The following is a 63383-nucleotide window of genomic DNA, read 5'->3' as shown; positions in this document are numbered from 1 at the left end:
GAGACAGGGTTTCACCTTGTTGACCAGAGTGGTCTCGATCTCTTGACCTCGTGATCCACCCGCCTCAGCCTCCCAAAGTGCTGGGATTATAGGCGTGAGCCACCGCGCCCGGCCTTGTAAAGCCTTTTTTGAAAAAAAAAAAAAAACAGTTAAAATAAGGAAAGCAATTCTGAACCTTAAAGGCCTCAGATTCATCAGTGAACAGTTGTTGTATAGTACTACTACAAATGTAGCTTAATCTCAGTATGTACCAAACCTAGGATACACTAGGAGTTACTTTTTTAAAATGCCATACCTCATCCTGTCATGACTATTAAAAGTAGATTACATGTAAATCAAACCAAATACCTGGTTATTTTCTTTTCTTGGTTGCTCATATTCCAAATAACTGAGTTTAATGTTGTACAGTATAGAACCATACAACTACTGTTCATTCCATAAACTCCAATGATGAAAAGTATGCAGCATTCATATAAGCCTACCTTAGATTTATTGATATAAATTGTTTTTTTTTTCTGAGCCAACCTTGTTAACACCAAGAGTCATGAAAAAGTCTCCTTAGGTTAAGTCCACCAACGACTTAAATACATGGTTCTACATTATCCACAAGGGATCTACTCCAAGAACTCTCCATAGGATGCCTGAAACTGCAGCCAATACTGAACCCTATATAGTACACACTATGTTTTTTCTATACATATATGCCTATGATAAAGTTTAACATATAAATTAGGCACAGTAGCTGGGCACCATGGCCCACGCCTATAATTCCAGCACTTTGGGAGGCCGAGGCGGGCGGATCACCTGAGGTTGGGAGTTGGAGACCAGCCTGAACAACATGGAGAAACCCCGTCTCTACTAATAAAGTACAAAAAATTAGCTGGGAGTGGTGGTGTGCGCCTGTAATCCCAGCTACTTGGGAGGCTGAGGCAGGAGAATCGCTTGAACCCAGAAGGCAAAGGTTGTGGTGAGCCAAGACCGCGCCATTGCACTCCACCCTGGCAACAAGAGCGAAACTCTGTCTCATAAATAAATAAATAAATAAGGCACAGTAAGATATTAACAATAAATACAGGACAATTATAACAATGTACTATAATAAAAGTTATGTGAATGTTGTCTATTGCAAAATATCATATCGTAGTCACCTATTTTTGGACACAGTTGAACATAGGTAACTGAAACATCAGAAAATGAAATCTCAGATGAGGGACTACAATATAAAGCAGTCTACATGCATGGTGAAAAGAAAAACTAACCTGATGAAGACAGCTCTTAGTCTATTTTAGTTACTATATAGTTGACTCACCAGATCAGATGTAGAGATAAGATTATAGTCATTACTGAGGAAGGCTTAAAAATTCCATTTTTAAATTAATTTATTTTTTAAACCTTTGCACAGAAACGGTAAACATTCCATTTTTTAAAAAGGGAACTAAATGAAGTAGCAGACAAGTACACAATGGCACATGATAAAAAGTAGATCCAAGCCCAATCTACTTTTAAATTTTTCTATCTGTAGGAATGAGTGACAGTCAGATTATTCTCCATTTGACCTATTAGTGTTAACCCAAGATACAGACTGGACATTGCAAAACCCTTCCAAAAAATCCTTCTCAAAGTGACAACAGTATCTTTCCATTGTTTAGATCTGGTTCCTCTCTCCAACCACACAAATTCTGTCTCCCTTTTTGTTTCAGTCCAGGTCCTACTCTTCCCTCAAAAACTCAGCTTAAAATCCATTTATTGGCCAGGCACGGTGGCTCATGCCTATAATCCCAGCACTTTGGGAGGCCAAGGTGGGTGGATCATTTGAGGTCAGAAGTTCAAGATCAGCCTGGCCAACGTGGTGAAACCTCATCTTTACTACAAATACAAAAATTAGCTGGGTGTGGTGGTGGGCAGTCCCAGCTACTTGGGGGGCTGAGGCAGGAGAACTGGTTGAACCCGGGAGGTGGAGATTGCAGTGAGCTGAGATGGCGCCACTGCACTCCAGCCCGGGTGACAGAGCGAGACTCTGTCTCAAAAAAAAAAAAAAAAAAAAAAAAAAAATCCATCTACCTTACTTCTCCTGCTATTAAAGCATCTATTGATTATACCACCCATCTAATTTGAAGCCTAGGCTACTTTACAAATACATCCCATAAACAAAGCACCAAACTAGGTGCTGGGCTGTATTTTGGGTTCACTCATCTCATTTCCTATGTTTCAGCTGAGAACCAAGTAATAATATTATTAGGTGAGAAAAATATGTAGATTTTATCTGGACAAGGAATGTGACTGATCATTCTTTGAAAAATATTTTAGGCTGGGCGCGGTGGCTCATGCCTATAATCCCAGCATTTTGGGAGGCTGAGGCGGGTGGATCACGAGGTCAAGAGATCGAGACCATCCTGGTCAACATGGTGAAACCCCGTCTCTACTAAAAATACAAAAATTAGCTGGGCATGGTGGCGCGGCCTGTAGTCCCAGCTGCTCGGGAGGCTTAAGCAGAACTGCTTGAACCCAGGAGGCGGAGGTTGCCGTGAGCCGAGATCGTGCCATTGCACTCCAGCCTGGGTAATAAGAGTGAAACTCTGTCTCAAAAAAAAAGAAAAAGGAAAAAAAAGAAAATAAATAAAAATATTTTAACAGCTTCACAAGGGAATTTTGTATTATTCATATATTAAGTTTAAAGGAATAGCTAACAAGTAATAAGGATTACTTTAAAAATCTTTGGGAGAGCCGGGCGCGGTGGCTCATGCCTATAATCCCAGCACTTTGGGAGGCTGAGGCAGGTGGATCACGAGGTCAAGAGATCGAGACCGTCCTGGTCAACATGATGAAACCCCGTCTCTACTAAAAATACAAAAATTAGCTGGGCATGGTGGCGCGCGCCTGTAGTCCCAGCTACTTGGGAGGCTGAGGCAGGAAAATTGCTTGAACCCAGGAAGCGGAGGTTGTGGTGAGCCGAGATCGCGCCATTGCACTCCAGCCTGGGTAACAAGAGCGAAACTCCGTCTCAAAAAAAAAAAAAAAAAAAGACACGTAAATGATAGCCGGGCGCAGTGGCTCACGCCTGTAATCCCAAGCACTTTGGGAGGCTGAGGCGGGTGGATCACGAGGTCAAGAGATTGAGACCATCCTGGTCAACATGGTGAAACCCCGTCTCTACTAAACATACAAAAAATTAGCTGGGCATGGTGGCGCACGCCTGTAGTCCCAGCTATTCGGGAGGCTGAGGCAGGAGAATTGCCTGAACCCAGGAGGCGGAGGTTGCGGTGAGCCGAGATCTCGCCATTGCACTCCAGCCTCGGTAACAAGAGCGAAACTCCGTCTCAAAAAAAATAAAAATAAAAATGAAAATAAAAAAAATAAAAATCTTTGGAAGAATAAAGATTACTATTTAAATTTATTGATTCCTTGATATTATGCCCAGTCCCATCAACTCTACTACGAAGAAAAAGTAAAAGCCAGAAAAATAAGACATTTCATTAAGACATTTTCTTGCAAATGAAATGATCATTTAAGTTATATTGGGAATGTAAAAAGTACATTCCCAATATTTTCTAGACTCAAGTACAAGTGGTAAAGAACTGAAATTGGCTGAGTGTAGTGGCTCACACCTGTAATCTCAGCACTTTGGGAGACCAAGGCAGGCGGATCACTTGAGGTCAGAAGTTTTGAGATCATCCTGGCCAACATGGGAAACCCTGTCTTTACTAAAAATAAAAAAATTAGCTGAGTGTGGTGGCACATGCCTGTAATCCAGCTACTCAGGAAGCTGAGGCAGGAGAATCACTTGAACCTGGAAGGCGGAGGTTTGCAGTGAGCCGACATTGTGACACTGCACACCAGCCTGGGCAATAGTAAGACTCCAATTCAAAGAAAAAAATCCTGAAATCAAAACAATAATACAGTCATCCCTCAGTATCAGCTGGGATTTGGTTCCAGAACTTCCCCCTGAGGATACCAAAATCTGGCTGATGCTCAAGTTTCTCATATAAAATGGGTAGTATCTGCATCTATGTACATCATCCTGTATACTTTACATATCTAGATTACTTATAATACCTAATATAAAGTTATTATACTTTTATTTTTTATATTATCTTTCATGATTGTATATTTTTATTGGATTTTCTTTGGAATATTTTTAATCTGTGGTTGGTTGAATCTGTGGGTGTGGAACCCCAGATACCGAACCCCTGCATAACAGGGGCTGACTGTATTTCCTGACATGTGAAATTCGAATTTCATTCTCCATAGTTTTATTGGAACACAGTGATATTCATTCATGTACTGTCTGCTGTTGCTTTCATACTACAACATCAGAGTAACTGCAACAGAGATTATATGGCCAGAAAGCCTAAAATATTTACTATCTGGCTTATCAAATTCAAATCAGATAATTTTTTTTTAAGACAGTCTGTTGCCAGGCTGGAGTGCAGTGGCACAATCTCGGCTCACAGCAACCTCTGCCTCCTGGGCTCAAGCAATTCTCCTGCCTCAGCCTCCCGAGTAGCTGGAATTGCAGGTGTGTGTCACCACGCCCAGCTAATTTTTCTGTTTTTAGTAAAGACGAGGTTTCACCATGTTGGCCAGGCTGGTCTCAATCTCTTGTGACCTAGTGATCTGTCCACCTTGGCCTCCCAAAGTGCTGGGATTACAGGCATAAGCCACCATGCCTGGCCCAAATCAGATAATTTTATTATTCCCTCCAGTTTGAACATATGGAAAAAGTATTAAAAATCTAAATATGTAAATTAAGATAATAATGAGGCACCTTTTTGTCAATAATTAGAAGACTGAGGTAGTATGAGGTGTAGTAAGACTGGTATTTTCATATATTGCTGGTTGGAATATGAACTGGTTCATCTGTCCTGCTAAATAGGAGTATACATCAGGAACTTCAAAAATCACTTTCACTGCTGTAAAATTCAACAATAAGAACACATCACAATTTACTAATGCTTTTCCCTACTGATAGCTATATATATGTGCTGTTTTCAGATTTTTTTCTATTAGAAACAATGTTGTATTTCACATTGTAATGAATGCTGTATTTAACTTTTTTATGTATTTATCATCAGCAATTAATGTTAAATCTATAGGAGTCCAATTTTATGAGGCACAGTATATTGTATATAGTCTGAGAGTTCCTAGTCTAGAGAAACCCAGAAACCCCTAAGTCTAAATGTGGACTTACTGGATCCACCCTAAGTAATCAAAATTAGTATCACCAATAAGGGGCAAATGCCATGTACCTCCAGATGTGATACCCTGTTCAAAACCACCTAAGTCTAGAGGTGGACTTACTAGGTATCAGGTTGTACACAGCTTCAACTTTACTAGATATTGCCAAAATGTTGTCTAACATAAGACCTGGCTGGGCATGGTGGCTCATGTCTGTAATCCCAGGATTTTGGTAGGCCATTTGAGCCCAGGAGTTGGAGACCTAGCCTGAGCAACATAGTGACACCTCATCTCTACAACAAATGAATTTTACACTTGATCTTGGCCAAAAGGCCAAGAAGCGATGATGAATTTTAAAACAATTAGCCGGGTGTGTCGGCACACACCTGTACTCTCAGCTACTCAGGTGGCTAAGGTGGGAGGATTGCTTGAGCCTAGGAGGTCAATGAAGTAGTGAGCCATGATCATGCTGTACTCGACTGGGCAACAGAGCTGTATGAAAAATAAATAAATAAATTAAACAAGAACAATTTATTCTTCATCACCAACACTTTTGAGAAGTATTAATTATTGCTAATATGATGTAAATTAATGGCATCTCCCTAATTACAAGTTAGGTTCATTGTCTTATTTATTGACCCTTCCTTCCTGTTCCCCCTTTTATAAAAGGACTGACCATGTCCTTTGCCCATTTTTCTATTATAACATTTGTCTTTGATTCTGTTTTGTTTCATTTAGTAACTTGAAGGTGTATTCACATTCTTTTTTTTTTTTTCTTTTGAGACGGAGTTTTGCTCTTGTTACCCAGGCTGGAGTGCAATGGCGCGATCTTGGCTCACCGCAACCTCTGTCTCCTGGGTTCAAGCAATTCTCCTGCCTCAGCCTCCCGAGTAGCTAGGACTACAGGCGTGTGCCACCATGCCCAGCTAATTTTTGTATTTTTAGTAGAGACGGGGTTTCATCATGTTGACCAAGATGGTCTCGATCTCTTGACCTTGTGATCCACCCATCTCGGCCTCCCAAAGTGCTGGGATTATAGGCGTGAGCCACCGTGCCCAGCTATATTCACATTCTTTCAAGAACAAACTCCTCCATAAAAACCACCTTTCCTCCAAGGCTGCTTCCACGTTCTTGCCTTAACTAATTCCAGCATTCCCTTGATACTATTACTCTCACAGTCTTCTCAATGCAAACCAAAAAACAGAAACTTCTTATCAGTATCAGTCACAATTATCCCAAAACTGTAATGATGTCCTTCCCTTCTAATAAATCTATAAAATTATTCAAAATTCCACAGATTGGTTTTCAAAGCTTTCTATAATCTGACCTCAACATTTTCAGCCAGCTACTCTGCTATATATATTCTATCCACCAAGTAAATTCAACTGTTTGCCACCATCTCAAACACCCCCTGGGGTTTCTATAAGTAATTATCTGTCTTGATCCATGCTCTTCTTAGCACCCATTCGTTTATCAGACATTCATCCTTCAAGGAAAATTCTTCCTTACAATATAATACCAATAAATAAAGAAAAGAATTAGAAAAAAAATCACCATTTTGCAGCCATAAGAATAAAATGGATTCAGGCAAGAATAATCAATTGATGATAAATCCAAAATGTCATATTCTATAAGGAACAAAATATTTTATATAATGTCAAAGTATCTCTCCCTCAAATTATTTATGAATTATAAGGATAACTACACTGACATCATTTAAAAAGCACCCTAATAAGTAATCAAAGTTAATACCATCAGTAAGGGGCAAATGTCATGTACCTCCAGATGCGATATCCTGAAAGACACTATTCCTTAAGCAGTATTCCAGTTAAAAATGCATAGCCATGAAGAAACACTGGAGAAATCCAAATTGAGAACATTCTATAAAGTAACTTGCCTATATTATTTAAAAATGTTAATGTGTGAAAGACAAGGACTGAGGACTTTTTCCAGATTAAAAGAGACGAAATACATGATCCCAGACTAAATCTTGAACTAGAGAAAAATGCCATAAAGGACATTACTGAAACTGATATAATTTGAGTTTGAGATGCAGATTCAGAATGTGTGCTTAATATTTACTAAACTAGAAGAGCTTTCATGCCAAGAATCCACACACACTCCCATCACATCTAAGGAAATGCCCTTATATAATACACCTGAGAAGAGAAACGGACAGAACTAAATGATTAATACGTGTTAATAACAGTGTCTAGAGCACTACAGATAAAAATTAACAAATTAGAACACTGGAAAGGTTCGGAGAAACTATCACTCACCTTATTTTAGGGACAAATACATGAATTTGCATGATTTTTGATAAACATTTCAAATTTCTATTATTGAACATAAAACTAGATTCCAAAGGAAATAATTAGTTACCTATAAAAAATTTAGATTCTTAACTTTTACACAAAATATCTAAAAACACACATTATACTGTCTTTTTGAATTTTAATGACACTAATAGCTTTATTTAACAAACATTGAGTGACTACTGTGGGCAAAGCACTATGCCAGATGCATGAAAGATACAAAGATGAAAAGAGACATAGTCCCTGCCCACAAGGAGCGTATAATCTAGTGAGGGAGACAAATACACAAATAACTAGAATACAAGGCAGTAAACAAGAGTGGGCAAGTGCTGAGTGTGGCCTGAGTGTGATACTAACTAGCCTCAAGGTTCCAATTTGAAACACGATGAAATAGTGTTGCCTGCTTTGAAAAATCCCATCTCAAATCTGGCATAATGGAAGTTAAATGGCCCTACCCAAGCAGCTGGAAGTAACAGAGTAGGCCAGGTGGAGGGGCTGTTTGAAAGCACTATCACGCCTACATACATGGTGCTGATATAAGTACATAGGTATGGCTAAAAAAGAACTCATATATATATATGTATATATATATATCATCTGTCCTTTGGTTAACGGCTATAGCTACTGTTTTAAACAATATACTTTTATATAAAAAGGAATTTGTATAATCCCAGAAAAATCAATTTAAGGATTTATATTAATTCAAGAAAGAATCCTGCCATAGGCAATTTTATTTACTAATTGATTAAGTCTTTTCTCTAAATATCTATAAAGCTCTGTAGCAATTAAACAGTTAGACATTTAAGTATTGCTGAGTAGAAACCTCTTATGTTCAGCCTTCTGAAAGAAATGGTCACATACCTGATAAAGCACTATTCTAATAGCGACAAGAAGGCCTTAAAGAGATTTAAGGAAAATAATTTTTAATGCTTCAATGCAAATGGAGTACACGCTGATTAAATACAACTCAATGTTCTTTGAAAACATCTCAATGACAGCGTTTGATACCAGTTAAGGCCAGCAAAATTGCACTGAGGAAAATATTACATGTACTGTCTTTCATTGGTTTCATGTATCATTGCTTATGACTATGGCAACGCAATCTTTCCTTTGACAATTGCATTTATGGGAACTGATGAGCTTTGATTTATGAACTTTGATTTGCTTTTAGTTCATATGCCAATAACAAGTGCTGACCACATCCTCTTGGTAGTGCTGTCTGAAATAACTGGCAAAATAGAAGCACATTTCCTGGCTGCTTTTCCTACTTCCTGAATTGGAGGGTTCACCACCTTAGCCTGTTTCTTTCCGTGTATCACTGTGGTCCTGGGTCCTCTGCTGCTTTCTCTCAAGGAAACGAGCTCGTGCATCAGATATGGATTTGTCATCATTTCTTCTTTGCATTTTCTTTAGGACGTCTTTTGATATTCCATCTGAAAACATTACAAATTAATCCAATAAAACTTAGCTTTGAGATTCAGTACTGGAAGTGTTAAGAGAAAGAGAAGCCCTGATTTTTCAACATTAACAAAGTAAAAAGAATAAAGAGAAAAATAAATTTTGCCCTTTCAAAAGCAATGTAGTCTATGGTTACAAAATTAAGAGCACCAAGGCCAATGTGTCAGAAAAACTGACCCTAATTCAGGCACGTGGCACGGAGATGTAACACTGTAATAAAATACCTAGCGGCTAACATTTCTAAAGACTTTTCTATGATTTCTTGGGCAAAACTCTTCACCATTCTATTTTCCAGTGATGTCAAATAAAAAAAAATACGATATGCTTCATCATTCAGCCTCAAAAAGCTTTACTTAAAAGCGTTTTGTGTATGTGAGCTGATAATTAAACTTTCTGTCCTATTTCCGTACCACAACTATTATGCCTCCCAACCAGGGTCCTAATATTTTGTAGAAAAAGTCCCTTGGAAACAAAGGGGATTCCGAGTTAATAATGCATAAATCACAAATTCTATGTTTTTTTTTTTTTTTTTTTTTAAGAGACAGCATCTCCCCAGGCAGGAGTACACTTGTGAAATCACAGTTTAATGCAACCTCAAACTCCCTGGTTCAAGTGATCCTCCTGCTTCAGCCTCCCACCCAAGTCACTTGGACTACAGGTGCACACCAACATGCCTGGTTAATTTTTTTTTTTTTTTAAGAGATGGGGTCTCCCCATATTGCCCAGGTCGGTCACAACATTTTTATAAAGAAAAATAGTAAAGCACTACGGCATAATGGTTAAGAGTAGAACAAACGATTTACTCACCCTTTAGCTGCTTTACATTTTCCTTATTTGTCCATCTCCTTCTTGCATCTTCTCTCACTTCACGTCGGGCCACACTGCTCAAATCATGTGCATTAAATTCATGCAACTTGGGTAACAAGTCTCTTACCCATTCATAACGGATTGGGCATACAATTCTTGCGTAGACTTTGGTGGTAACCAATACCTCATGAAAAATGATCCATTCAAGTTTGGTTTCCTGTTCATGAAGCTATAAAACATTTCTTTTAAGGATGATAAACTCAATAACCTGCCCTATTTCACATTAGACCAACCAAATAGTCCAAACCCTTCTCAATTAATTCCTGTCTTCTTCAAACAAGAGACATAGGCCAACCAATACCCTTATAGATCTATGTAATATAGATATATGCAAATTTAACCCCAAAGTGAAAAGTATAAGACATTTATATATTACTTATTTCTACACCTTTACAAATTTCTTCCCTTTATTAAAAATAAAGCACTTACTGCTGAGGAAGGATGAATGTGAACTGGGCTTCCACGTCCATCCATTGTGCAAAACGTTCTCCCAACAGATCTGTAAACAGAAAAATAAAATGATAAAGACTAGAACAGTAAAAGAATGAAGTAAATAGAGCATTAAGTTCAGCAATGAACAACTGCAGTATGTTCTACTACAAAGAGCATTATAAGCAGAGGTTTACATTTATTCAATTGTTACTACAACCTCTCTACCAATTCATCTTAAATTAATTATTCAAGTTAAACAGTAACTACAATTAGGTGTAAGTCACTACAATCAGGTATAAGCAATCAGCAGTAATATTAACAATAACCTATGAGCTTTGAGAGCCAGGAATTTTATTAAAAGGTCAAAACTGAAACTCAAATAAATTAGCTAGACTTTTCAAGATCACAGAGCTAATGCATGGTAAAACCAAGTCCTAAATGGTTCTTCTGACTTACATATGGTTTCTTTATGTTATATTACACTGCATCTCTTTTTAAAGGGATAGGTGATTTTTCACTATTCTTTTTTTTTTTTTTTTTTTAAAGTTTAAGTTATTTATTTAAGCCATCTCCTGCCACAAGCAAAGGAATGGAAGAGCAGTATACCAGTCATCATTTGATACAGGTAAAGAAGGTGAGCTTAAGGTCCCATATACTTTTTCTGGTCCATGTGCAGAGTAATGGTCCAAACCAGTGCTGTGGTCCCTGGTGCCCAGGTAGTGGTCCAGATTCTCTTTATTCATCTTCGTAGCCAACTGGAAGTGGATTCACATGAAAGTTATGGACTAGGGTTTGGCTACCATCTCCCCAGGGAAACGGCTTGGTCCTGATGCAGAGATGAGGAGGGTAGGCAATGAACTCGGGTCTCTCGTGCTCTTTTTGCAACTTCAGGCACACATTCAGCATGCTGACTCCCACCACGGGGAGCCCGACGAAGAAGGTGAGGACCTTCCACATGCGAGCTGAACCTTCTCCGCTATGGGCAGCACTCTACATAGGCCGCCCCAGCAGCTGAGAAAGCTGAGACGCAACAGCTCCCGCCATCTTCCACCTGGACCTTGATTTTTCACTATTCTAAAACTTGACAATTAGTTCATCTATCATTTTTCCAATTCATGCCCTTAACATATTTTCTTCCACATTTCCCTACCTAAATGTCATTCCAAAAAACTTGTCAAAATAATAACCCTAGTTCATTTGTCATAATTTCCTATAGTACTTTGTATATATTCGTAGTATAACCAACATCAAACTGCATTGCAATTATTCACTTACATATCTGTATCCTCCATTAGATTCAGGTATCATCAAGAATGATGTAAGGACTCATGTTACTCTACTTTTCTATCTTCAGTACCTGCCCAATTTGGTACACAGCGGATAACCAAGACATATCATATTTTTAAAAGTGTAAAACAATCTAAATTTACAGAAAAGTTGCAAGTAAAAAAGTCTTTTTTATCTGAATCATTTGAGAGTAAGCTGCCAACCTAATGTTCCCTTATCCCCAAATACTTGAGTGTGCACTTCCTACAGTCAAAAGTCAAGAACATTTTCCAACATGACGATAACCATCAAAACCAGGAAATTAACACAGATACATTACTAACATCTTATCGTTAGACCCCACTGTCATTTCACCAAATGTCTTAATAATATCCTTTATAGCAAAAGGATGTAATTCAGAATCATACACTGCCTTTTTCTTTTCATGTTCCTTTGGTCTCCTTCATTCTGGAATACTTCCTTAGTCTTTGACTTTCATGATCTTGGCACCTTTAAAGATGTCAAGGCTAGTTACTGTGTGGTATGTCCCTCACAGACATAATGCTGTGTTTTTCTCATTGTATCCTATCAGGAAGAACATGATTTCGATTTATTTCATTATGTTCACTTTGATGCTTGATTTTGGTAGCATATGCCAGGATTCTCCACTGTAAAGTTACTTTTTGCTTTTGTAATTAACAAAAATTTTATGGAGAGGTACTTGTAAACAATTCCATTTCTCATTAAACTTTTAATTTACTCATTTATTAACCATGATAGACACATGATTTCACATTTTATTAAGTACATAATAATCTACTACTATCATTACTTATTTTGACGCTTAAAGTGTCTCATATTTGATCAGTTGGGGCCTCTTCATGCTGGCTCCTATGTTCTTCTGACATGGACTCAACCTTTGTTAATCACTTCTTTGCTTGCTGGCAAAATAAGATGTTCTGGGCTCATCTTTCACTTTCCCAGCCCCACTTCTCCAAAGAGCCCTGATTTCTTTAAGTGGCAGATGGATGTCCCAAGTCAAGATCTGGGCACTATGTCTACTCATTGTTACTGCAGTGAATAGAGGGACTGGGAGTTGCTGTTTCAGTCCCTCTCAGAGATAGCACATATATACATATAAATGCATTACATATATACACACTAACATCTATTTTTATTCCAGTGTCTGCCCATGCATCCATCTAAATTGAAACCCCTAACTTTATAATGATATACTGAAATTTCAATCCAGCAGCACAGAGATCATTCTCATTTTCTCACTTTCAGTATTTTTAATTCCCTTTACCATTATCACTCATAGTTATGTGACCAATTCCTCTGTATATAATGAATCTCCATCACCACCAATGTTATCCCTTTCTCTATAAAGATGCCTTCCAGCTGGGTGCGGTGGCTTGTGCCTGTAATCCCAGCACTTTGGGAGGCTGAGTCGGGTGGATCACTTGAGTCCGGGAGTTCAAGACCAGCCTGACCAACATGGAGAAACCTCATCTCTATTAAAAATAAAAATCAGCTGGGCGTGGTGGCGTATGCCTGTAATCCCAGCTACTGGGGAGGCTGAGGCAGGAAAATGGCTTGAACCCGGAAGGTGGAGGTTTCCAGCCTGGGCAACAAGAGCGAAACTCCGTCTCAAAAAAAAAAAAAAATGCCTTCCTCACTACACTCAGACTGATACCCCAAACGAAATAACCCCTCCCCACCTTGCTCAAGCCCTAACACTCTATGCCAAGCTACCTTTTCTCAGGGATGCCATGCTCAACCTACCTGGCTTTCACACTATACACAGGGCCACCCCTCTGCAAGAAAACTCGTTACTTGCCTTAAGTGAAGATAACCCATGCTGAACAGCCACTCTAAAAACACACCTCCTATCCTGCTTGAGCTCTAATACCACACTCTGAGCCACTGCAGCTCTCCCTGGTCATTGTAATTGATGTAATAATCATCAAAGAGCTTAAATCAAATCTTCAATGTTTATTATTAAATAGTCCAATATTGTAGTTAGTCAAATACAGTATATATCTTGATCCATCTCTCAAGTTCTTATTGCTTACCTTCGAGCTACATTTTTGAAATAGCCTGCACAGAGACATCTTCGTAGTACTTCATGTTTAGGGCCTTCAAAGGTCTCTCTTGGGAAATCACTTTGCTGTAAAAAGAATATATATAGAGTGGTAAATCTCACAGCACAATTTGAAATCATCTTTTATTTTGAAAAATCCACATTTCTAAAGACCTCTGTTTCTGCCAAACATAGAGTAAAAGGGACCAGATTTACCCTTCTACCTGAAAACAAAAAAAATGGACAAAATATATGAAATAATGATTTCCAAAACACTGTAATATCTGGTAATAAAGGGCAGTGACTCCAGAGACAGGAAATAAACGCAGTACGGCCAACAACTGCCCCAACTCAGCCTTGAGAAAGACTGCAGACCAAGGTACAGGGAAGTAAAACTCAAATGGAATCCAGAGAACTCTCTGGGTTAGGGAGACAAAGCTGGGAGTCCAGGAAGACCAAGGTGGCTAGAATTCACAGAACAAGAGTTCAGGAAAGAAGAGAACTGCGTAAAGACACAACTCCAGAGAGATGCAAAGGGTCCTCCTCAAGTGTTCTGTGGAGTACTGATTAGCACATGAATCTGAGGAAACTACCAGCTCGAGAAAAGAACCTCTTAAAAGGATGTTTTCACAGGGCTAGTAATGGCACCTGTTCTTATAAGCCACATGAGAATACTACACTACAATAATTCATTTGATTTTCGGAAGAGTACTCAGATGTGTCTTGCCTCAATAGAGGGGAATAACTGGCCCTACACTGAGTGCTGCTCTGATCCCACCTACCAAATGATGCAAGCAAGACCCAAAAAGATCAAAACATTTCCAAGTAACTAAAACACAAAAATATCCAGCCCCCAACAAGGTGACATTCACAATGTTTAGCATCCAGTGAAAAATTATCAGGTATGATGTAAAAAAGCAAAAAAATACAATCCATAAATGAGGACATCAATAAATTAAAATCAACCTAGAACTGACACAGATTTAATTATATTCCATTATATAATTATTTGTATAGCTGGATTATGTATGTTCAAAAAGGAGAGAACTGAAAAGTAAAATATAAAAATTTAAAGACTGAAATCCAACATCTAGAGATGAAAATACAACACCTAAGATGATAAATATACTAGATGGGATTCATGGCAGATTAAACATTGCAGGAGAAAAGATTAATGGACTTGAAGATAAGGCAAATAGAAAACATTCATAATGAAACAAAGGAAGTATAACAGTGGTTTCCAGAGGCTGGAGAAAGAAAAGAATGGGTAGGTTTTTTGGTTTTGTTTTGAGTCAGGGTCTTACGCTGTCACCCAGGCTGGAGTCAAGTACTCAATATCAATAGTAAGTTCTTAGAAACTGCAACGTTAAGCAAAATTTTTAAAGTAATTTTTTTTCTCATCAATGTTAAAACAACAGTGAATAAAACAACATTTTTCTGAAATCAGGTTTGTTTTTACAAAAAAAACCAAACCAAAACAAAACAAAAACATTTTTCTAGGGTCTGCTGTATTTCATTGTTTTTAAAGTCACAGTTTCCTAGATCCTACTGATGACGTTAAGTGAGGACTTACTGTATAATGACGGAAAGCAGATCAGTGGTTACCTGGGTAAGTGGGGGAGGTTCTGGGAAGTGAGACAAATGGATTATAAAAGGGAATGATGCCAGGCACAGTGGCTCATGCCTGTAATCCCAGCACTTTGGAAGGCCGAGGTGGGTGAATCATTTGAGGTCAGGAGTTTGAGACCAGCCTGGCCAACATGGTGAAACCCCATCTTTACTAAAAATACAAAAATTAGCTGGATGTGGTGCTGCAAGCCTGTAATCCTAGCTACTTGGGAGGCTGAGGCAGGAGAATCGCTTGAACCTGGGAGGCAGAAGTTGCAGTTAGTTGAGATTGGGCCACCACATTGCAGCTTGGGGGTCACAGTGAGACTCCAACTCAAAAAACAAAAAGGAAATGAGAAAACTGGTGGAGAAGTTGGATATATTCCATTATCTTGATAGTTGTTTTATGCAAATGTCAAAACTCATCAAAGTGTAAACCTTAAATATGTGTTGGTTATTGCACATCAATTATGTATCAGGAAAGCAATTTTTAAATATCTTCAATTCTGCAGATACAATTCTTTTATTACTACTAGGAATCTTTCATGGGATCAGGGAGATGGCTATACACAGAAACAAATAGAAAGAAAGGTTGGTAGTGAAGAAAGGGTGGTAATGTATATCACTGAAAATTCAGTATGCCTGAATTTTAGGTCCAAAATATATAGGTCCAAAATGCTACTGAATTTTAGGTCCTGAATATATAGGTCCAAAATGCTACTTAAGAAAAAAAACCATTATGGCGATCACCTGTTTAAGCTTCCTGATTAGTTCTCGAAGTTGGGCTTCCACACGAAATGCAGAAAATAAGCACCTCCAGTGAATCCAGTGTTTTTGGCACCATGAAGCTGGAGCTCCACTGCAAAACAAAAAACTCGCATCTTTAAAATATCTTCTCTAAGTAAAAGACAATCTAACATTCTCATTTCTATTACAAAAGTATAAACTCATAACCAACCATCAGTTCCTTTAGGAGACCTGTCCAAGTACTAAAGAAGTATTTTAGGAAATTTGAAAAAAACAATTAAATTAATGACTACATTAAAAAATAATTTGTGAATGGATTTCTTTACTTATATATATATATATATATGCATTAACAAATATCCAATCATTTTTTAATCTAGGCCACCTACATAGAAGCAAAATTCTATAAGGTCATTTTCAGGAAAGGTTTGAGGAGAAAAGAAGAGAATCAATATCATATACCAAATGCCTACTAAGCAACAGTCATCTGACACAGATAATTTCACTGAAATTCAAAATACCTTGAGGTCACTGAAATTCAAAATACCTTGAGGTCAATATCATCTTCATTGAACCTTACTGTCACGAGCCACATAATAAGTACATATTGGAACTATACATCAAATTGACATCTTCTATACAAAGGACTACCTTACATACCTTGATTTGCATTGTTCAAAGATGACAGCTAAAGTTGCAAAGTCATTAAATCCTCCAGCTTTAGTTGCCAATTCTCGATGTCTCTGTTCTGCTTCCTTCTGGTACTCTGGATCAACTGAAAGAATTAGAGAGGCAATTCAGTTATACTTTACATTAAGTGTCTACAATCACTTTGTTTTCAGAAGCTCATTAAAATCTGCCTCATCCTCTGGGGTGAAGTAAGGTAGAACTATATGAACTCTTCTTAACTCCTCTTGGGAGGCTCTAATTTCTCCTACAATTCCTTTTCTCCTTTTAATAACACTTTGGAGATTTTACCTGGATAACAACATTACTTCTCCCAATCTACTTGCCTTTTTAAAATAGCAGTTGCAATTTACTTTTTAAAATAGTTTTGTTATAAGAGTAATCCATGCTTACAGCAAAAAAAAAAAAAAAAAAAAAAAAAGGAGTGGTATAAAAGAATATCATGTAAAAGTTCATGTTCTCCAGTTAGTCACACTACTCATAAACCAATCCTCAAGGTTAATTACTGTTCATTATTTAGTGTGTGTCCCTCCAGGTATTTTCTATGTATATATGAGCATATGTACATAGTGTTTCATTTTTCTATAAATGGAATATATAATCTGAAAATTTATTTATTCATTTAATAACAGCTCCATATTAGTACATATAGAATTATTCATTCTCAAAAACAGCAATATAGGGCCAGCTGTGGTAGCTCACGCCAGTAATCCCAGCACTTTGAAAGGCCAAGGCAAGTGGATCAACTGAGCCCAGGAGTTAAAGACAAGCCTGGGGAACACAGCAGGACCCCGTCTCTACAAAAAATACAAAAATTAGCCAGGCATGGTGATGCACACCTGTAGTCCCAGCTACTCAGGAGGCTGAGGTGGGAGGATCACTTGAGCCCAGGAGGTTGAGGCTTCAGTAAGCCGTGATATCACCCCTGCACTTTGGCCTGGGCAACAGAGTGAAACCTTGTCTCAAAAAAGAAAGAAAAAAAAAATAGTGATACGATGTTCTCCAGGAGTATGGGGAACATAATACAATTTAACCAGTTCTTATTTATCCAATTCCCAACTATAGGCAATTAGACATGATCTCCATATATGCAGAACTGACCTACTACAAACATTTTCTTTTCTAACATAATATTAAAGTATAACATGCATATAGAAAATTACACAGGATGTAAGTGTGCAGCTCAATTAATATTCACAAACATAACATACAAAGGTACCCAACAACCAGATCAACAAACAGTATCACCAGCATCCCAAGAGCCCCGCTTTATGCTCTCCTTCCAGTAACTACCCATTCCCTTCCACAAGGATAACTATATCCTGACTTCTAATCCTACAGATGGGTTTTGCCCATTTGTTTTTCTTTTTGTGTTTTTTTGAGACGAAGTCTCACTCTGTCACCCAGGCTGGAGTGCACAGCTCACTACAACCTCTGCCGCCCAGGTTAAAGTGATTCTCTTGTCTCAGTCTCCTGATTAGCTGGGATTTACAGGCGCCTGCCACCACACCTGGCTAGTTTTTGTATTTTTAGTAGAGATGGGGTTTCACCGTCTTGGTCAGGCTGGTCTTGAACGCCTGACCTCATGATCCACCTGCCTCAGCCTCCCAAAGTGTTGGGATTACAGGTGTGAGCCACTGCACCCAGCTGGGTTTTGCCCATTTTTAACCTTTGTATAAATCAATCAAACAGGATGTACTTGAAGTGTCTGTTTTCTCTTGCTCAGCATTGTTTTAAGAGATTTATCTGTTACTGACTTTGATACCATGCCCCCTATTCCATTTAGGACCGATGTGCTCTCTGACTGCCCAAATTCCCCATATGGCACTTTACCCAGGGCTAACCATTTTTTTTTTTTTTTGAGACAGAGTTTAGCTCTTGTTGCCGAAGCTGGAGTGTAGTGGCACAATGTCGGCTCACTGCAACCTCCACCTTCTGGTTTCACGTGATTTCTCCTGCCTCAGCCTCCTGAGTAGTTGGGATTACTAGCGCCCGGCTAATTTTTGTATTTTTAGTAGCGATGGGGTTTCACCATGTTGGCCAGGCTGGTCTCAAACTCCTGACCTTGTGATCGGCCCACCTCAGCCTCCCAAAGTGTTGGGATTACAGGCGTGAGCCGCGCCTGGCCAACCCAGGGCTAATCTTTCAGAGTTCCATTTTTTCAAAACTGCATAGGGATCCTTCCTTCAACCTAACACGTCACACCACAGTTCCTATTCCCTATACCTATCACACCTAGATTTAGCAGAGGCACAATGTTGCCTGATTCCAGGGAGCAGCACTTTCTGTAAAGCAGCAATTCCTGTTATTAGGAGGAAAGTAATTTGATTAAGTATAAAGTCTTCCATCCTATTCTTTAAGTAGCTTCCAACTACATCACCTAGGTAGCAACTGAATGAAGCAGCTAGAGACAAAAGAAGAGACAAAAGAGAATATTATTTATCTCAGACCATACAAATGACCCTGATAAGAAGAAGATATAAACTATTATTAATCTCCATTTCTTGAACTGCTGAGGGATACTAATTTTTTTTTGAGATAGAGTCTTGCTCTGTTGCCCAGGCTGGAGTGCAGTGGTACAATCTTGGTTCACTGCAACATCCACCTCCTAGGTTCAAGCGACTGTCCTGTCTCAGCCTTCCAAGTAGCTGGGACTACAGGTGCAAACCACCATGCTCAACTAATTTTTATATTTTTTAGTACAGACGGGGTTCTACTGTGTTGGCCAGGCTGACCTTGAACTCCTGACCTCAGGTGATCCACCCACTTCTACCTCCCAGAATGCTGGGATTATAGGCATGAGCCACCGCACCAGCCAAGGATACTAATTTTTAACCCAAAATATCTCATTTCAAGCACCTAACTGCCATCCCCCAGAATATACTGTGCCAAAAGTCAAATTGCACTAGACTCCAGCATTGACCCCATCCTGGCTCTCAACACTAAGAGACAAGCCTACCTAAGAATCAGTACCTCCTGGAATCCCTAGAATCATGGCGTTTCCTGCTATAGTAATATAGAGTAGCTAGGCACAGTGGCTCACGCTTGAAAACCCAGCACTTTGGGAGACTGAGGCGGGCAGATTGCTTGAATCCAGAAGTTCAAGACAAGCCTCGGCAATATGGTGAAACCCTGCCTCTATTAAAAATAAAAAAATTAGCTGGACGTGGTGGCATATGCCCATAGTCCCAGCTACTTGGGGGGCTGAGGTGGGAAGATCACTTGAGCCCAAGGCCACAGTGAGCCAAGATTGTTCCACTGCACTCTAGCCCAGGTGACAAAGTAAGACCCTATCTCAAGGAAAGGGGAAAGGGAAGGGGAAGGGGAAGGAAAAGGGAAAGGAAAAGGGAAAGGAAAAAGGAAAGGAAAGGAAGGGAAAGGGAAAAAGGGAAAGGGAAAGGGAAAGGAAAAGAAAGGAAGACAGTAAGACCCTGTCTAGGAAGGAAGGAAGGAAAGCATGAAAGAAGGGAAGAAGGGGAGGGGAGGGGAGGAAATGTAGAGCCCCAGCTGCCTGGGTCCCCTGCGTTGTGATACCTTAGAGAAGCTTCCAGCAACAGTTCAGTTTATTTCTACCTCTGGATAACCCTAGAAATGTACAATTTGGCTGTAACCATGGCTCACCATCTCTTATTAAGATGTTAGAATTTTTTGTGTCAGGCACGGTGGCTCACACCTATAATCCTAACACTTTAGGAGGCCAAAGTGGGAGGACTGCCTGAGCTCAAGAGTTTGAGACCGGTCTGGGCAACACGGTGAAACCCCGTCTCTACTAAAACACAAAAAATTAGCCAGGCATGGTGGTATGTACCTGTAGTCCCAGCTAATTGGGAGGCTGAGGCAGGAGAACTGCTTGAACCCAGGAGGTGGAGGTTGCAGTGAGCTGAGATCACACCACCGCAGCCCCGTCTGGGCAACAGAGCGAGACTCCGTTACCAAAAAGAAAAAAGAATAACTTTGCAATAAAATCTAGTGAATTATAATTTTAAACTCAGCTCATATTTTGTGAAGATTAACTGTATAGTCAGTGTTGGATCTGTTTAGAGTGGCTATTTGCTCTAACTTTAAAAATAATTTAGAGAGCATATCGCTTCTCTGGCTCTCTTTCCCACATGGCTACCTTGTCTCTGTCTCTGCCTTTCTGTCCACCCCTACCATTATTCTCAGAGTTAAAAGACAAAGCATATTTTCATTCCTGTCCCTACCTCTTCCCTCAAAAATAACCTAATTAGTTAAAATTAAAACTGGCAAAAGTCCCACACCAAATTCAGGGTAGGTATAGGAACATCTAAATGCATATTATGTAGTTTATCTTCTAACAAAATGACAGTTTTGTCATCTTCATTTTCTCAGTAGACTTGTCATTTTCTCCTGTTTATAAACTCTCCCCAGATGAGACTGAATTATCAGTTTTACCTCATGCAAATAGGTAGATGCCAATGAGGCAAAACTATAAAGAAGAAATTGAAGCAGTAAAACAAGGCTACATTAGCTGAACTTCTCCCTTGAGAAAGATAGTATAATACTTTTCTATACAGCAATCAATCAGAAAACAAAACTATTATATAGAAAAGGCTTCAATAAAAACAGTTCTCAGAGTTGAGGCAGAGGAATAGGTTAAGCACCACATACACATGATGTATCCATTGTTTCTAAAAAATTACAATTAAAATATTTAAAATAAAAATATTAGAACCAACCCATGTAGTTATTTAAAATTTGCTCCATTTTTAGGCAATACTGTTTACAACCTAAAGAATATTTAACAGCCCTCACTCCACTGTCTGACTTCTAAAGCAATAGCTATACTAGCAGACAATCTATATACAGTTTACTATAGGAACAGAGAGAAATTACTACATATGATGAATCATCATTTTGATGTTTAAATGTTTAAAATCTTTTTTTTTTTTTTCCACTCTGTTGCCCATGCTGGAGTAGAGTGGTGTGATAACAGCTGACTGCAGTTCAAATTCCTGGGCTCAAGCTGTCCTCAGCGGATTACAAGTGTGAACCACTATGCCAGACCATGTTTAAAAACCTTAACTCACTGTTCAGATCTTAAAATACTAGCCAGTTTACCAGTGATACGGATATAATAAACTAAATTAGGTGATCTACAATGACTAACACCCAAGCCAGAAAGGACTGCCTAACCGATTAAAAACTATAAATGCACTTAGAAGCAGGTGAAAAACCAATGCACATTTTGGGTGTAAGGGTGTAACAAGATCTCAAGAAGTCACATGCTCAAAAACAAGCTGCATCTTGCAGCAGCTGAAGTTCTTAAAGACCCAAGTTTAGATGCCTAGGTCGTTTACATATCTAGCTAGAGTATTTCTTTAAGTATACATAAGAAGCTGGTAGCAGTTGTTGTCTCTAGGAATCAGATCTGGGGACTTGTTTAGGAGGGACAAGTCTCAGTAGACTTGTCATTTTCTCCTGTTTATTAACTTTCCCCAGATAAGACTGAATTATTTTATTTTTATAATTATAGAAGTAATTATTATTAATTACTTTTCATTTAACTACCTTTGTAGTGTTTGAATTTGTAACTACACATACATACAGTTGACCCTTGAACAACACAGGGGTTAGGGATGTCAACCCCCTCCCCCGACACAGTCAAAAATCCATGTATAACTTTTTACTCCTCCCAAAACTTAACTACTAATAGCCTATTGTTGACTGGAAGACTTACTAATAACATAAACAGTTAATTAACACATATTTTCTAAATTATATGTATTATATACTTACAATAAACTAGAGAAAAGAAAATGTTACTGAGAAAATAAAGAAGAGAAAATAAATACATTTACAGTACTGTACTGTATTTATCAATACTGCAAGTTTATATTATCTATTTACAAGATGAATCATCTTTCTGAAATAATGTGCAATTGTAGCTACAGGCCTCAATCTATGACAAATATCAGACAATTCAACTTTTTCTTGTAATGTCAAGACTTTTCTCTGCTTCTCAGGAACACTTCCAATATCACTAGTAGTACTCAGTAGGGGTCCCATGGTATTATTCAAGGTCTGAAGTATTGTACTAAACATAATGAAAAACACCAGAGTACTATGAGAAATCACTTTTTTTTTTTTTTTTTTGAGACAGAGTCTCGCTCTGTTGCCCAGGTTGGAGTGCAATGGCATGATCTTGGCTCACTGTAACCTCCGCCTCCCAGGTTCAAGCAGTTCTCCCTGTCTCAACCTCCAGAATAGCTAGGCATGTGCCACCATGCCCAGCTAATTTTTGTATTTTTAGTAGAGATGGGGTTTCATCATGTTGGCGAAGCTGGTCTCGAATTCCTGACCTCAGGTGATCTGCCCGCCTTGGCCTCCCAAAGTGTTGGGATTACAGGTGTGAGCCGCTGCTCCTGGCTGAGAGATCACTTTTTACTGCAACACAAAATTTACTGGAGAGATGAACTGTTCAAGCAAAGATGATTAGCATAGTGTGGTGTTTTAAGCAGATACAACACTTGAGCTCAGGGCAACAGTGACAGGAGCTGGCTACAAAATTATTACAATATGTGCTACTGTACTACTTACAAATTAATTTCATGCAGTTCTTATTTTAACACAGTATCTTTACATTTGTTTATATGACTGACACCATGCAGTCTGTGTTTGCATGCATTTTTTTGAGACGGAGTCTTGCTCTGTTGCCAGGCACCAGGCTGGGGTGCAGTGGCACAATCTCGGCTCACTGCAACCTCATCCTCCTGGGTTCAAGCAATTCTCCTGCCTCAGCCTCCCGAGTAGCTGGGACTACAGGCGCACGCCACTGCACCCAGCTAATCTTTGTATTTTTAGTAGAGACGGGGTTTCACCATGTTGGCCAGGATGGCCTCGATCTCTTGACCTGGTGATCCGCCCGTCTCAGCCTCCCAAAGTGCTGGGATTACAGGCTTGAGCCACCGAGGCCGGCCTGCATGCATTTTTGATAATTTTTAACGTTTTACAGTATGTTTTATGGTAGTAAATTATAAAAGACTAGTATATGCACATATGTTATGACATACTTAATTTTTTAAAATATTTTCAGGCTATGCAGTTCATCTGTGAGTTTTTTCAAATTGTCACAAATCTCTGAAAACTTTCCCAATATATTTATTGGAAAAAGTCCACAAATAAGTAATCTGCACAGTTCAAACCTATGTGTTCAAGGGTCAACTGTATTGGGAATGGTAGTGTGAGGAGTCAGGTGAAACTTCTTTTCTAGAGAGCCATCTATTAAACTAGTCAAAATTACCAAAGACAATCATTCAAAGTCTCTGGAGATTGATTAAAATGCTTAACACAAGCCTAATCTATGGAATTCAGTAAGGACAGTAGGAAGAACGCCCCACCCTCCATAGCTGTGTGTGTGGAAGGGCTATGCGAGAGCCTTCAGGGCAGCCTGAAAGCAGCACCCTTTCCCTGACTCCTAAATTCTTCTACATAGGGAAGATCAAAGCCTAACAGCTAATGACAGCTTATGCAGTCCTCTATTCCCCACAGCTCTGTGTTGCAGAATTGTTCCACGGGGTTCAGCAGGTCAGTGGTAGTTCCCACTACTCTCAGCTTCCTAGACTTATTCCAGGTTTGTTTGTTTGCAGCCAGCGAACATCCAGACATTGCATCTCACAAGGCTCTGTGCTGAAGAAGGTGCAGTGAGCCACAGTATCAGCTCCTACCTCCCCATCCCCAAGCTTCTGCTATTTAGGGAGAACCCAAATAGAATAGCCAGTGAAGAACAGGCCCCCATTACCACCACTACGCCCTCCAGCTCCTGCTCCATCGCACAGAGATTATTTTCTGGGGAGGATGAGGAAAGGATTATCAAAGACTGGCAATACCTTGCCCCTGCCAAGGTGCCCAACTTTATTTGGATCAAGACTACGGAGCAATTTACGCCCTGGGCGCTGTAAAAAAACAACAGAGTCAGCAGCTAGCAATCAGTGGAGACTAACAGCTTGGTGTGACACCAATAGAGATAGACCAGCTAAAAACTGAACGGAGAGATCAGTGAAGGAAACGAAGAGAGACCTGCTAAAAGCATAGTCTTCCTGGTGTTCTACAAGACTGTTCTCATGCTCAAAGCTGTGCCTTCTGAGAAGTAAATGAAGAGGGAATGTCTGAGCCTCTACTCCTTGGCCCTACACAGTACAAACTCATCAACTTCCTCAACCATAAAAGTAGTCTCTGAACCACAAACGCAGATTCAACAGTAGAAGATGAAAACATCACTGGCGGAGACGAGATCCAAGATGGCTGATGATTAGCAGCTCGGGCGCGTACCTCCCAGTGAAAGCGCAAAGAACGAGAGGACGCCACACTTTCAGACGAATATTAGTTGCTCACGGACCAGGAGATTCCCAGTGGAGGAGCTCCACGGGTCGCCGGGGCGACTCTTGTGGCCGGCGTGGCGGTTTTGCTGGTGCCTTAGCACGCCAGTTCTTGGTGCAGAGTCCGGAGATTCCCGGGCAAAAAAGCACCATCGGTCTTAACACCGCTGTTTTGGCCGGCTCAGTGGATTGCTCAGATTTCGGCGCAGGGAATCAACAAGTTGGACGTCAGAGACCCAGTTAGAAAGTCGGTAATTACAAAGACGACAGACGGACAAATATATAATGAAGGGAAGAAACCAGCGTAAAAAGGTAGAGAATACTCAAAATCAGAATGCCTCTCCCTCTACAGGGGATTGCAATTCCTCATCAGTAACGGAACAAGGCTTCATAGATTACACGTGTGTTCCAATAACAGAAGCAGGTTAAAAAACGTGGGTGATAAGAAACTTCTGTGAATTTAAAGAACTTGTTCTAACCCAATGCAAAGAAACTAAGAACCTTGAAAAAAGGTTTGACGAAATGTTAACGAGAATGGACAATTTAGAGAAGAATATAAGTGAATTGATGGAGCTGAAAAACACAACACGAGAACTTCGCGAAGCATGCACAAGTTTAAACAGTCGAATTGATCAAGCAGAAGGAAGGATATCAGAAGTCGAGGACCAGCTCAGTGAAATGAAACGAGAAGACAAGAATGCAGAAAAAAGGATGAAAAGGAATGAGCAAAGTCTCCAGGAAATATGGGACTATGTGAAAAGACCTAATTTACGTTTGATAGGTGTACCTGAATGTGACAAAGAGAAGGAATCCAAGTTGGAAAATACTCTTCAGGATATCATTCAGGAAAATTTTCCCAACCTGGCAAGGCAGGGTAATATTCAACTCCAGGTAATACAGAGAACACCACAAAGATATTCTTCAAGAAGACCAACCCCAAGGCACATAATCGCCAGATTTATTAGGGTTGAAATGAAGGAGAAAATACTAAGGGCAGCCAGAGAGAAAGGTCAGGTTACCCATAAAGGGAAACCTATCAGACTTACAGCAGATCTCTCAGCAGAAACCCTACAAGCCAGAAAAGAGTGGGGACCAATATTTAACATCCTTAAAGAAAAGAACTTTCAACCCAGAATTTCCTATCCAGCCAAACTAAGCTTTATGAGCGAAGGAAAAATTATATCTTTTGCGAACAAACAAGTAGAGAGTTCACCACCACCAGGCCTGCTTTACAAGAGCTTCTGAAAGAAGCACTGTACATATAAAGGAACAACCAATATCAGCCTTTCCAAAAATATATCAAAAAGCAAAGAACTTTAACACAATAAAAAATTTACATCAACTAATGGGCAAAACAGCCAGCTAGCATCAAACGCGGGTATTAAACTTATATATATTTTAATTGGATAAAAAGCCAAAACCCATCGGTATGCTGCATCCGGGCCCATCTTACATGCAACAATACACAAAGACTCAGAGAGAAGGAGGAAGATTTACCAATCAAACAGAGAGTAAAAATAAACTAATAAACAAAAAGCAGGAGATGCAATTCTCGCCTCTGATAAAGTAGACTTTAAAGCAACAAAGATCAAAAGAGGCGAGGAATGACATTACATAATGGCAAAAGGATCAATGCAACAAGAAGAGCTAACGATTCTATAGATCAACGAGATAGAAAATTAACAAGGATATTCAGAACTTGAACTCAGACCCGGAACAAGTAAACTTAATAAACATTTATAGAACTCTCCACTTCAAATACACAAAACATACATTACCACCTCACACCTATTCCAAAGGTGACTATATAATTGGAAGTAAATCACTCCTCAGTAATCGCATAGCATTTCATAGGTTTAAATTAAATATTAGTTGGCTGTTTGTTTGTTATCTTCTTCCCTTATTCCTTCCTGACTACCTCATTAAGTATAATTATCAGTATAAAAGAGGTTTTCAATACCCATTACTAAATTGCATTCTAGCCTGGGCAAGAAAGCAATACTCCCATTCTCTCTCCCTCTTTCTTTTCCTTCTCCCTCCTCCCCATTCTCTCTCTCTCTTTCTCTTCCCTTTTCCTCCTTCCTATTCTCTCTCTCTTTCTCTTTAAAAAAAAAAAAAAAAGAAAACATCACTGGCTTAAAAGGCTCAGGTACAAACTCCGACCAATCACTGACTGACCACCAGAGCTGACAAGGACAGGAAAAAAAATGAAAACTGCCCTAGAGGGGCTCAATAGTAGATGTGAGCTGGCAGAAGAAAGAATCCACGAATTAAAGTTTTTTTTTTTTTTTTTTAATTTAAGACATGGGGCTGGGTGCAGTGGCTCAGCCCTGTAATCTCAACACTTTGGGAGGCCAAGGTAGATGGATCACCTGAGGTCAGTAGTTTGAGACCAGCCTGGCCAACATGGCGAAACCTCGACTCTACTAAAAATACAAAAACTAGCTGGGTGTGGTGGCAGGTGCCTGGAATCCCAGCTACTAGGGAGGCTGAGGTAAGATAATTACTCGAACCTAGGAGGTAGAGGTTGCAGTGAACCAAATAGCACTACTGCACTCCAGGCTGGGTGACAGAGTGAGACTGTCTTAAAAATAAAAAGACATGGGAAAAATATTTTAACAGACACATCACAATGGAAGACAGATAAATGGCCAATAAGCACACGAAAAAGTGCTTAACATTATTAGTTATCAGGAAAATGCAAATTAAAACCACAAAGAGGTACATAATAGAATGTGTAAAACAAAAATGACTGGCAAAACCGAATGCTGAGAATGATGTTTAGTGCAAGCTGTACTCTTAAACATTGCTGATGGGATTTTTAAATGGTACAACTATTTAGGGAAGAGGTCTGGCAGTTTCTTAAAGATGCACACACACCTACTGAATGGCACAGCAATTTCTTTCTTAAGCATTTACTTTATCTAAGAGAAATGAAAATATACACCTACAAAACTTTTGTGCAAGAATGTTCAAAACAACTTTACTCAAAAATAGAACTAAACAAGAAACAATTCAAATGTCCATCAACAGGATAATGCACAACTGTATGTCCATAAAGTGGAATACTAGTCAACAATAAAAATAATAAAGTATTGATACATACAACAATATGAATAAATCTAACATACATTATGTTGACCAAAAGAAGCCAGACACAAGAAAGGACAGTGTATAATTCTATTTATATGAAGTTTTGGACTAGGTATGGTGGTTCACACCTGTAATCCTAGCACTTTGGGAGGCTGAGGCCAACAAATCACCTGAGGTCAGGAGTTTAAGACCAGTCTGATCAACATGATGAAACTCTGTCTCTATTAAGAATACAAAAATTAGCCGGGCGTGGTGGCACACACCTGTAATCCCAGCTGCTTGGCAGACTGAGGCAGGAGAATTGCTTGAACCTCGGAGGCGGAGGTTGCAGTGAGCCAAGACTGCGCCATTACACTCCAGCCTGGGCAACAAGAGTGAAAATCCGTAACAACAACAACAACAACAACAACAACAAAAAACTTGTTTATCCTTAGTTTTCTATTCTAGGGCTAAGGCACGGTAAACCCTCAGTAAATGCTCAGTGAATTACTGGCAATCTAAATAAATGAAGAGATATTCCATGAACATTTATAGGAAGACAATACTGTCAAGATGTCATTTCTTTGCATTTTGATCTATCTTAATTCAAACACAATTCTAATTAAAATCCCAGCAAGTTATTTTGTGGATTTCAACAGACTGGTATTAAAGTTTATATGAAAAAGACCCAGAACAGCTAAACAATTTTGAAGATGAAAAACAAAACTTCAAGAGTTACTATAAAGCTCCAATAACCAGGACAGTGTAGTATTGGTGGAAGACTAGACATGCAGATAAATGGAACAAGATACAGAGACAAAAAACAGACCCATATAAGTATAGTCAACTGATATTTAACAAAGGAGCAAAGGCATTTCAACAGAAAAAGGATAGTATTTTAAACAAATAGTACCAAAACTGTACATCCAAATACTAAAAGACAAAAGAGAAAAATCTAGCTGACATTGGGTACGACAATAACTTTTTTAGATACAACAAAAAAGACACGATCTATGAAAGAAATAATTGATAAGGTAGACTTCGTCAAAAATAAAAACTTCTGCTCTGCAAAAGACAATGTCAAAACAATTAGAAGATAACCCACAGACTGCGAGAAAATATTTATAAAAGATGTATCTGTTAATGAACTATTTAAGATATGCAAAGACCTCTTAACAATAACCCAATTTAAAAAGACCTGAACAGATATTCCATCAAAAAAGGATAAACAGATGGTAAATAAGCAAATTAAAAGATGCTTAACATCTTCTGGCATCAGAGAACTATAAATTATAATAAAGAGGTACCACTATACATCAATTAGAATGGCCAAAATCCAAAACATTACTGCCACCAGGATTCGAAGCAAAAGGAACTCTCAGATTCATTGTCAGTGGGAATGCAAAATGGCACAGTCACTTTGGAAGATAGTTTGGTAGTTTCTTACAAAACTAAACATATTCTTATATGATCCAGCAATGATTTGAAAACTATGTCTACAGAAAAACCTGTACATGGATATTTACAGCAGGTTTATTTGTAATTGCCAAAACATGAAAAGCAACCAACGTGTCCTTTAATAATGAGTGAATAAACGCATTCCATACAATGGAATACTATTCAGCAATAAAAAGAAATGAGCTATCACGCCACGAAAAGAAATGAGGGAAACTTAAATGTATATTGCTAAGTGAAAGAAGCCAACCTGAAAAGGTTACATACTATATGCTTTCAACTATATGGCATTCTGGAAAAGGAAAAACTATGAAGAAACTAAAGAGATCAATGGGTTTGTACGAAGGGATATAGGGGTTGCCAGGGGTACATAAGAAGGAAAGTAGGCGAGATGAATGAGCAAAGCATAAGGAATGTTTAAAGCAGTGAAATTATTCTGTATGATACTGTAATGGTACCTATGTGTCATTAGGCATTTGTCAAAAACCATAGAATTTACAACACAAAGAGTGATCACTTTAGTTAATAATAATGTGTCAATATTGGCTCACCAACTGTAACTTATGTGTCATACAAATGAAAGATGTTAATAGGAGAAATTGCTGCGGGAGGTTGAGGGGATTAATGTGAACCCTCTGGACTTTCTACTCAATTTTTCTGTAAACTTACAAATGCTCTAAAAAATAAAGCCTATTAGTTTTAAAAAACACAACTCAAAATAAAATCTTACCAGGTCTAATGAAGACATTTTCCACAGACAACATTGCTGCTATTGGAAGTAGTAGATCTTCACAATCCAGGGAAGCGGCTTTTATTACTGCACATGTCAGATGTGGAGGCAAAGGAAACTCCACCATAGATAAACCCAATCTGGTCACATGGCCACTCCTTAATACAAATAAAAAGTTTTTAAGTCTTTCTACAATGGGAGAGTGCAAATGTAAAATTCATCATTCAGAATAAATCAGATATAATTTATATTACCTCAAATCACCTCCAGAAATTCAATACAATATAAGAAAACTAGGCCAGGCATGGTGTCTTAGGCCTGTAATCCCAGCACTTTGGGAAGCTGAGGCAGGCAGATCACCTGAGGTCAAGGAGTTCAAGACCAGCCTGTCCAAAAGGGTGAAACCCCATTTCTACTAAAACCACAAAAATTAGCTGGGTTTGGTGGCATGAGCCTGTAGTCCCTGCTACTCAGGAGGCTGAGGCAGGAGAAATCACTTAAACCTGGGAGGCAGAGTTGCAGTGAGCTGAGATCATGCCACTGCACTCCAGCCTGAAAAAAGCCAGACTCCATCTCAAAAAACAAACAAACAAACAAAAAAAACCCAAAAAATTAAATACTGTAGTCATTGCTAAGAGAAACATGAAGATTAAATCCCTATTGTCAAAAGCCATAATACATCCAAAAACTAAACAATGAGGCAGAATAAAAGATATGAACATGTTACAAAAGCATAGAGGGGCCTGGTGTGGTGGCTCACGCCTGTAATCCCAGTACTTTGAGAGGCCGAGGCAGGTGGATCACCTGAGGTCAGAAGTTCGAGACCAGTCTGACCAACATGGTGAAATCCTGTCTCTACCAAAATAGAAAAAAATTAGCTGGGCATGGTGTTGTATGCCTGTAATCCCAGCTACTTGAGAGGCTGAGGCAGTTGAGTCATTTGAACCTAGGAGGCAGAGATTGCAGTGAGCTGAGATCACACCATTGCACTCCAGCCTGGGCAACAAGAGCAAAACTCCATCTCAAAAAAAAAAAAAGAGGATATCTCTGAAGACATGAGAGAATAATAATGTTATTTTTTAAATTAAAATTTTTTTTTTGGAGACAGAGTCTTGCTCTGTCTCCCAGGCTGGAGTGCAATGGCACAATCTCCTAAGCTCACTGCAACCCCCACCTCCCAAGCTCAAGAAATCCTCCCACATCAGCTTCCCAAGTAGCTGAGACTACTGGCCTGTGCTGCCACAACCAGTTAATTTTTGTATTTTCAGTAGAGATGGGTTTTACTCTCTACTGAAAGTAAAGAGTAGAGAGTAGATGGGTTTCCCAAGCTGGTCTCAAACAACTGGGATCAAGCAATCCACCCACCTTGGCCTCCCAAAGTGCTTGAATTACAGGCGTGAGCCACCACACATTGTGCTGAGAGCATAATAATCATTAATATCAAACCTTACCCCATTACACTAACATAAAAACAAGGACTCTGACTCTGTTATCATTTTTATGTATCCAGCATAATGCTTGGCATTGAAATGTACTCAGAAATTACTTGCTAAATGATACCAACATTTAGTAAACAAAAGGGGTTTTACCATGTGGTTTTTCAATCAGAATTGTGATGAAAGACTAAGGACAATTTCTAAATTGAAGTAAAACAATCCATTCAATTTAAACGAATTATTTTCTACTGATAAAAAAAGGTATTCAGAACCCTGTTTAAAAAGAGATGAATATCTGTTTTGGTTATGGATTTTTTTTTTTTTTTTTTTACCTGTCAATAGCATCACACTGGTAAAGTTGTTTAAGAGCTTCCAAAATAAGTCTCTCATTAGGTGGATCCAAATAGGGAAACCTGTATATTTAAATAAGATATAAAGTGAGAGGCCATTCTTTGAACATGGTACGATTTTATATAGATATGATAAAATTTCTTTAGAAGGTTTTATTTCTATTTTTCAAGTCATCTTTTTCTGAAAAAAAAAAAAAAAAAATTCTGTGATCATGATTAGCATTCAGCAAAAGAGGAAATAATTTGTTTCGGAATCACACTCCTCTATTTCAAGAAGTGATTCTTTTTAACTCCCCTTAGCTGAAATACTCTCATCAGTCTCTCTACTTATCCTAATCCTGCCCCACCCATCCTTCACAGCCAACGTCAAGTCTACTCTTTTCTGTAGTCCATAATTTTTTTTCTAAACTTTTATAGAAATAGTAGAGAACTATTGATTGAAAGTGGCTGAAAATTATAAATTGTTCAATAGTACCTCTTTTTTAAAATTTTTTTGAGATGGAGTCTCGCTCTGTCACCTAGGCTGGAGTGCAGTGGCACAATCTCGGCTCAGTGCAACCTCTGCCTCCCAGGTTGAAGCAATTCTCCTGACTCAGCCTCCTGAGTAGCTGGGACTACAGGCACCTGCCACCACGCATGGATAATTTCTGTATTTTTAGTAGAGACTGGGTTTCACCATGTTGGTCAGGCTGGTCTCAAACTCCTGACCTCAGGTGATCCACCCACCTCAGCTTCCCAAAGTGCTAGGATTACAAGCATGACCACCACACCTGGCTGATCAAAATGCTTTTATATAAATGGGGAAGTGTATTCAATTAATTTTGCCATATTTATGTCACATATGTGTACATGTGTATATACTTATTTTCTGCTGATCTAAGAACGAGTTGCAAATACAATTCCACTGCATGCTTAAAATATCTCAGCATGCATCTCCTGAAAATAAGGACATTCTCTTACATGACTATAATGCACTATTAATGAATATAATAAAATTAACAATAATATTCAAAAGGATAGCATAATCAAACATGAATATATATATTTTGAAAACAGGAAAAATAATTACTTGATCTGGGTTACTTTTTCCACCTTAAATCTTGATATGAAAATCATCTACTCCAACTTCCCATCTTGAAAAAAATCCAATAAAAGACAAAAGTTCCAATCCCTTATACAAAATGTCCATTCCAGGACTGATAACTCTATTTAAAAATAAATACACAAGGCCAAGGATGGTGGCTCATGCCTATAATTTCAGCACTTTGGGAGGCCAAGGCAGGAGGATTGCTTGAGCTCAGGAGTTTGAGAACAGCCTGGACAACATGGCAAGACCCCATCTCTTATAAAAAGAAAAAATAATAAACAAAAGTCTCACACTGTTCTACTGCCAGCTTTCCTACAACTTGTACCAATAGGTCTTGGTAGCTTCTACAGAAAGAATTGGTAAACATTTTCTATAAAGGGTCAGACAGTAAATAGTTTAGGCTTGCAGGCCATATGGTCTCTGTCACAATCACTCAACTATGCTATTACAATGAAAGCAGTCATACGTAAACAAATAGTTATGACTGCATTCTAACATTTTATTTACAAAAACAGTCACTGCATTCTAACATTTTATTTACAAAAACAGTCAGTGAGATTAGACCATAGTTTGCCACCCTTGTGCTAGAGAAATACCAAACCAGTAGCTGCTTCTTCTATATAATAGTAAAAACTATTTATTCTAAAATACTGCAATTAATTTCCTCCCCTTGATTAATCCAATTACCAATTCTGCCAAGCACTCCTTACAAGTCACTTGGTTTCTAAGAAATCTATCATACCATTGTCTAAAAACACTAGTTTGTCAAACTCCTCATAAAACTTGATTATATCCAAAACTGATTTCCAAACGTTGAGTGACCAACACATAACAGGAATGCTATAATTCCCCATCATCTAGTTTATTAATATAACCAAAGTCTATATAATTAATATAACCAAAGTCTATGCCAAACCTATAAGCTCATATTAAGTTTGCAATGATCTGATAATTTCAGATCTTTACCACATGTATTTGCTTATTGTACATCCCAAACACAGGATGTAAGATACATCCTTTCAGATTTATACCCTGTTGATTTTTGCCCAAGGTTCTAACCTGTTAAAATCATCTTAAAGCCTGGTTTTAATTATCTACCTATTAGATATTAAGATACTTTGCAGAAAAATCTAATTGTGACGTCAATATTTTTATTCAATATCATTATTAAAAATGTTTATTAGGAAAGAGCTAAGTTCAGCACAATACCAGTAAAACCTTCATCTAGGCTACACTAAACAATTAATTAGTAAGTTTTTTAGACTGGGCTATTTCGCAACTATACTCAGCAGTACTGTCATCTACAGACTACTTTTTTATTCACAAAGATACGAAATGCAGTATTGTTAAATATTGTGCTGAAAATAAAAGACATTAGGTTAACTTTCAATAAATTCTTGTGGAGCACCCATTACATGGATGATCCTGTCCTCAAACTGAAAAGGAAATGGCTTACAATGACATATTCGGCCAGGCATGGTGGCACATGCACGTAATCCCAGCTACTCAGAAGGCTGAGACACGAGAATCGCTTGAACCCGGGAGACGGAGGTTGCAGTGAGTTGAGATTGTGCCACTTCATTCCAGCCTGGGTGACAGAGTGAGATCCTGTCTCAGAAAAAAAAAAAAAAAAACCCCAAACACAACAACAACAAAAAATGGCATATTCATAGTGAGCTTTTAAAATTCATACTCATGAATCATCATTAAATTTTCTGAAACCATTTTTTAATAAAGTATACTGGAGTTTGCTAGCAATCAATGTCAAGTTTACCAGGCAGTTATTACTAGACCCTGCCCTTTTTACTAAATAAAAAACATCAAGACATTTGCCTTTCTCACAATTTTCTAATAACCTATTCTGCATAATTTCTAATAGATGACCTACAAAGACTCTGACACTAAATCTGCAAGTTCTTTTAGTACCATGGAAATAATGTCTAAACACTCAAGACAAAATCATTTATGGTGGTTGGGTTTTCTCTCATTATTTCCTAACCCATCTTAGTCATCAATTCCTTCTTATTTAGACTTGTTCTTGCATTTTCAGTTTTAAAAATCATTCTTTCTGATGGAAGAGAAAGGGAAAGCAAAATAATAATTGAGAAGCTCCATTTTCTTTCTGTCATCTATGAATACCAAACACTGGGTCTACCACTCCTTACTCTATATACAACTTTTTTAAAAGGAAGTCTTTTTTTGTTTTTGTTTCTAGCATTTCGAAACAAAATTTTGCGATTTTAGTACACTATGGGTTTTAAGACTTAAGATGGAAAAATAACTCAATGCAGATGATATTAAGTAATTATTGTTCCTATTCTTCTAATACGTACTCATTCTTAGTTAGAGGTTGCTCTGCTATCCTTTATATACTATGATTCAATGTCAAGCTTACAGAGCAGCTATTTCCAAAAACGGCCCTTTTTCCCAAATGAAAAAAATCAAGACATTATTTTAAAAGCTGGGTTCATCTGAAAGTTTTCGGTTTGGCTATTTAGGTTTCTGTTAGTTAGTCAGTCAGTCAGTTAGTTAGTTAGTTAGTTAGTTAATTTTGAGACGGAGTCTCGCTCTGTCGCCCAGGGTGGAGTGCGGTGGTACGATCTTGGTTCACTGCAATCTCCACCTCCTGGGTTCAAGCGATTCTTCTGCCTCAGCCTCCTGAGCAGCTGGGACTACAGGCACACACCACCATGCCTGGCTAATTTTTATATTTTTAGTAGAGATGAGGTTTCACCATATTGGCCAGGCTAATCTCAAACTCTTGACCTTGTGATCCGCCTGCCTCAGCCTCCCAAAGTGCTGGGATTATAGGCGTGAGCCACCACACCCAGCTGGATTTCTTTAAATGGCTCTTTTCCTTCTGTCTCATTGGTATAGTTTATTGATAGTCAGAATTTCATGTATTACATGCTTTTCTCTTTCTAGTGTCTACATATTCTCATTCAGAAAATCTCTAGTCTAATGATAACTATCCAAAATATTTTGAAATTGGCAAATCAGCTTTCCGAGAGTATACAATGAGCATTTGTGTTTGGTTTATTTTGAGACAGTTTTGCTCTTGTCACTCAGGCTGGAGTGCAATGGAACAATCTCAGCTCACTGCAACCTCTACCTCCCAGGTTCAAGCAATTCTCCTGCTTCAGCCCCCTGAGTAGCTGGAACTACAGATGAGCACCAAACATGCCCAGCTAATTTTATATTTTTAGTAGAGATGGAGTTTCACCATGTTGGCCAGAGTGGTCTTGAACTCCTGACCTCAGGTGATCCACCCACTTTGGCCTCCCAAAGTGCTGGGATTACAGGCGTGAGCCACAGCACCTGACCTACAATACATACTTGGATGCACCTAATAATCACTTACAATGAATTTAAAGACTGCACAGTTACCATCCCCCAAAATTCCTTAAAACTTTTACCTTCTCAGGCAATTAAGACCAAAATAAACAACAAGATACACTTTTTTCCATTACTTCCTCTACCATGTATGATATGAAATTTCTATCTATCTACAAAAATATTCTATCCTATACCAATCAATTATATAGTTTAACATTTGACTAACTTAACTATTCTAAAGGATAGAACTGTTCTTCTACCCTTTACTTCATATGTCTGAACCTTGTTTCCCTAATATAACTTAAGCTTAGTGAAAGCAAAAAACTACAGAGATATACTGTCTTTCATGGTATATAGTATAATCCTGGCCATACAAAAAAAGCAAAAAAAAAAAAAAAAAAAACCAAAAAACAAAACCCTCTACTTTCTGATTGTATACCTTTTTTTTTTTTTGAGACAGAGTCTCGTTCTGTTGCCCAGGCTGGAGTGCAGTGGTATGATCTCAGCACACTGCAGCCTTTGCCTCCCGGGTTCAAGTGATTCTTGTGCCTCAGCCTCCTGAGTAGCTGGGACTACAATTTTGTGCCACCGTGCCCAGCTAATTTTTATATTTTTAGTAGTGACAGCGTTTCACCATGTTGGTCAGGCTGGTCTCAAACTCCTGGCCTCAAGGAGTCTGACCACCTTGGCCTCCCAAAGTGCTGGGATTACAGGCATGAGCCACCGCACCTAGCTCCTTTCTTTTGAGACAGGAGTGTGGTGGTACAATCACAGCTCACTGCAACCTCTACCTCCTAGGCTCCAGTGATCTTCCCATCTCAGCCTCCAAATATCTGGGACTCAAACATGCACCATATCATACTTTTTTTTTATTTTTGTAGAAATGAGGTCTCACTATGTTGCCCAGCCTGGTCTCAAACTCCCGGGCTCAAGCAATCCTACCACCTTGGCCACCCAAAATGCTGAGATTACAGGCATGAGCCATTATGCCTAGCTCATTATATACCTTTCATTAGAAATAAACAGTGGTCATTAAGTGATCCAAATAAACATCAGCACAACCCCCCAATTCTGCCACTAAGTCAAGGTTAAATACAAACAAGAGATCCGACTAAAGCAATGCAAGGAAGTCTTTTGTGTTAGTTTAGTTAAAAAGCATCCAGTACGAAAACCAACCTCTAAAAGAGGTTAGCCTCAACTCTCAGGGATGTATGAGTCAAATACTTCAAAATAATTTTTGAGTCAATAACTTGGCTCCACACTAACGAATTTTTCATTTTTTCTAGTTGTCTACATACCTTATGACATCGTGTATGGCAAGGCACTTTAAGGTCAGAACTACAGATGTCAAACTAGTTCTCTTAATTTCAGGGATCACATGGTCAGGCATACACTGGTTCCAAAAATCTTTACTATAGATCCGAAAGCACTTTCCTGAAGAAGTCCTGCCAGCTCGGCCACTTCGCTGTAATGCCTCGCTCCTACAGAAGGAAAAAAACGCAAAAAGTCCCCAGGATGTTCTGTGGGTTTCTCAGATAATTTACTTTCTCTCCCCCAATCAGCTAGAAATTACCTAATCAGGTGTTCTTTGAATAAAAAGATTTGACATAGAGACTTACTTTGAAATTGGAACCACTTCCAGGATGTCCAACCCTAACCTGGGGTTGTGATTTAACTGCTTCACGAAGCCACCATCTACCACATACCTAAAAAGAATCAAAGCAATTTAAGTTTCTGGAAAATAAAAAAAGACTTGTTAATTTTTAACCACTTTGGTTTCTCCTTTCCTAGCAAGCCAGCAAGTACACAATGCCTATTATGTTAAGTGAAAAACTTCAAAGTCAAGAAATCAGAACCCTCATATGTTGCTGCTGGGAATGTAAAATGGTTCAGCCAAAGTGGAAAATTTTTTGGTGGGGGGGGTCCTCAAAAAGTTAAACACAAAATTACCATATGATCCAGCAATTCCATTTCTAAGTGTACACCCAAAAGAACTAAGAACAAGTACTCAAACAAATACTTATAGATGGATGTTCATATCAGCACTATGAAAAATAGCCATAAGGTAAAAACACCTAAATGCCCATTAACCATTAATGGATGAAGGGATGAACAAACTGTTTTGCATATATGTATATAGTATATATACACACACATACATAGACACACACAATGGAATACACACACACACACACACACACACACAATGCAGTATTATTTAGCCACAAAAAAGAAGTACTGATACATGCTACAACGTGGATGAACCTCAAAAATATTATGCTAAGTCAAAGAAAGCAAACACGAAAGGCCACATATTCTATGATTCCATTTATATAAAATATCCAGAACAGAAAATATATACTGCTTCCTGCTGACACATATAAAGAATTAAAAAGAATAAAAGAAAATACATACAAACAAAAAGTAAGACCAGTAGTTGCCAGGGACTGAGGTGGAGAGGGGAATGTGGAGTACCTGCCTAATAGGTATGGGGTTTTATTTTCAGGTGATGAAATATTTTAGAACTAAGTAGAAGCAGTGGTTGTACACTACTGTAAATGTACTAAGTACTACTTAATTGTTCATTTTTAAATGATTAATTTTATGTGAATTTTGTCTCAATTAAAAAAAAATACAAACTTGAAAGTTAGCTTCAGACCATTTTAACAGATTCAGAATCTAATTTCAGCTAGCCCTTAACATGCCATTTTAAGCCAATTAAATGGTGAACAAGTCAGGTAAGGAACCAAAGTAGGATAGCAGTAGCAAGGCAACATTCTGAAACATGCTATTTAATGGCTTTTGCCTGTGCAGGAAACAGAAAATTACAGAGGTTAATTTACCCAGGAGACCACTCTCTTAATCCCTTAGTGAAACCATTATTTTTAAAGTAACAGAGAAAAGCAAAGGAACTTAGACTTCCTCTCAGACTTGGGTGATCATTTTACCCAGGAGAAACACATAGGATCTTTGCGATTCAGGTTCAGCCTTCCTGTGGCAGACAATCAGACTTGAAGACATAAAATATACTGAGTAAAAGATAAATATCCCAGTCTTAAAGAACTTCACATTAATTATCAGTCCAGACTTAAAATTTCCTAGTGTTTCCTTACTATATTTACTAAAAAATTTGATAGCACTATTTATTATATCTAAAAAAGGTAAGGGACCTGAATCAGTTAGTTTTCACAAAAAGATAAAAAGTGAGAGACAGTATATCCAGATAAACAATGGATACATAAACTTGCTCTACCAAATGAGGCTGCAAGAATCAGATCATCTAAGGTGTATGCTTGTAATGGGAGAACAGAAAAACAGGTTTGGCTTCCTATTTAGTGAAACTCATGAAGCATTATACACAATCTACATAATCTTAAATTTGGAAAGAGGAAGCTTCAAGTTGCCAAGTAGTTAAAAAGTGTGAACAGCCAAGTGCAGTGACACATGCCTGTAGTCCCAGCTACCTAGGAGGCTGAGGTAGGAGGATCGCTTGATCCCCATTCAAGGTTGTAGTGTGCTATGACTGCGCACCTGTGAACAGCCACTATACTCTAGCCTCAGCAACATAAGGAGACTCTTGTCTCTAAAACAAAAAGTGTGAATAGGAATATAGTATATACCTCCTATACCATTTCCTGCTCAAAGCAATCAATAATTGCAAAATAGGTGACTACATGTTAAGAACATTAAAAAGTAGGAGAGAATGGAATTAGTGGAGGGCACAGAAAAGCAAACTCAGTAATGTTTAGCTAATGTTTAGTAATGATAGGCTTCTTTGACTTTCGGAGAAATTTCAAAAGTTATACCTGATTCCATCTATTGTCAAAGATGTTGCAGAAATATTGGTGGATATGACACATTTTCTAATTCCAGGTGGAGGTGGCAAAAATATTCTCCTCTGTTGATCTAAAGTACATGTAAAAACAAAATACCAATTTACAACATGTATTTGTCAAACTCAAGTTTTGAAGAACTAAATTTTTCATTAAAAGTCATGTTTCTTTACCTCTTCAATAATCTTGAATTCAAAATACGATAGCAAAAACTATTTTTTCTTTACATTTCACTGTTAAGATTTCTAAATTCATGTAATCACAGGTTATTACTGCTAAAACAAAACAAAACAAACCAACAAAAACCTACAGTAGGCTGGGCTAGGCTCATGCCTGTAATCCCAGCACTCTGGGAAGCCAAGGTGGGCAGATCACTTGAGGCTGGAAGTGAGACCACCCTGACCAACATGGAGAAACCCTGTCTACTAAACATACAAAAATTATCCGGGCGTGGTGGTGCGTGCCTGTAATCCCCGCTACTCAGGAGGCTGAGGCAAGAGAATCACTTAAACCGGAGAGGTGGAGGTTGCGGTGAGCTGAGATGGCACCATTGCACTCCAGCCTGGGCAACAAGAGTGAAACTCCATCTCAAAAAAAAAAAACAAAAAACAAAAAAACCTACAGTAATGTCCTCTACTGCCCTTTGAAGATACATAAAAACTGTGGACTCCCTCTGCATTAAAAGTCAGGAGTTCGAGACCAGCCTGACCAACATGGTGAAACCCCCATCTCTACCACAGATACAAAATTAGCAAGGCCTGGTGGCACGCATCTGTAATCCCTTCTCAGGAGGCTGAGGCAGGAGAATCGCTTGAACCCAGGAGGTGAAGGTTGCAGTGAGCTGAGATTGCACCACTGCACTCCAGCCTGGGCGACGGATCAAGACTCCGTCTCAAAAAAAAAAAAAAAGGCATGTATGTACACGCACAAAAAAATTTCAAATAATTTTAAGGTATTCAGAGACTCTCTGAAGCTCATTCATGGACTCCACATTAAGAACGTCTCTCTCCTTAAAGACTGATTAGCAAAGTGGTTTTTATTGAGATGGTCTGCCTAATCCACAACTACTTCTTTTTTTTTTTTTTTTTTTGAGACGGAGTTTCGCTCTTGTTACCCAGGCTGGAGTGCAATGGCGCGATCTCGGCTCACCGCTACCTCCGCCTCCTGGGTTCAGGTAATTCTCCTGCCTCAGTCTCCTGAGTAGCTGGGATTACAGGCACGCGCCACCGTGCCCAGCTAATTTTTTGTATCTTTAGTAGAGACGGGGTTTCACCATGTTGACCAGGATGGTCTGGATCTCTTGACCTCATGATCCACCTGCCTCGGCCTCCCAAAGTGCTGGGATTACAGGCGTGAGCCACCGCGCCCAGCTCACAACTACTTCTTATAAGAAGTAATACCACACTCATTTCCACCACCCACAAATCCTAAAGAGTGGGCCCCAGCAGCTATGCTTATAGTGTGGTACCTTGTTCCTCCAACATAGTTCATGGCACCAGGGTAAGCATTTCCTCCAAGCTTAGCCAATTTGATTATCTGATGAATTTGAAATAAGGTGCAAGAGATATTCAGTTGGATTAGGCTAGTCTCTTGTGAAGAGAAAAAATGTGTGAACCACAGAGAAACAACTAATGTACCTGGAAAAGAGACGGCTAGCCTAAGGTGAAAAAAGAATGAATCAGCCATGACAGTTGACAAGACGGTATTTCTAGGTTTCTGGCACTTTCCAGGCCTTAAGAGGCAGGACTGTGAAATAAGTAAAAAGACGGGTTGAGCTAGACTTGCTCTTCCACTAGGTTCAGCAGAAAACAGGGCAAGAGAGTTAAGAATGTTTGCAAGGAAATTACTACAATATGAGGGAAAGGAGTAAGTGAAGGCTGGTAAAGGACAAGTTTCAATGCATTATGAAAATTGTTGAATTAGCAACAGTGAGTAAGTTGGTAGAAAAAGGAAGTAATCAGCAAGAGGGCAGATGTTTACAATGTCAGAAATCATGGTGATGACAAATACTAGGATATAAGCATCTGAATGGGTGGCTGAGGTAGGATATGTCAGTGATATCCAAAAATTAGGAGGAATCATTTCAAGGAATACACAAGCCAATCTATTGGAATATGAAAAGAAATTCTTAGCATTTCTATTCATATTTTTCATAGCATCTTTTTAAACCTTTTATATGATTGCTTTTTTTTTATTTCTGAAACAGAGTCTCACTGTTGCTTAAGCTGAAGTGTAGTGACGCAATCTTGGCCCACCACAACCTCCACCTCCCAGGTTCAACGGATCCTCCTGCCTCAGCCTCCCAAGTAGCTGGGACTACAGGTGTGTGCCACCACACCCAGGTAATTTTTTTATTTTTAGTAGAGATGGAGTTTCACCATGTTGGCCAGGCCGGTCTTGAACTCCTGACCTCAAGTGATCCACCCACTTCAGCCTCCCAAAGTGCTGGGATAACAGGCATGAGTCACCACACCCGGCTTGTTGCTATTTTATATGTATGAGTATAGCAATACATACATATACTTTAGCTAAATATTTTCTAAATGCATGACTGCCATTTGATTTCCATAAGATATGTTCATATTCATTTAGAAAATTCATTTTTTCTACGTGAGCATCCTCAAGTTATTTTCTTTCCAGCAGCCAAGAAAATCTTTAAAGAACTAAGTTTTAAAAAAGATGTTTTTAAAAAAAATCTTACAAAGATCTATGTATTTTCAATATATAAACCAGACCAAAGCTGAACTATCACAAGGGAGAAAACGAGTGGCACAGATGAGCAGTTTTAAAATCATGGAACTGGGCTGGGCACAGTGGCTCACTGCCTGTAATCCCAGCACTTTGGAAGGCTGAGGCGCGCAGATCACATGAGGTCAGAAGTTCAATACCAGCCTGGCCAACATGGTGAAACCCCACCTCTACTAAAAATACAAAATTAGCTGGGCCTGGGGACGCATGCTTGTAATCCCAGCTACTTGGGAGGCTGAGGCAGGAGAATCGCTCGAACCCAGGAGGTGGAGGTTGCAGTGAGCCAAGATCATGTCACTGTACTCCAGCCTGGGTGACAGAGACTCCATCTCAATCAATCAATCAATCAAATAAATCATGGAACTAGGCCAACCATCTCAGTGTATATATTTAAAAAATTAAAAGTCGGCTGGGCGCCGTGGCTCATGTCTGTAATCCCAGCACTTTGGGAGGCCAATTCGGATGGATCGCCTGAGGCCAGGAGTTTGTAACTAGCATGACCAACATAGTGAAACCCCATGTCTACTAAAAATACAAAAAAATTAGCTGAGCGTGGTGGTGGGCACCTGTAATCCCAGCTACTCGGGAGGCTGAGGCAGGAGAATGACCTGAACCTGGGAGGCAGAGTTTGCGGTGAGCCAAGATCGTGCCATCGCACTCCAGCCTGGGCAACAAGAATGAGACTCTGTCTCAAAAAAAAAAAAAAAAAAAGTAAAAGTCAGAGAGCTCAAGTACTAGCTCAAAATTTACACACAGGCAAATTTAAAACAAAGTAATGTTGCTATTCTTTTAGATCACTCTGAAATTAATTTTTTAAGAAGAAATGCTAGAAAGGTCACTTATAAAAGGTATCTGTAGATAAGTTTTTATATAAATCCAAAAATAATTCTGAAAAACCTATTTCTTTCAGAGCTGAAGAATCTGGTGAAAAACAAAAGTTCAAATTATTTTTTAGGTATTTCTTATATTTAGCTCATTTCCTCGAGATAGATAAAATGGGTAGTATATTACCTTATAGTTCAAATTATATGTTTATACATTTACTTATTACCTATCTACTCTGCTATTATACAATCCAGCTCCATAAGGACAGGCACATTTCCAATACTTAGATCAATGCCAGGGTTATAGTAATTGTTCAATAATTAGTTGTAAAATAAATTGATAAATTTCTATTATATAACTGATACATTAAGATCCTTCTACCTTTAAAATCACACTTTATCCTAAAATTTTACATAAATTAGAAATGTCCTTTCTGAACACAGTTATCCATAATCAAGTCTGTTCTTCAGTCAAATCTATTTCAGAAAGTCCCTAAGTTGTTTAGTCCTCAATTCAAGCAAAATTTCAGATTCATACCATTTATTCACAATAATTAATTTAAAAGTCCTGGAATTGCTGTCACAGTTGTTTCACATTTTACATTTTGCCCACACATTTTACCACCATGTTCCACAGTTACACACACAGGCCAGTTTAACGTTTATAAAGGGACGGAAAAAAGTTAAATACTTATATTCCTAGAGCAAGTACTCACTCTCTAGGAAAGAAAGAGGAAATATCTCATTAAGACACAGCAGTTCTCGGTCAGGGACGGTGGCTCACACCTGTAATCCCAGACTTTGGGAGGCCAAGGAGGGCGGATCATGAGGTCAGATGTTCGAGACCAGCCTGACCATCATGGTGAAACCTCATCTCTACTAAAAATACAAAAATTGGGTGTGGTGGTGCATGCCTGTAATCCCAGCTACTCAGGAGGCTGAGGCAGGAGAATCACTTGAATCGGGGAGGTGGAGGTTGCAGTGAGCCAAGATCACGCCACTGCACTCCAGCCTGAGTGATAGCGCAAGACCTCAAAAAAAAAAAAAAAAAAATCCTGATAACCTCCATTCCTGATTTTCCTACCTATGAAAGATTATGATACTCCTTACCCCACCTATCCCAGGACTTAATAAAGTACTAGGATATTATTAATAAGGAAGGAAAAAAATTGGCAGAGGCAGAAAAATGTTCCAAAGTCTACCAAGAAGTAAAGATATTGAAGAAAGGCCCCTCAATACTCTTAATGAAGTAATGCTCCTAAGAAAGATACATGTGATGTATGTTAAAGCCAACCGAACATTCCTCCTAGAATTTCTTATCTCTAATTTCCCCAAAAAAGAACCCAACACAGAAATATGTTTGTTTGTGTATATGTGAATAAAATGAACTTAAAGCAATAAACTTTAAAACTGTCAAAGGGGGAAAAACAACCTCTAGAATAGAACAAAGAAGTACATTGGTCAGCTCAAATTCTGCCCCACCCTGAGATGTCCTTTAGGTAAGTCAAAAATACCTCAAGAATTTTCACTAACACAGCTCAAAATCAAACTCCTGACACAGAAAAAGGCTTGAATGCTACGTAAATGTAGCTGAAAAAGATAATGGGACTAGAAGGAAATTAAAAAATATAGAAGACAGACAATTCAACATAAGAATAATTAGTGTCCCTGAAAACTGACAAATAGGATATAAGCTATATTCAAAGATATAACACAAGATAATTTCCCTGAAATAAAGAGTTAAATCTGCAGCTCAAAAGAGCACATCAGAAATGTTCATCATCATGTATGTGGTTGTGATGGTTACACAGGCACATGCATTGTCAAAATTTAATGAAGTATATGCTTAAAACACACACTTCTTGTATATAAATTATATCTCAATTAAATTGATTTTTAAAATGAGCACATCAAATTACAGAAAATGTTAATATGAAACATTCAACACACCAAAAAAACCTAATTGAAACTACTGAACTTTGAGGATAAAGATAGAAATTTTCAGGCAATCAGACAGAAAAGGCAAATCACTTACAAGGAGGGCAAAAAATAATAATAATCAGGTTGGCCTCAGACTTCCCTGCAGCCACATCCAATGCCAGAAGACAACTGAACAACGTCTACAAAGTTCTAAGCAAAAGAAAGTGTGACCCAAGAACATAAAACCCAACCAAGATGTAGTTCAAGTATAAAGACAAAAGTCAGACACTACCAAACATAAAAGAACTAAAAAAAAAAAAAAAAACACAGCACTTATTGGCCCTTGTATTAAAAAAAAATTAACAAAATCTAGCCAATCTAAAGTGAACAAAAAATTAACTTAGGAATGGGAGAACCATGGTAAAAGGATAGATGATGAAAACTGAATCAATCTGAATGACAGAAAAATAAGTAACCAAAATCAGAAGGGGAGGACATAGCAGGACATTTCATTTTTCAAATCAAGGAGTCAACATATAAAATCTCTTTTTTTTTGAGATGGAGTCTTGCTCTGTTACCCAGGCTCACTGTAACCTCCACCTCCCAAGTTCAAGCAATTCTCCTGCCTCAGACTCTCTAGTAGCTGGGACTACAGGTATGCGCCACACAGCCCAGCTGATTTTCATATATATATATATATATTTTTTTTTTAGTAGAGACAGGATTGTGCCATGTTGACCAGGCTGGTCTCAAACTCTTGACCTCAAGAGATCCTCCCACCTCAGCCTCCCAAACTGCTGGGATTACAGGTATGAGCATTCACACCCAGCCAACAGATAAAACCTCTAATAAAATACAGGCTAAAAGCAGTAACTTCAACTGAATATTTTTCACCTTTTTAATCTTAAAAGCAATCTTTTATAAAATATTATCTCATGTGGTAAAGAAAGATTTACTTGAAGTTTAATAATTCCTTCAAGTAAAATGAAGTTAAAAGTAAATGCTTTTTTAAAAAGAAACTAATAGTATCATTTCACTTTTAGAAAGTATTTCTATCAACCTGTCTACCCACTTACCCTTCTGTTAATACATATGTACCCATACACACACACAGATGTTTGAATGTTTTCCTAAAATTAAATAGTTATTTCACATAGAAAAACTTGAGGTGATTTCTTTTTACCTTTGTAATTCTGTACACTGCTTGAATTATTTATAATAAAATAGTATCATTTTTCCTCAATCAAGTAATGTTTCTTAAATAAGTAGAAGCAAATATGCTAAGATACCAACTGTGTTAATTCTGCACAGTGGGAACTGTTTTTCTGTACTTTTCTATACTTTTTAAGGTTTTGCAAAGGTAAAAAAGGAAAACATAAAATCATATAAAACATAATCCCAGTTTTTTCTTAAAAAAATAAAACTAGGACTGGGCACAGTGGCTCATGCCTGTAATCCCAGCACTTAGGGAGGCTGAGGCAGGCGGATCACCTGAGGTCAAAAGTTCAAGACCAGCCTGACCAACATGGATAAACCCCGTCTCTACTAAAAATACAAAACTAACCAGGTGTGGTGGTGCATGCCTGTCATCCCAGCTACCCAAGAGGCTGAGACAGGAGAATGGCCTGAACCTGAGAGGTAGAGGTTGCAGTGAGCCGAGATCGTGCCATTAGGAGTTGCCATTTGCTTGGATGAATGATCTGGGATGATATGATGCACAGACCAGAGAGCCCAGTGAGAAAACCCAGGAAATCTAGCACCAAGGAGTGAGACTCAACCAGAAAGGCTCTTATGAATTATGCGTGGAAATGACAAGTGAGTCTTAGAAGCCAACCTCTCCAAAACAAAAAATTCTAAGAAAACAGCAAGCTAAGGATGAAACTTAAAGAATCAGTCATTTATACCTGATGGGGAGACCAAGGAACAGGGAGCTGGCAACAGCCTCAGAGAAAAGAGTATTCAGGAGAACTAGAGAATTACATATTATCCCAGCGGACAGCATTTCAAGAAGGATACTATCATTTGTATCACAAAAGCAAAATACAAACAAATAGAAAAAAGCAGTGAGATTTAAGAAATAAGTTACTAGCAACCTTTATTAGTGTAAAAATCAAACTTCACTTAAATAAGATGCAATAGAAGATTCAGAACATTATTTTCAATGTGGCAGTAAGAAAGAATGAAATTACTCTGTATAGAAAAATATATGTGTATGTATATATTTAGTTAATGGTTAATAACAAAGCAAACATAATGGGTTTTGAATTTATCAGTTACAAAGTAAATTATGAAAGGGTCAACGAACAAAATCTCAAGAAACACTGAGAACCTTAAATATCCAACAATGATTCTAAGAATTTCCCTGAAGATGTAAAAATCTAAAATAGAGATCTATGCTAGAAAGTAAGGAGCTAATATCATTATAAAAGAGATTTCCAAATAGCACATCTATGGCTCTTTACTGATACATGTATTAAAAAACTTTGTTAACATAGGGATAAGAATCACCCACTCAACAAAAGCTGTTAATACATATACACATAAAATATAAAAACATTCAAATGCTAATTCCAAGTTCAAAGAGGAGACTAAGGTTAATCTTCCTTTAGTTTTACAAGTTAAATTCCAAAATAAAACAGTTTGACAAAACAAATTCTAAATCTCATCCAAAAATATTTACTAGAACCAAAATGTCAACTCAAGAGTTTGCACTTGCTCTTGGAATTCACAAAAGAACAGCATCATTCTTGAAAAGCAGAAGAAGCCATGGCTACTTAAAAGGAAAATTATCCGTGGCCGGGTATGGTGGCTCACATCTGTAATCCCAGCACTTTGGGAGGCAGAGGCAGGCAGATTGTCTGAGGTCAGAAGTTTGAGACCAGCCTGGCCAACATGGCAAAACTCTGTCTCTACTAAAAAAAAAGTACAATAATTAGCCAGGCATGGTGGTGAGCTCCTGTAATCTCAGCTACTTGGGAGGCTGAGGCAGAAGAATCGCTTGAACCCAGGAGGCAGAGTTTGCAGTGAGCCAAGATCGTGCCACTACACTCCAGCCTGGGCAACAAGCGTGAGACTCTGTCTCAAAAAAAAAAAAAGGAAAATGATCCACTGTGTTTACACTTAGACATACCTGTATATATACAATTTCCAAAATTCTGTGGCAGTGGCAAATTAGGTTTGACTTACAGTAATACCCACAAGAAACTACTATCCTCATTTCAAAGAATTCTCACCAATATTTTTGTTTTGCTGGGAGAATCAATACTCTTAATACTAAGGGCAATCACCAAGGCTCTTACCTGTTGTCATAGATCCATAACATGGCAATATTAACAAGCCATCAAGGGTGGTATCTTGAACGTCATAATCATAATCAACAGACTCTGCCATCTGAAAAAGTAACTCACAGCTTTTTTCGATTTCAAACTGGCCTAAAATGGGAAGAAAAAAATAACTTCAGCAACTGAACAGAAAAATTAATTTTAAGAAGAAAATGTCAAGATTAAAATTAATTTTGCCTAAAATTTACTGTAAATCTCTCATTTAATGTAAAGGAGATGAACACATAAGCTGTCCCATATTTCAACAATAAAATTTGAAGTAGAAGAAACATCAGTTTATAAGGAACTTAAATCTCTAAAGGAATAAAAACATTAATCATCTTCAAGCTTTTCATCCTGTTAGCATAGTATTTCAGAAGACTCACTAAACTGTTAACATAGAAAAGAAGCTAGTCCAGGTCCTGCTGCATTTGGGTAAAATACTTAAGTAATCTCCAAAAGGCAAAGACTGGTACAATCCCTCACTTCTGACACTAGTACAAGGCAGAGAAAAAGGTAAACAAATAAACTAATTCCTATTAGGTGGGTGCTGCTACTTGAAAAGTTATACCACTAGTCTGGGATTTAACTATTTTATTTTTGATCTCCAAAAATGCCACATTCTTGTCTATGACACATGGATTCTACACCTTATGTATTGCTATCTATCACACAGTACAATGCCACCACCCAAAGAAGAAGCTGGTGAAATGTCCTTTGAAATAATGTAGTTAACCCAGGTCTGTTTAGTCAGGTTACAGTTCTGTATAAGAGAAACCAATAAAAATAATATTTCACTACTTAACTTCTTTCTACTAAAAGGTCAGTGTGTTTTACATATATTTACTAATGAGCTTGATGTCTTTGATATTTGACATATGTGTGTGTATATATATACACTATTATGTTTTTGACATAAAAATATATACACTATTATATCTTTGACACATATACATATATCCTTTGACATAAATATATATACTTCTCTTTAGCAGCTGGCTTACAATTTTTATTTCTCTTTTACCTGAAGTTATTCAGATAATCAAAAAAAGCTAGGGCAACAGTTGAGAAGGGCACAGAATTCCCACCAGAGGTGGCACTCTATCTGGGTGCCACATTCCTTACTTACAAATAGTAAACATTTTTTAACCCGATACTGAATGCTCACCAGTCAGAAAAACCAAGATGTCTCCAGCCATTTCATTCAAATGGATATCCATGGTCACTTTCACAATCTAAAGTAAGAAACACAGGCATAATACGCTAGTGGAAATACAGTCATTTCCTTACCACCACTTCCCTTGCCCCACAGAAAAATTAAATTTGGTTCTTAAAAGTTCTAGGACCTGGCTGGGTGTGGTGGCTCGCGCCTGTAATCCCAGCACTTTGGGAGGCCGAGGTGGGTGGATGACAAGGTCAAGAGATCGAGACCATCCTGGCCAACATCATGAAACCCCATCTCCACTAAAATACAAAAATTAGCTGGGTGTGGTGGCGCGTGCCTGTAGTCCCAGCTACTCGGGAGGCTGAGGCAGGAGAATTGCTTGAACTCAGGAGGGGCAGAGGTTGCAGTGAGCCGAAATAGCACCACTGCACTCTAGCCTGGTGCCTGGCAACAGAGTGAGACTCTGTCTTAAAAAAAAGAAAAGTTCTAGGACTTGTGAGGGCTGTCATTGAAAGAGTAGGGAACATATGAATTATCAAATTACCCAATTAATAAGAATCACAGATATTTTAAAAAGACATTAAATGAATGCCAAGTAATACCGCTTGAATATATGCAGTATTTTCTCTGTCTCGTGGGCCAATCAAATTGCAGAATTTCTCTCTGACTGGATAAAGCCTTCCAGGTATATCAAATATCGGACAATTTCCAAAGAATGCAGAGAGCTTGGCTAATTCCATAGTTGCTGACATTACCACCACTTTTAAATGCTCCTTCCTATTAGGAGACTTCTCCTGAAATAGCTTCTTCAATAAACCAAATAAGATATCCTGAAAGAAAAGTAAATTTCTATTAAGTCACAAGTATACCTAACAGCCAAACTACTTTAAATACACTGCTATTCTAACCAAGGAATTCCTATTTTAATAGACTAAAATATAAGTAAGAGCCAGGTGTGGTGGCTCACACCTGTAATCCCAGCACTTTGGGAGGCCAAGGTGGGAGGCCAGGAGGTCGAGACCTGCCAGGGAAACAAAGCAAGACACTGTCTCTACAAAAAATTTTCTTAAAAATCAGCCAGACACGGTGATGCACGTCTGCAGTACTAGCAACTTGGGAGGCTGAGGCGGGAGGATCACTTGAGCCCAGGAGTTCAAGGGTGCAGTGAGCTATGATCATACTACTGCTCTCCAGCCTGGGTGACAGAACAAGACCCTATCTCTAAAAACTTAAATTAAAGAGGAGGCAACTCTCTATATAGTAAAAAGCTACCCAAACAAGTAAACTACTTGCTAATAAAAAAAAAAGTAAATTAAAATACTCACTGTAGTTAGAGTTCTTTCATGGGCTTCATCCAAAATAATGACACTGAATTTGGTAAGATTTGGATCTCCCAGAATATGTTTCAGTAAACATCCATCAGTCATATATTTGATTGCTGTCTCCTAATGTTCAAATAGCAGAGTATAGCAACTTATAGTATCACAGAAATTCACCACTACTTCCCCAACTAAATTTTTCCTCAAAAGGTAAAAACATTAAGTGATCAAACTAATCTGACTAAACAAAAGAGTTTACATAAAATAGTCTAACTTACGTAGAAAAAATGATGGTAAGTTACAAAACATGCTATCTATACAGAGAGAGGGACATAAGACTCACTTGGGTATTCTTAGAGCAACAAAAATCACCAATAAGGAGATACAATAAAGTCAGAGGAAAGTGGCAAGATGATGCAATGACATTAGGTGAGCAAGTTGTAGGAAACAACAGTAAAACAAGATGTATCTTTCTGCCTCAGCCCCTATTTTACAGGTTTCAGGGAAAACGAGAAAATGGTAGATGCATACTTTCCACCCACTCTCGCCTCTTCTCTACCCCATTGTCCTATTAAAGAATGTGTTACTGCCCAGGCACAGTGGCTCATGCCTGAAATCCCAGCACTTTAGAAGGCCGAGGCAGGCGGATCACATGAGGTTGGGAGTTTGAGACCAGCCTGACCAACATGGAGAAATCTCTACTAAAAATACAAAATTAGCTGGCTGTGGTGGCACATGCCTGTAATCCCAGCTACTTGGGAGGCTGAAGCAGGAGAATCACCTGAACCCAGGAGGCAGAGATTGCGGTGAGCCAAGATCGCACCATTGTACTCCAGCCTAGGCAACAAGAAAGAAACTCCGTCTCAAAAAAAACAAACCAAAAAAATGTGTTACTTAGGTCAGACACAGTGGCTCATCCCTGTAATCCCAGCACTTTGGGATACTGAGGCAGGCAGATAACTTGAGTCCAGGAGTTCGAGACCAGTCTGGGCAACATAGCAAAACCGCCTCTCTAATAAAAATATAAAAATTAGCCAGGTATGGTGGCACACACCTGTAGTTCCAGCTATTTGGGAGGCTGAGATGGGAGGATTGCTTGAGCCAGAGGCAGAGGTTGCAGTGAGCTGGGATTGCATCACTGCACTCTAGCCTGGGTGACTGAGCATGACACTATCACCAAAATAATAAAAATGTGTTACTCAACAAGCATTAAAACAGGGGGAGAAAAAGGTCCAAAGGCTAGGTGTAACAGCAATGACATCCATAAAACAAGGGAAAGAAGAAAAAAAAAATCCCAAACAGTGAACACTATGAAGGCACAGATAGTATTTTGGGGAGTCATTTTGTGCCACATTTGATGGCCATTCCTATTACGGAACATACGTAAACCAGGGATTGTTTTGTAGTTGGGACAGGATAAAGAAATCCTCAGGCAATGTAAATTATAATATTCACCATTAAAAAGAAACTATTTTAAATTTGTTGGTGCCATGAATGCTTAACACTTGCTGATTTTGTTAATTAAGTTGATTAATTGATTTTGTTAATTCAGTTTTCCATTGACTTCAAGAATACAAACACACAAAATAAATGAACCTTGAAAACATGCTCAGTGAAATACGAGAGACACAAAGTATAAAATATTGTGATTCTACTTGCATGAGATACCCAGAGCAGGCAAATTTGTAGAGACAGAAAGTAGAATACAAGTTACAGCCAGGCATGGTGGCTCACGCCTGTAATCCCAGCACTTTGGGAGGCCAAGGTGGGTGGATCACGAAGTCAGTAGTTTGAGACCAGCCTGGCCAACATAGTGAAACTCCGTCTCTACTAAAAATACAAAAAATTGGCTGGGTGTGGTGGCAGACACCTGTAATCCCAGCTACTTGAGAGGCTTAGCCAGGAGAATGGCTTGAACCCAGGAGGCGGAGGTTGCAGTGAGCCAAGATGGCACCACTGTACTCCAGCCCAGGCGACAGTGCAATACTCTGTCTCAAAAAAAAAAGTTACCAGAGGCTAGGGGGAGGGAGAAATTGGGGGTTTAATCTATTGTTTAATGGAGTTTCTGTTTGGGATGATAAAAAAAGTTCTGAACATAGAAATGGTAGTGGCTACCAAACATTGTGAACATACTTAATGGCACTGTATACCAAAATGGTAAAATGGTCAATTTTAAGTTATATATATATTTTACTACAATAAAAATTTTTAAAAACCTACAAGTAAAAATAAAAAGAAAAAATAGAAAAAAAAAACAAAAAACAAACAAACAAACAAAAAAACACCTACGAGTCAAGAATCCTTACAGTTAAAATACATAAATAAGAGAATCCTAAGAAAACAAACTGTCACTTATAAAATAATTAAGGAAGGAGAAAATGGGATGAATATCAGAAACTTGAGAGCTAAAGCATTAACAATGGACAACAACAATAAATTCTTTAGTATATATATTGAACTTTGAAGTTAAACTATCTTCCAGAACTGTCTCCACTCTTTCTGTTAAATTCATATTAGCTGGACATGGGGGCATGCTCCTGTAGTCCCAGCTACTCAAGGGCCTGAGGCAGGAGGATCACTTGAGCCCAGAAGGTAGAGGCTACAATGAGCCATGATTGTGCCATGGCACTCCAGGCTAGGTGACAGAGTGAGACCCTGTTCCGATAAAGAAAAGAAACAAATATCAATAAGACTTTTGTACCTTAGAGCTGCAATCATCAAAACGAACTTGGTATCCTACTTTGGATCCCAAAGTGCATTTCATTTCTTCAGCTACTCTCTGAGCAACTGATATAGCAGCTACTTTTCGCGGTTGAGTTACACCAATCATACCATGTTGTGAAAACCCTATCAAAACCAGAGATAAAAAAACATAACGTTAGCAATTGTTTACTCCTACTAGAGTTAAATTGTTTTTGGCCAAGCAATATAAAACCGCTTGAATGTTTCCAAAAGAATATTATCCTCCAAATTAAAAACACACTGTCCTATCTTTGCACCATGAAAATTTAAATATTAATTTAAAATAATACATATTAATAACTATATGTGTATATATATACACATATAGTTATTAATATGTATTATTTTGTAGTAGTTATTAATATGTATTAATATGTATTGATATGTGTATATATATATACACACACATATCTATATGTGTGTGTGTATAAATATCCAGGTTCAAGTGATTCTCCTGCCTCAGCCTCCCGAGTAGCTGGGATTACAGGCATGCGCCACCACGCCCAGCTAATTTTGTATTTTTAGTAGAGACAGGGTTTCTCTGTGTTGGTCAGGTGGGTCTCGAACTCCCAATCTCATGTGATCCACCTGCCACGGCCTCCCAAAGTGCTGGGATTACAGGCGTGAACCACAGCGCCCAGCCTCCATTCTAAATAGTACAGTAGTCCCTCCTTACCTTTGGTTTTGCTTTTCAAAGTTTCAGTTACCTATAGTCAATGGAAGTCCAAAAATATTACAGCACTTTCAGAGACAGAGAGCCCACATTCACATAACTTTTACTATAGCATATTGTCATAAATGTTCTATTTTATTGTTATTAATCTCTTACTGTACCTAATTTATAAACTAAACTTTATCATAGTTATGTATGTATAGGAAAAAGCGTAGCATATACAGGGTTTGATATTATTGGCGGTTTCAGGCATTGAGCGGTCTTGGAAGGCATCTCCTAAGGCTAAGAGCGGAATATTGCATATAAAATAGTGATATGTCTTAACAGATGGCAACTTAGATTTGAAGCATCAGAATAAGTTAATATATTTTTGTTATTTGTTAATGTAAATCATATCCAATATAATACTGCTCTTTACAAACTTTATGACAGAAAGTTCTGTCATACTGAAAGGAATAACACTTGTCAAAAGACAAAATTACAACAAATTTAGTTAAAAAATCTTAATTGGCTTTTGTGATTCCAGAATCAGAATCACATCAACCTATCGTCTCATAAAATAGAATGAGTGTTCCAATGAGCTGAGCAAAGGAGGCTGATTGTATAGACAGAAAAGGGCTGAGGAAAGCAGAAACAGAAGACAAAAAGCAGATTGCCCATTTCAAAGTCACTTTTCTTGTAAAAGTCAAAGCAGAGGAAACTTCTTTATGCTAGCTAAAACTGGTCTGTTTTGGGATTTGGCTATTATATCTTTCTCCTCATTTCTGATTAGATGAAAAAATTTAGTTTCTAGACCTGGTGGCGTGGAACTTCAGCATGAGTAATTCCATTTTGGTTTGGTCTGTTGAGTCTAGTGCAGGAGATCAATCCAAACCAAAGGCCTCCTATAAATTTTACTTAACATATTTTAAAGGTAACTTGTCAGTTGGCTTGCGCTGGCAAAGTCAGGGAATAAATATTTCCCTGATAATGCTCTAGAGAAAGAATCAAGAAATACTAATGTCAGCAACAGGTATCAACATACTTCTTCCCCTCAAAATTATTTCAATATCCAATGGTTAATAGTCTACTGCTAGACAACCTTATTCTATAAAAGGGAATTAATATCAATGTAATTCTCCTATTTGAGATTATTATGGTAATGAAAAACGGGAAAATTTGCTATCCCAACTAATTCCTGAAACTGAAATAGACCATAAAGAAGCATAGGGGGAAGGGGGTGTGGCAAGAGAAGTGGGACTATAAAATAGTGGGCAATCATGCAGTACAGATATCCTACTGGCCTTTAAAAAGAGGATATTTTTAAAATATTTCCAATATTTTCACAGAAAAAAATCACCTGCTTCATACAGATATTTTGGGAGTTGAGTTGTTTTACCACTTCCTGTATTTCCAGTAACAATAAGGAATGAATTGTCCCTCACAGCTTGAATAATCTTTTTTCTTTGTTTCTGAATAGGAAAAGTTGGAGTAGTTCCTCCCTCCTGGGACGTGCATCCTTTCTCTTCTGTAATAACAGAAAATTAAGTCAATTAAAAGACTTGTAAAGATATCTCTGGAGGACTCAATTTCTCAAGGCTAAAAACAGAAAGGCAATAGAATTTTAGCGCTGGAAGGGATCATCCATGACTTCTCAGTAAAATCGCTCGTGTACCATTTGTAAGTGAGGGTTTATAAGCCCAGAACAACTTTTTGGTGAAATCCAGCAACTTCAGCATTTGTTCATGCATAACTTAAAGTACTTTTCAAAGCAAGTATAGCGCAAGGCAACGTATACACATGCATACTTACACAGAAGCACAAAACCCAATTTTATTTAACAATAGACCAAAAACTGGAACACAGCAGAAAATTCTCAGCTGGATTAGAAGCCACCTGTGTTTGCTTCTGATTCATGGTTCAAGTTAGGTCCCTGTTCAGAGTGACTGATATCCCAGAAGGCCAAGTGGTGGGTAACCATGGAAACTGGCTCCTGGAAACTGGCTCCCTTCAAACCGTACCCAAAGGCAGGCTGGCGGCCCAACGAAGGGGGGAGGATGAATGGGTAGAGAACAAAGGGTTTATGAGCCTGTTTAAGAACAGAATGCATTTCCGGCGTTGGGGTTCACTTTTTCGCCTCCCAATAAGGTTTTCGCCCAACTTGGATCTGGGACCGCCCCCCTCTAAGGCAAAGTGCTCATTGGACGCAAAGTTCGCCTCGGGCTTGGAAAGCTAGCAGAACGCCGCGGCTTCCTCACTACTCTTCTCAGCCTGCTACAGGAGTACTTTCATTTCCCCCGCTCCAGACCCCCACGCTTTAACTCCCGCTGGCTTCCGTACCGTCCCGCAGACCGCACCTCTATCGGCGATGCAAACAGCTGAGGGTCGCTCTTCCTGGAGGTCTCTTGACCGCTCACCCTCCTCCTGCCGCCTTGGCGCCCTGCCCGCGACAGCGGGAAACCGGGACATAGACCTGGCCCCGAGTGGAGGCAAGCACGTCCTCCGATCTGAGGAGATGGGAGGGGAAAGGCGAGGACGCGCCCTGATGACGTAGAGCTGTTTACTTCCGCGCGTGCGACTTGTAGCAAGGGGAGGGAGAGCTGCTCGATGACGTAGCACGGGGCGGCCGGATAGGGAGCTGAAGCTCCACCCCCAGGGGGTTTCCCGCCAACTGCCACGTGCGCTTCGCCTTGAGCAGATGAGCCATCCTTGAGGGCCCGAGGACCCTCTCTTGTTTCGCCTCTTCTGCGCCAAAGGGCTCAACGACACCTCTTTTCTCCGCCACAGTGGTTACTGCAGCCTATCCTGCCTTCACACACCTGACACTGTGTGACCCTCTGCCAAGAGCTGGAACCATCCCAGAGTGATGCGTTTGGCAACTCATTCTCACCTTTCCTGATCTGACATGACCTGTCCAAGGACACAGCTACTGAGTTGTGGAGCTGAAGTTTTAGTTATGTTATTTCCAAAACTTAGGTCACCTAGGCTATTCATTTCCCTTATAGGACCCTGCATTTTAATTTATTTGCATGTTTCCTCTTCCGCCCAGCTATATTGTAAGCCCCTGAGAAGAGCTGGAATATTAAAACGTCACTAAATTCAGGGCCCAGCACAATGTGATTCAAGGTGGGCTGTCAATATTTGTTGATGTTGCTGAATGGAAGAATGAATAATTGATCTCTTTAGGAATTAAGCTCATTTTTGATAGAGGTGCATTCCTTAGAAACAACAGTAACTGAAAAGTTCAACAGATACACAACAAGCAACTTTTTCAGAAAGGGTACTTTGAGGGCAGGTCTTTCTGTTCTAGAGCCTGCCAATTTTTAAATTAGTGTCAACTGTAACAAAGTGCAATGTGAAGAAGATTGTTTCTTGGACTTCTCAATCATTCCTGTTGTTAGAATTAACCAACACTTAGCTACCAAAGAAGACAACTGAGGCCGGGCGCGGTGGCTCAAGCCTGTAATCCCAGCACTTTGGGAGGCCGAGGCGGGTGGATCACAAGGTCAAGAGATCGAGACCATCCTGGTCAACATGGTGAAACCCCGTCTCTACTAATCCAAAAAAAAATATTAGCTGGGCACGGTGGCGCGTGCCTGTAATCCCAGCTACTCAGGAGGCTGAGGCAGGAGAATTGCCTGAACCCAGGAGGCGGAGGTTGTGGTGAGCCGAGATCGCGCCATTGCACTCCAGCCTAGGTAACAAGAGCGAAACTCCGTCACAAAAAAAAAAAAAAAAAAAAAAAAAAAAAAAAAAAAGACAACTGAGAGCTGTCACTTCACCATCACCTAAAGACTCTACTGTCTGACCAGGCTGCAAAAGATGTATCATAAGGCTGTTGGAATCCTAGATTTTTCCTGTGCTCATTTAAAGTGAACTCATGGCCGTGCATGGTGGCTCATGCCTGTAATCCCTACACCTTGGGAAGTGGGGTGGGTGGATCACTTGAGATCAGGAGTTTGAGACCAGCCTGGCCAATATGGTGAAACCCCATCTCTATTAAAAATACAAAAAAAAAAAAAAAAAAAAATTAGCCGGGTATGGTGGCACGCACCTGTAATATACCAGGTACTTGGGAGGCTGAAGTAGGTGAATCACTTGAACCCAGGAGGCAGAGGTTGCAGCGAGCCAAGATCGTGCCACTGCACTCCAGCCTGGGCAACAGAGTGAGACTACGTCTCAAAAAAATAAAGTAAACTCATACCAACTGCTCTTAAATGGGACTAATCAATGCTTTTTTTTTTTTTTTTTTTTGAGACGGAGTTTCGCTCTTGTTACCCAGGCTGGAGTGCAATGGCATGATCTCGGCTCACCGCAACCTCCGTCTCCTGGGTTCAAGCAATTCTCCTGCCTCAGCCTCCCGAGTAGCTGGGACTACAGGCGTGAGCCACCATGCCCAACTAATTTTTGTATTTTGGGTAGAGACAGGGTTTCACCATGTTGACCAGGATGGTCTCGATCTCTTGACCTCGTGATCCACCCACCTCGGCCTCCCAAAGTGCTGGGATTATAGGCATGAGCCACCGCGCCCGGCCGATCAATCCTTTTTAAAATGCAAGTTCATCAGATTTTGAATGATACCAAATAAAATGGAACTTTGTAACAACTTTATATCTCAAAACTTGGGTATGAGAGGAAGCGATCTGATAAACAGAAGAACATTCCAGGTTTCTCTCATTCGTTAGGGGTATCTCCCAGCCCTCTGGATTATGTTAGGAATTCAAAATATTATAGAAACAGAAACAGAAATTAAAGAGGCAAAAAATACATTTGTGGTACAGGTAAGGTATTGATAATCTCAGTATTTCAGTACAGGGCATCTCTATCAGTGACATAATAAAGTCACTTTCTAAAAATCATCATTTCAGACCAATGATCGTAATAATTTAGTTCATAGTAGTCAAATGTTTCCGATACAGTTGACCCTTGAACAATATAGGTTTGAATTTTGCAGGTCCACTTACAGATTTTCTTCTGCCCCTGCTAAGCTGGAGATAGCAAGATCAATCCTTTGTCTTTCTCCTCCTCCTCTTGAGCCTACTAAAGAGGATGGAGACCTTCGTGATGGTCCACTTGCACTTAATGAATAGTAATATATTTTCTCTTCTTTTTGATTTTCTTAATGTTTTCTTTTCTCTAGCTTGCTTTATTGCAAGAATACAATATATAAAACATATACAAAATATGTATTAATTAACCATTTCTGTTATCGGTAAGGCTTCCAGGCAATAGTTGGCTCTTAATAGTTAAGCTCTGGGGAGTCGAGTAATACACAGATTTTGGCCAGACGCAGTGGCTCAGGCCTGTTATCCTAGCACTTTGGGATGCCAAGGCAGGCAGATTGCCTGAGTTTAGGAGTACAAGACCAACCTGCAACAGGGCAAAACCCTGTCTCTCCTAGAACTACAAAAAAAAGTAGCCAGGCATAGTGATGCACATGTGTAGTCCCAGCTGCTCGGGAGGCTGAGGCAAAAGAATCACTTGAGGCTGGGCGTGGTGGCTCACACCTGTAATCCTAGCACTTTGGGAGGCTAAGGTGGGTGGATCACCTGAGGTCAGGAGTTCAAAACCAGCTGGCCATCATGGTGAAACCCCATCTTTTAAAAAAGAAAAAAAAAAAAAAAGAATCACTTGAACCTGGGAGGCAGATGTTGCAGTGAGCTGAGATTGCACCACTGCACTCCAGCCTGGACGACAGCAAGATTCTCTCTGAGAAAAAAATAAGAGTTATATGCAGATTTTGACTATGCAAAAGGTTCGTGCCCCTACCTCCAACTTGTTCAAGTTTCAACTGTAAATTATTTCCTATATTTTTCACAGAAACTCAGAGTTCGGTTATCACCATCCCTAATTTTGTGTTAGAAACTTGCTTATAGTGACAAAATGAAGAACTAAGAGGGCCAAGATTCAAAGCCACACTAATAACCACTAACCTGCATTGGAAGATGGAATTATCTAGATCTTGGTGCCAAAATAACGTATTTTCTTTCAATGTTTATAACTCCAAACATTGGAAACCACAGTAGCTGAAAAGTTCAACAGATACACAGCATCTGAGGCAGGGAATCTTTTTCAGAAAAGGTACAAGAACTGACCCCATTCTTGTATGAAAACCACCTATTGAGAATATACAGTATCAAACCTGCAAGCCAAGAATGAAGAAAAATAAAAGTGAAAAACTCAAGTGATGTTTAACATGGTTCATTTTATATCCAAGGACATTTAAAGCATGTTACCATTAATAACCATGTGCTTGGGGCTATTCTGAATTAGAAGATGAACAATTATTTCCTACCCAGTGAGTTTACAAATTACAGTGACAAACAAAACTCAAGTACAGAGTAAAAATAGAAAATACATGGGTTGAATCTGGGAAGAAAGGTCAATGTCCCCAATGACGTTGAGTCAATTTCTTATCTTTGGGTTACATTAAAAACCTGAGGCCAGGCCTGTAATCCCAGGACTTTGGGAGGTTGAGGTGGCTAGATCACCTGAGGTCAGAAGTTTGAGACCACCCTGGCCAACCCATCTCTACTAAAAATATGAAAAAATAGCCAGGAGTGGTTGCAGGCATCTGTAATCCCAGCTACTCAGGAGGCTGAGGCAGGAGAATCACTTGAACCTGGGAGGCGGAGGTTGCAGTGAGCCGAGATTGCACCATTGCACTCCAGCCTGGGCAACAGAGTGAGACTCTCTCTCAAAAAAGAAAGAAAGAAAGAAAAAGCACCTGAAAGAACTGGTACTTAAAGAAGTGTGAGAAGTCTGAATTGTACCCTGCTGCTATTGCTTTATAAGCAGTCTTCCGAAACATTCTAGAATCCAAACAATCTGTTTCAGAGCATCAAAAAGAGACAGGAAAGAGGCTCAACATTAAAGATTTACAAAAATGGAATAGAATTTTTAAATCATCTTCAGGAAAGAAAGGAAAGTGTAGGACCACTGTTGTGATGGTTAAAAGGAGTAAGTAAAGCAAAAAAAAAAAAAAGGAAAATTATTCAAAGATATTATTACAGTCACAACCAGAAAGTTTAAAATGTAGAAAAATGGTGATATGTACAAACCTAATTAATAACAGAACCTAATTGCTCACAGAAGGAGTGAGCCATTGTACCAAACTACATGGATTGTTAAAAAACTCATTAATTGGACCAAAACAAGACTTATCTTGGTAAAGAGAAGCAGACAGAAGCCAGATTGTGAGTAAATGAGAATTCAAGAGCAAACTGAAAATATAACTAATGCACTTGGGGATGGCTGGTTAGAATCAACCAGGGTAAATGAAAGTGTGAGAAGAGAATAACTGGAAAAAGATGCCACTACTACAGCGTATATGTGATGATTAAGAAAAGACTTTGTCAATGAAAGTATTGGGGCATGATTAGAAGATGTGTTCAGGAGGGTTGAAACAAAGATATTGATGAGGGAGAAATACCAAGTTGACATTTGGAGGAAGGATACAGGACTGGAGGGGAGAGAACACACTTTTAGTCCAGATAGGTATTATAAACTTGCATTTGTGGTGGATTTGTATCCCAAAATGTGACTCTGATTGTTTCTCTGTATTTTCCTCCCCTTTTTCTTTCTCACTGGTAACCCAAGGGCCTATCTTCCTCTTCAGCCCTCAACAAAGCAGAAACAAAAATTCAAAAACACTGCTGACCTGATTGCCCAAACCAGAGCCTCCTGTGCATGCTCAAATTACCGGTTACTTCCTCTCTCAGATGGATAAGCCTGGGCCTAGGGAGAGGGCGGAGAGTGGGCAGGATATACTGAGAAATGAAGTATTGACAGAAGGGATAAATAGCCCTCCTAGCGGGCAGGAGAATTTTCATTAGAAAGTTCTAATGGGGCCAGGTATGGTGGTTCATGCTGGTAATCCCAACATGTTGGGAGGCCAAGGCAGCAGGATTGCTTGAGACCAGGAGTTTGAGACCTGCCTGAGCAACATAGCGAGACCCCCATCTCAAGACTCATCTCTACAAAAAATACAAAAGTTAGCCAGGCATGGAGGTGCATGCCTGTATTCCCAGCTACTTGAGAGGCTGAGACAGGAGGATCACTTGAGCCCAGGAGGACAAGGCTGCTGTGAGCCGTGATGGTGCGACTGCATACCAGCCTGGACGATAGAGCAAGACCCAGTTTCAGAAAAAGAAAATAAAGCCGGGCGCGGTGGCTCACGCCTGTAATCCCAGCACTTTGGGAGGCTGAGGCGGATGGATCACAAGGTCAAGAGATCGAGACCATCCTGGTCAACATGGTGAAACCCCGTCTCTACTAAAAATACAAAAAAATTAGCTGGGTACGGTGGTGCGTGCCTGTAATCCCAGCTACTCAGGAGGCTGAGGCAGGAGAATTGACTGAACCCAGAAGGCGGAGGTTGCGGTGAGCCGAGATCGCGCCATTACACTCCAGCCTGGGTA

The 63383-nt window shown here is 39.0% G+C and overlaps 1 protein-coding gene across 1 annotated transcript; it reads right to left on the bottom strand.

The window, feature by feature from the left end:
* Positions 1–7615: 7615 nt before the first annotated feature.
* On the bottom strand, positions 7616–57493 carry DHX40 (DEAH-box helicase 40). The gene is made up of 18 exons (XM_012445415.2): positions 57321–57493; positions 56324–56491; positions 54271–54416; positions 51576–51695; positions 50853–51080; positions 50254–50320; positions 49065–49196; positions 40247–40346; positions 38060–38146; positions 37739–37921; positions 32000–32080; positions 30232–30389; positions 16612–16726; positions 15955–16063; positions 13589–13683; positions 10245–10314; positions 9756–9984; positions 7616–8923 (listed from the first exon to the last, which is right to left on the bottom strand). The coding sequence occupies exons 1-18, from the start codon at positions 57430–57432 to the stop codon at positions 8784–8786; spliced, it is 2340 nt and encodes a 779-aa protein (XP_012300838.1). The 5' UTR covers positions 57433–57493; the 3' UTR covers positions 7616–8783.
* Positions 57494–63383: the final 5890 nt, after the last annotated feature.

This window comes from Aotus nancymaae, unplaced genomic scaffold (genome assembly GCF_030222135.1).
Source record: "Aotus nancymaae isolate 86718 unplaced genomic scaffold, 86718_ANA_hifiasm-v0.15.2.pri h1tg000018l, whole genome shotgun sequence".
Taxonomy (NCBI): domain Eukaryota; kingdom Metazoa; phylum Chordata; class Mammalia; order Primates; family Aotidae; genus Aotus; species Aotus nancymaae.
This window is presented reverse-complemented; position numbering and strand designations above follow the sequence as displayed.

What these genes read in the sequence shown, in the direction of transcription:
- DHX40 (XM_012445415.2), bottom strand. Translation starts at nt 57,432, where the DNA reads ATGTCCCGGTTTCCCGCTGTCGCGGGCAGGGCGCCAAGGCGGCAGGAG. An exon ending in TTGATGATTGCAGCTCTAAG is followed by an intron (nt 51,696 to 54,270) that starts GTACAAAAGTCT and finishes TTTGAACATTAG; the next exon opens with GAGACAGCAATCAAATATAT. An exon ending in TTATGGATCTATGACAACAG is followed by an intron (nt 40,347 to 49,064) that starts GTAAGAGCCTTG and finishes CATGTACTTTAG; the next exon opens with ATCAACAGAGGAGAATATTT.